The 60,677-nt window shown below is 32.0% G+C and overlaps 1 protein-coding gene and 1 long non-coding RNA gene across 2 annotated transcripts; one reads left to right on the top strand and one right to left on the bottom strand.

Annotated features, from left to right (window-relative positions):
* The first annotated feature begins 33,545 nt into the window (after positions 1-33,545).
* LOC135136173 (uncharacterized) lies at positions 33,546-35,383 on the top strand. Its single transcript, XR_010281674.1, has 3 exons — positions 33,546-33,831; positions 33,971-34,768; positions 34,819-35,383. It is a non-coding gene; the product is annotated as an uncharacterized LOC135136173 (long non-coding RNA).
* A 12,968-nt stretch (positions 35,384-48,351) lies between these two features.
* Positions 48,352-60,186, bottom strand: LOC135136201 (F-box only protein 33). The gene is made up of 7 exons (XM_064065375.1): positions 60,043-60,186; positions 59,502-59,706; positions 59,178-59,420; positions 58,878-59,115; positions 58,549-58,824; positions 58,165-58,491; positions 48,352-50,904 (listed from the first exon to the last, which is right to left on the bottom strand). The coding sequence occupies exons 1-7, from the start codon at positions 60,071-60,073 to the stop codon at positions 50,773-50,775; spliced, it is 1,452 nt and encodes a 483-aa protein (XP_063921445.1). The 5' UTR covers positions 60,074-60,186; the 3' UTR covers positions 48,352-50,772.
* Positions 60,187-60,677: the final 491 nt, after the last annotated feature.

Raw genomic sequence — 60,677 nt, 5'->3', positions numbered from 1 at the left:
GTTATTGATTAACTCATATTTTCTGTTACTCTCGGATTCGCTATTATTTAAAAGTTTATTAAAAATGTAGAAACTTAATTATTCAGAAGTATATACTATTATCATTATCATGTGCTATTCCAACTCGCACAGCAGACAGTGAATCGATCTGTCCCGACTTGTGCATCAAAGTTATTATTGAAATTACAAATGTTTTAAAAGTTGCATTATTTCTTCAAAATAAAAAAAAATACGTGAGATTGCAGCACGTTATCTACTGGTCGCTGTTTTCGCCACAAAAATCGAATACTAATTTTCGTCTAGTTGAATGATTTTTACAAGCAATATTTCAGTTATCGCAGAAATACCATGATGTCGTAAAACTGTATCTAAATTCAACTTTAAGACAAGCCTGGAACATAATGAGACAATGAATAGTTGAACGTAGGTATACCATAAACTTTGTTCGTCCTATCTTTACCGCACACGTCACACAAACAAAATATCGATCAACCATGTAAAATAAGAATCTAATAACTGTAATCATTTCTTTATTTAACGCCAAATGATCTACAGGATTCTAAAAATCAAAAAATGCTATTTGTAATAAGTTTTAAAATTAAAATATAAAATGCGTTGCAACCCCTTGGGAACTACAATCCAATACCATTGCAGTATGTGAAAAAATCTATAAATAGTCAGGAATGTAGTAACATAATGAGAATTTTCGAACAAGTGGTAACAATTTTTGGCGTAGGCATCATTTTATAAGGAAGTTTTTATTATTCGCATGAAGTATGTTATACGGTGTGACTCTATACTATGAAATATGTATTCATTCATTCTACACTTGAAACGATATATAATTATATACTTTCACTACACTTGTTCGGGGGAAATTTATTTTTAACTGCGTTTTGACAGTAAAATATATTATTAAAGCAGTGTTGCATTTGGGTCTACATTTATAATTTTTAATAAAGGACGTTTCAAAATTTTATGTAACGTCACCAACTTTCGCACGGGGCTGAATAAAAAAACTTAGTGTTCAATAATCCTTAAATAACTCTTTTAGAGACATTCCACTGAAGGTCGTAATATATAATCTCCGAAGATACGCTATGTAAAAATTTTATTTTTAATTTTTACAACAACTTATATACGTAGCATTGCAGCTAGCATTAAAATTAGGGGTATATTGTTGATTCATAAATAAAGGAATTTAAAACACTACACACTTCAAGGAACATTTACTTAATATTTTGAGGTGATGTCATCAACGTCTTGGACAAGATTAATAGCCAAATTAACGACTTACCATCTTCACGATAATGTTAAAATATACTTAACCTTTCACTGCAAGCGGTTCTACAGTTTCGGAGATTCTCATTTAGCTATCGTCATTCGGAAAATATGGATTAAAATATACTTCGGCGCTCAAAGTGTGCATGCCAAGTTGACAGTTCATTAGCAGAATAAGAGAATATTACTATAAAGTAAGCAATATCGCATGTCAGGATATTTTTTTTTATACTTATATACAGGAAAGTGGTTCAAATTTAAAACGGAATTTTGTTCCATGAAACGAAAAAATGAATCAATAAAGATGGAAGCTCTCTTTTACACAGTTAGTTACTCTTGCAAGATTTTAGTTTATTGGTTACAATAAAGACAGCTCAACCGGTGCATATTAATGTTGTGCAAAGAATTATTAAATTTCTTTCCAACGAAAACGTAAATTCTAGTCAGATCCTGATGAGGCTTTACCAACAATTTGGGAAATATACCATCTCTAATATTCAAGTATTCTATCTATTGGTGCAAACAGTTTAAAAAAGGAAGAATGCGCGCAGAGAACCTCCGGTATTAGACGTTCCAAATCTGCGCATACTGAAATTCATATTCAGCAAATAGACGAGTTAATACGCCATGATCGACGAATTTGTGGACGCAAAATTGCAGACACGGGTGCAAATAAGTGTGGATAGTATTGAAAAAATAATCCTTGACGAATTTAGAAAAGTTTGTACAAGAAGGTGTCCAAAATCGCTTCCTTTAGAACAGAAACAAAGACGGATTCGGAGGATTCAACAAAAAACAAGAACTTGCAGTATTTTTTAAAATAAAGAAAAACAATAAAGTTTTTGCACATTTAGATTACTTAAAGTTCTTAAAACCTATAGTCAGCCAGAACTTATAAATGTCACGTTAACAAATAGATTTATATGTCAAAATGTTTGGCAGGTATTGTATCATATCACTGCATACGGAACCACCCACCACCCCCTTGAAATTTCTAAAAAATGCTCTAGACTTTACAAACATCTAAAAAATATTAAAAAGTCATGTAATTTGTTGTCATTTGTTTGTTATTGTTTATGTTTAATTTTGTCATTATTTAATACCGCATGATGTCCACATATTTTTTGCCAATTTTAATAATGCAAAATATAAAACAAAACTAACGGCCATTTGTGACAACTTTAATAATATTATTTGAAGTGTATATGATAATTATTAATTATACTTGCTTTCTCTTTTCTTTTCTTTGTGTTTACTAGTTATTAAATTGTGAATCAGAATTGTTTAGTGCCGCCGGGACACCGGGAAATTTCCCTGTCTATTTTTTTGCTACTTTTTTTTAATACAATTGTTTACATTTTTCACATATATAGGATGTTACAATTACAAATGCAATAAATACTTATTCCCAAAAATATAAAAGATACATAAAAACGATATATGTAAATATTAAATGAAAGCATCTTTTTACTTTCAGAACGTAAAATCAGTACGAAACAATAGGTCGCCCGTTTCCGTCTGTCCGTCTGTCGGTCTGTCTGCCGTCTGTCCGGATTTTTATTAAACCTATAATCTCCGAAACTACTAACCCAGTTGTTAAATTTTATATGTGTATTATCAATAACGTGTAGATTAAAAATTTGGCTAATCATCCCTACCAACAATTTGTTGACGTCATCTCCAAAATTTACAGTAGTAAATATTATTTAAATTTTATAAAATACTCCTGCACATGTGGTTTATGAACCCCTGTTGACTTTTTTCCTAGACATCAAAATTTTTGGAGAAAAAATCAAAATTTGTAACATCTTGCAATTTAACTTTAAAACTGCTCTGAAATTTTGGAAACGTTTTAGGTTATCGTAAGCATGGTAAATCGTTAATCAAATTTTCTTTGTTTATGCTCCTTTAAAACAATAATGACATGATTTTACAATTTTGCTGATTTAATTCATAATTACCAAGTATGTATAAAATTTGGTGATTCCAAAAACTTTGTTTATTATTTCAAATCCAATTCTCATCTCACTAACTCGGGTTTTAAGACTGGATTATCGGATATCAGTAGAAAGTAAAACGCTAAAATGGTACTTTTCACATCCCAATTTTTTTTTTCATCTATTTAAGCTTTTTTTACCTGTTTTTTTATCTACACTTTAAACTAAAAAAAGTCAATTTTTGTCGTCAAGTTTTTTTAATGCATTTTTTTTAACATTTCACCCCTTTTTAAAGGTTATTTTTTAAAAAGTTGTGGATTTCTAAAGATTTTGACCATGATTCCAGCCCATCCATATAGAAACCGCTGACTTTGACTTAAAAACCACTTCAACTTCAAAATTGGCCTGCTAACCTTACAATAAATTAAAAAACAAAATGTGGAGTGAAATGTATCATTTTACTTACCACTAATTTAAAATAATAATTTGTCCCTTTTTTTGGTGTTATATTTAATTTTATAGGATTGAATACTCCTGCATGTGTGATTCATGAATCTGTGTCGGGTTTAATCCCAGAGATCCAGCTTTTTAGGGAAAACAATGAAAACTGTATAACATTTTACGACTTTTAACTTTGAAATTATAAAACCGCATGCTTTAAAAACTTACAACTTTAAGATTATGGTAAGCATAGTAAATCATTAATAATTTTTTTTTCGTTTATGGCCTTCTAAAAAATGATGACGTTATTTTATATGTATGTGTAATTTAGAATCCATGTTGAGTTTTTACCCTAGAAGACATCCAGATTTTTGGGAAAGAATTCAAAATTGTATTTTAAAATTTAACTTGAAAAATACAAAAGCGAATGTACTAAAATAATCGTTAATCAAAATTTGTAAGTTTAAGGCATTCCCAAAAAATTATGACGTCATCTTAGAATTTTGCCGATGTTCAACTTTTGCCGTATGTAAAGGGGTTGTAAAAGAAAAGTGGAGGATTTAAGTTGATTACTACAAAAATTTACCAGTTTAGACATGTTTTAAGTTTCTTGTTGTCGAAATAAGTCTACACATATTAAGAAAAAAAAAAGGCAAAATGTAGCCCCGCCCACCCGCCCTGTCTCAATTGTGATAATTCTTTTTTAGTCGTAAGCCAAAAAGGCGGAACTTAACTGCAAAATTATTTACGAGAAATTAAAAACATGTTTTTTAGTATCGTGTTGTTCAAAGAATACTATGTACATTGGGAAAAAAAATAAAGCCAAAGATTAGGCCCCACCCAAACTCGCCCCGCTCTCAATTCTCAATTGTGATGAATTTTTCATTCGTTGTCACATCGAGGGGCGGGGCTGACTGCGAAATCCATATTTGTACACAAGAATTTACCATTTTAAACATATTTTAAGCTTCTTGTTCTGAAAAGACGTCTACGTATATTAAGAAAAAAGGCAAACGATATAAGCCCCGCCCACCCGCCCTATTTCAGTTGTGATGATTTTTTTTAATAGTCAAAAACCAAAGAAGCGGAATTTAATTGCAAAATCCTTATTATTTATCTACAAGAAATTACCACGTAAGACATGTTTTTGAGTATCGTGTTATTCAAAGAATACTATGTATATTAAGAAAAAATTAAAACCAAAGATTAAGCCCCACCCATACCTGCCCTGATCTAAATAGTAATCAAGTTTTCATTCGTTGGCAGATCTAGGGGCGCAGCCAAATTGCAAAATCCATATTTCCTTACAAAACCATTTTAAACGAGTTTTAAGCTTCTGAGAATAAAAAAATCATTACAATCGAGATGGGGTGGGTGGGCGGAGTTTATATTTTGCCTTTTTTTCTTAATATACATGTTATTCTTTGAACAACACAATACGTTGATCGGTGATTAAAAATCGGCGTGGATAAAACAATTTATTTCTTAGTAACTCAAATTTACACAACTAATTACACAACAATTATATACTAAATAATTCCGGCGCAACTTGACTGGATTCTCAACATTCACTGGATTCGCAATAAATCTTTCTGCAATACCTAATGCAACTGTAGCTTTCAGGTTGTTCTTTAGCGAACGCCGACGGCCGCGGTCACCGACAATGAGTCACCCATCATCGCCGCACATACTAGAAAACCCATGGGCGTCGAACCGGGGCGGCGTATGGGTTTTTCTAACGTATGTAAAATTCTTTTCACAAGAAGAAACTTAAAACTTGTTTAAAATGGAAAATTTGTATAAGGAAATTTTGATTTTGCAATTAGGCTCGGCCCCATAATTGCAAAATCCGTATTTCCTTGCAAAAATATACCATTTTAACCATGTTTTATGTTTCTTGTTGAGAAAAGATAGCTATGTGTATTAAAAAAAAAAACGCAAAATATTAATTTTATAAAATAACATATTCCTGTATGTGTGATTTATGAATCCGTGTTGAATTTTTACCCTTAGCATCCAGATTTTTGGAAAAAATTAACATTGTATACGAATATTTTACAATGTAACTTTGAAATTGTAAAAACTGAATGCTATGAAATCGTGCAAATATTTTCAGATTATTTGAAACATGGTAAATCGTTAGTCAAAATTTGTCCTCCGTCTTACATTTTTGACAAATTTCTTCAAATTTATGAGTGTTTTTGGGAAAAAACTGAGTATGAATCAATCAATCTTCTAAACGCTAGTAGTCGAATTTGTTCGAAGTATAAACATATAAAATCGAAGTTAAGCATACACTGAGAAATTGAAATTGTCTACATTTTTCCCGTTACCTATCTGCTTCAAATATATTTCATATTTAAAAACGTAGAGGTTGCGGGGATGTTGACTATGCCACTTTATAGAGGTTAATAAGAAGAATATTCCTCAGTGGAGGCATACGATTCTATATTACTGGGAAACGCTGCCCTAATTCCCTATGTGACATAATCACTCTGATAAGTGTTAGATCCGAAATAAGTCATTTTATTCTATCAAAACAGGCGGTATTTCAAGCAAAATCCCACATGTTTCTAGCGTAATAGACAAGTGCACTCACTTTGAATATAAATTTCCGTAGTAATGTAACGAATAAAAACCAGATCACATCGTACTTGTCCGATTTTTATTACTAGATGAATAAATGAAATGTAAAAAAATGCAATTCTTTAAATTCTAAATTTTATCCTAGCACCAGAAATTAAATAATTAATTAGTTTTTGGTTAAAAATATTTAAGTAAGTTGGAAGTTATAATATAAGTTATAATCACGTATTGTAAATACAGTGGCGGCCAGAAAATCTTGGACGTTATTTTTCTGTATTTTTGCTTTATTGGCACTTTCACGTTTGAAGTTTAAAATATTTATCACGTCGCATCCAGTGTTAGCATTTCCGCAGTGTTAAAAATGACAAAACTAAAAAATAAAGCTACAATATATAGTTAAAAGGTGTTTCACACACTGTGACAGTGATATGACACTGATGTCCAAAATTTTCCGGCCGCGACTGTATATTCGTAGTATAAAATGTCACTCAAAATATTGTATTTCGGTAGTGTTGCACATTTTTCTGTCGCTTATTTTCACGACCAATAAAAATTATTTATAAATCCATTTAGTTGCGTGACAGATAGCTAATGCTATAAATGTGTATTGTGGATGAATATATGACGATATATTTACACATTCATACACTTGAACTGCCGGCCAACAGTGAAATGAATGCATTTTTGGAATTGCTACAAATTTTTTGAAATATTTTTACTGTCCTTTGTATTGATTAAGTAAAGTTAAAAATTAGGAGTGTTAAAGTTTGTCTATAATTATAAGAATTTTATGGACTACCAAAGTTAGTTCGTTTTACAGCCCTGTTGCCAATTTTATTGTACAGCTGATGAGCGGGGCGAACTCAGGTACAGTAAACATCGGCTTTTTCATGACAGGTTCTTTACCTGTACAATAGAATTGACGATAAGGCTGTAAAACGAATTAACGTTGGGAGTCCATAAAATTCTTATAATTCTGGACAAACTTTACTTCCCGAGCGTAAGCCAAGGAACTGTTATAACCGAGTTCATCGGGCGACTGGGTATTTTAATGTTTTCTCGACGTTTCATGACGAAAAAATAGATAATCTCCGAAACTACCAGACCGACTGTTGCCACAAATCTTGTATGTATTTTAGCAATATCGTGTAAAACGCTAACCAAAATTTTGCCCACTAGAAATGGAATCACCTCCAAAATTTACGTTATTAAATGTTATTTAAATTTTATAAAATAAGATACTCCTTTTCTTGTGGTTTCTGAATCCGTATTGAGACATCCAGCATTTTGGAAAAAGAATTAAAATTGTAGAACAACATTTTCCAATTTTGTTGTTGCATTTTTTTTTTAATTTTCGAAATGTCGTAGTAAACACTTCAAAGAATGTACGCTACTTATTTTAATGTGACTATATAGATGCGTTTGGCAAATATAGCAGAATGGGTCATCCTTTTTTAAATTTTATAACTTACAGAAAATTATAGCATATCACAGATTTTGTATAAATGGGTTCAGGTTACAACTAGGTACAAAATCTGTCGTAAATTTCCTGACAACTCAAAAACAATTCAATAAAAATAAAAAATTTGGGTTTTTTTTTTTAATAAAGTGTTGCAAATGTACGGTATGTTTTTTTAAAAATATTCTTTATCTACAAGCAGCTTTTGAAATTACAGTATAGTAAGACAGGTATAAATAGAAGTCATTTATATTCATAACTGATGTCTATAAGTTATAAATTCATAATAAATCAATTTTATGGAATTTCCATATAATTAAGCTAAGTTCATGCGTTATTCAAGTGTGTTGAAGACGTCGTTAACTAAACTAATTGTCCTGTTTTAAAATGATAGAACGCTAGTTCATCGACATAAACGAGTTGTACAAGTCATGTAACATAAAATAATAAAAAATAAAACATCGATGTCTGATATATGTATTAAAATTTCGAAACGTTGAGTTTAATTGTTAGAATTAGTTAAGTATTGTTATTGCATAAATCATTCATACTTAAAATTTACTTTGATACATTTTGTAAATAAATAAAAAATTCGATAACTAATTAAAGACGATACGTATATTATTTTGGACAAATGTCGAGATTCTTAACATTTATAGTTTTATAAATAATAAAATACATCTAATGCTCGTTGATGGTTTTTCATTGTGAAATATTCCCAGTTTTAAAATTTAATTTTCTAAATGACAACCGTTTAATTGTTTTATTGTCATTGACAAAGCAGAATAAGCAGTGTAAATTATTTAATCTTGTCCATTTTGTAAATTATGGAAACAAAAATGATACAGTATAAAATATTATACTTATTATTATATTATATATATTAACTTGATATATATGCACAAAGGGCCAACTATATTGCCGATGACTATTTCCAAAAGATTTTGTTCGTTTTGTAAATAATCCAGCACAATTATTCGAAGGAAGGAATTAGTGTGTTTTATTTCTTTCCATCTTTCTTTTGTTCTCGGACTATAATAATGGCCATTAGGCAAATATTTTTTCATACATATCATGAGGTACAATGTGTTGAACACTGTATAGAATGAATAAAACCTATTATTATTATTATTAACTGACTTCTCCGATAATGTCATTCGTATCTTTTATCCCAATCAGTTTGTGTAACTTTTCAGCTTTTTTCTTAAAAAAAAATCCAGATGTATTTGTGCCGATCACTGTTGTTGCAGCAAACTTATGTAACTCTTTGTCGATACTGCTGTGTTACTTCCAATTGAATTTCTTGTAATGTTCTAAAGACAGAATTCTTTGTCACTGCTTGCGAGCCACTTTTTTATGCCTGTTTTTAAAGCCATGTACAAACGACGTGAACCAATTTTGCTAGTTTCTACGTATTTCGTCAGTTCGACACTTCTTCAACAATATTATTTATCGTTATGCTTCCCAATAATATCGTTCTGTGGGTGTAGTTTTTAGTGATGCCACCACTATTTTGGTAAAATTCTCAAATCGGTTGGAAAACTTAACGAAATGTCACAAAAATAAATATGTAGTAATATTGCTTCTAGTTAGTAGGTCAATATTTTTGACATAGCAGCTCTATATGGTCAAATTTGGTAGCTAAAAAAATTCTTATAGCTAATTTACGTACTCACTAATTCGAGATAAATGATACATCTTTTGACGTATTTCTTTTTTTTTTCTTTTTACTTCATAAGTTTTTTATTCTTCATGTTCAAAGTAACTATTGTTGCATTGTTACTGTTTTTCTTAGTTCTTCCAAGGTGTCTCACAGTATACTCACCCTATTTCTCAAACGAATCTACGTTCAGGATGAATGTTGACAATAGAATTAATAACATATTTCGCTTCATGAATCATGATGTCTTTGTTGTCTAAATAATCGTCAATGTAGTTAACAGGTTCTGGAAACTTATTTTCAAATTTCCGACTGTTCCTTCGCAACACACGCAATTGGGTCGCGACGTGTGGTACATAACTAACTAATAATAATGATGATAATAGTAATAACAACATATACAGGGGAAAAGTGTACTCAGGCATCTTTTGGCATAGTTCTTTTCTAAATCTATATTAGTTTCATCAAGTATCCTTGTTCCACCCCGTCGCCTCAGGTTGCTATTCTTTTTATAATTCGTTTTAATTTGTTTCCTTCTATTTAAACGATTTTAGTTTTTGATAATTTTGCGAAATTTTTTGGTTCTTCTGTAGTAATTATTAAATAACTATTGAACTTAAGATGGAAGTGTCAAGAGGCGACAAAGGAAAAGAAAAAGAGGAGAGCAAGCGGGGGAATAGTAATGGGAATTCGAAAAGAAATGCAAGAATTGGAAAAGGGAAGTAATAATAAAAACGGATTAATGAAGAAAGTAATACAGCTGGATAACAATCGATGGGAAAGAATAATCGTTTATAGCAAGAAAATGGAGGAAACCAAGATAAACATAGAAAAGGAAACAAAAGAAAGAATAATAATAGATAAAGAAAAGGGAGAGAAAAGAAGATGAAAAGACAAAGAAAATAACAAAGAAGAGAACATATTGTGAAAGATAATAGAAGAAATGAGATGGGAAATTTTGAATGGAAACAAGGAAGGAGATGAAGAAGGAGAATGGACGTATGTAGGGGCTTTATATACTATGGGATTGTCAACGAAGAGACAAGTATTATGAAGGAAAGGGATATGCATGTGAGGAAATAGAGAGAATGAGAGAAATGAGAAGGAGTATGAAAGAAGAACTGAGTGTAAGAGATAAGGATACAGATAAGCAAAAACGCAGATCGAGAATATCGGAGTCTAGATATAATACAGAGTATAGAAAATAGTAAAAGATGAAGTACCAAAGTACACACACAGAGAGAGTATAAAGGAGAAAATAATGATGGCGAGATTTAGGTGTGGAAATGAAGAGAAAGAGAATAATTTTTGGATAGATGAAACTAACACAAGGTGTAGGATATGTTGGAGAGAGGGAGAAATAATAGAGCGTATGCTGAAAGGATAGAGCATAGGAGAAACAGCAAGAATAGAACAAGTATTATTATATAAAACTCGAATATCTATTTTATTTATTTTTATTGATTTATTTGTATTATGTAGATTAAGTTAATTTGTACCCCTACGAGGAATCTTATTAAGTCTGTAAGACACCTAATAAATTAATACTATTTGACTTAGGGGTCACATTTTTGACACATTTCCTCTCTTGAATTCTCGACGATCATTATAAAATTCTAATGAAGATTCGTATCTTTTTAAATCACTACCTCTAATAACCTATCCATTAGTTCACCTCATTTTTAATTTGTTTCCTGGATCTGAAACTTTTAATTAGTTATGTCGCAGGGTCTCTGTCCCTAAACGTCACCGTAGAACTTTCATCAAACAAGACTTTTAAGTACGTAGTACATAGTTGGTTTTTTATCATTTCTAATTATAAACAGGGCTCCTCCAAACAACATTTTCTTTTCATTTTATGACCCCGTTGATACGACTTACTAAATGTTCTCAGCTTTAAGTGTTTTAAGTAAAATGTCAATAAAATTTTTCACAGCCATTGATATTACAGATTTTTTTTGAAAACTTAACCTGTCAGATAGCTTTACGAAAGATAAAGCTTTCGCTGCATAGTCCAGTCAGTTTGCGAAATTCATGAAAGGAACATGCAATCTTTCTTTTTCTAAATCTATAGCTCATTTTAACTCCACATTCGAGAAGAATTTGTGCACATTTTCTCTTTAATAGTAGCAGTTAAAGATTTATGAAATAATTTTATAATTCGATTATAAAGCGTTTGCTAAGTTGTGTATTAAACGGCAAAAGTCTAGTAATTCTATTCTCAAATATAGTTCGAGTTTTCTTTTATTGAAGGTCAATTGTTATATAATTATTATTCCTGTGCCTTCAAATCTATGCTGAAATTAACTGATAATTTTGGTTATTTGACCCATTAAATAAAACTTGAATGGTTTCTCGGGTTTTACTTTGCGGCATTTTTATAGTCTGTTAAATTTTCTTGTTTTAACAATAGTGTGTCGTAGTTTCTTTAAACTGGGTTTTGAAATTTATATTCTTTATAGATACCGTCGAAAGAAATAAGCAAGCTAGAGACTTTTCTAATTGAATTATTTTATCCATTTTTCCACACTTTTAAAGCTTTTCTTTCTACTTTTTGTTTTTCAGCCACTCTTCTTCTATAGTTTATTCCCGATTATGTATTTTTATCAACGAAACAGTTTCTAATAAAATTCCAATCAAATTATAATTATTCTTATAATGAACTAGCGATTTTCCACATATTTCTCTCAAATTTATCTCCACAAGAAATAGGTAACTGTTCTTTTGTCAGTCTTCATTCTTCCATTTCTTTCTTCTATTTTTCATGTACTGCTGCAGCTTCACCATGTATAAAATTTTGGCCTTTTTCTCGAAATTTATGGTAACTTCATGTGTTAGTTTTTAACTGCTGCTGCGCATTCCATGTAAACAATTTTTCTTTTGTCATAAAAAGTTGTCTATTTTACGATATTAAATTTAACGAATGAGCTATTCCTTTCTTCTTTATTATTCTTACATTAAAAACACAAATGTCATCAAGATAATCAAATAACAATTAGAACAAATTAGCTTACAATAATTAATGGGTGTTAACACCGTCCAGTTTTACCGCCTTTGTTGAAAAAGTTTTCTTATTTTACTTTTTATATTTTACAATTTTACATTCGCAAAAACGTGAGATGAAGAATGTAGGATGCGTCATGATTAAGTTGGACCACGTTTGTATTGCACATTAACCAAATAAATACAATATGGCGCTGTCGCTACATTATTTTACTTATTTATAATGTTGTCCTAAAATACTATCGATAATTTAGATAACCATAGAATGCACCGCTTTGACGTACAGATTAAATATCTAATCCATCAAATTTGATCCAAAAATAAACGAATTTCTTATTAGTAGTGAAAGTGATAACATAATAGTCATTTTATTTAGTCATGGTTTTATTTACATGCTGTGACTGAATGTTGTGTTTATTATTATATTATTATACTGCAGATTTAAACAGCCGACATTTCGAAGTATAAGTATTTGTCCTAATACGAAGGTTTGACTCCGAGGTCAGGTTGTATTATGTAAGATAAAATCAGTTACAAAATTCTGGGGGATAACAAAATCTATTTTGATTAAAAATGTACCGTGTTTACGTTAACTTTAAAACATGTGCGAAATTTCAAAGTATTCGGTTTTGCAAATTCAAAATTAAATTTCAAAATGTTAGGTATATAATTTTGATTTTTTCCTCCAAAAATCTGGACGTTTCGGGTAAAAACTCAACACGGATTCATAAACTACAAGTGTAGGACTATGTTATAGTTGATACAGTTTAAAACTCAACAACATTCAGTCCGGTAGTATCGGAGATTATCTGCCTAACAGAAATCCACACGGACGGCGGACAGACAGACAGACAGACGAAAATTGGGTTGCAATACTGCCTTAGCTTACGGTCGGAAAGTAATATACAAAGTGAAGTTTTTAATTATTCGTTGTACCTTCGACGTCCAGTGAGATATCAAGAAGAATTTACCTTGCCTTTGCAGTATAACAAACACCGCATGCATGCCAGGATTTATATTGGAACATTTAAAGTTAACAAAATCAAGTTTGATATGTACCTACTTACGGTGTCATACCACTCTACTACGTTCCTAGAATTTTAGAGGAGGTAGATAAGCGGTTTCTGAGATAATCGATAACGCAATTTTCTTGAAATATTCGTTATAATCAGCTATAAAAAGTAAAAGATTATTTAAAATTTTTTTAAGATGACGTCACTAAAACTTCGAAAATTTATCAATAGAACAGTTTGTATGAATTAATTCAAAAAGAAACTTGCACTCATTGTTAAACATTGTTAAACCGATATTGTACACGCATTATGTGGGTGAATTAATTAATGTAGTATTTGTTTTGAGCTTGTTCTGTAATAATTCTTCTAACCCACTAACTGCATACATAATTTTTATATTATTTGAAACAAACTATTGGGAAGAATTCGTTTTATGTCACCTTTACAGTAACAAAGGATGTGCTTTTTCGCTGCCATTTCTGGGAACCACAACTGAATTTTTATTTGTTTTTATTTTTTGGAATAAACGTTATAATTTTTGTTTTTTTTTTTATTAAAGTAAGTATCTAAAAAAATATAAGTATAAACTATTTGCATCTTTTACGTTGTTCTTGAAAGTTTATGTTGCAACAAAAAATTGGTCTAAAGTTATTTAAACAGAACTTCTTTCGCTCTTGAAGGACAATTCAACAAATCCCGTTTTTTTTTAAAAATATAAAATATTTATGATTTAGCGATTTTACATATTTCCCTACTCTTATCCAGTATTCTTCATTTACGTTCAAGTCGAGTAAGAAGAAGTTTCAAAAACCGTAGATTTAGTATTATTCTCCATACTATCCGGTAGAAACTGCTTCTTGTTTTGTCAGAAATTTTAGGAGACATTGAAATTTTTGTGAATAATCAAGTGCCGTCTACTATTTAAACATCAAAAATATCGTCAGTTTTGATATTCACAGTATATTTTGTCTCATCGATATTGTTTGTTTCAGCTGGTATAATCCACTACTTCTAATTCCATTTTGAGTTGTTTGTTTAAGTAACTTGTTAAATATACATATAAAATTTGACAACAATCGGTCTGGTAGTTTCGGAGATTATCTGTCTAATAAAAATCTACACAGTCAACGGGAAACGAATTTTTTCATACTCTTGGGGTCATGAAACGTTGGGAAAACATGAAAGTAGCTATTCGTTCGTTGGACCCTGTTATCAAAAGGACACGTAATGAAAACTTCCTTGGAAAATTCTTTGAATATTATCTTCCTAGACAACAACACTGAACTTCTGTCATAATATTGATACCCTAGAAAGCCGTTCCTACTTTCGCTAAAACTCAATTCTCAGTGGTCTAAATGCTAAATGATTTGATTGGATCGATTTTTTGAGGGAAACAATCTTTACAAATTAATAGGTGGTTCTGGATAATTACAATGTGAACAAAACAGATAGTTCATTTTCCTTACAAAAACGACGTGTTTTTACTTCCGGATCGTAAATAATGAAAACATTGTAGTGAATTCATTTGACGTATGATTTCTCGGCGTTTCATAATTGTCATCACAATACACTGTCACAGTATAAATGTAGGTGTCCCGTTTTCGTTTGTCTGTCGTCTGTCGTCTGCTGGAGATTTTGTTAAACAGTACAGTACACAGATTAGGGAGTAGTGTGACGGCACAATGTGTAGGTGGAAGTGAGGAAAGATAACAGCTTAATTGGTATAGTTCCCGCTCGGCAAGTGAGGGGATGTGAGTCGAGTCCCACTTGACAAGGAACATTTTTCTTGACTTCAATGGCAGTATGGACGGGAAATATGAATACGTTCATCTCGCATTTATTATCATATCACTTTCCATTATATTGTTGGTTGCATACTTGCATATACGAGTACAGAATATAATTTTCTTTTATAAAATTTAAAATCGTAGAAATACTGCAAATAAGATAACAACTGTTACATTGGAAACACATAAATATTTGCTTATACACTATATTTTACATATCGCTAGAAAGTATGGAAACGATAAAATATCTTGAGCACCAATTGTTCAAATCAACTGAAATTAGATACAAGAAGTTGTGCTCTCGTTGAAAAAATGGTTTTTTTTTGCTTCATTTGTTTTCGAGGTGCACGGTCAACTTGATTTTTTAAATAGCACTACCATATAATTAATGCATTTTTGAATCGAGTTTTTTTTCTGAATTCATTGATGTAGCACAATCATACTTTCTTCTTGACTGAAACCGTAACCGTTAATCATTAATAATTCCGTCGGTCGACTCTCTACTTTTACGTTTTCTCGACCTTTCAGGACACCTACAGTACGAAGAAAAATAGGTCTCCCGTTTCCGTCAACTCAAAATTGTGCCGAATAAATCCTTTGGAAAATATGTAAAATATGATCAGACTATACTTATAATTTATTATTGCATTCATATTTTTTAGATTTGCTTATACAGAGTGGCTCAAAGAATTAATGAATCAGTCAATTCATTATTGATCAAATTAAGAACATTTTCTCGAAAATGTGAGAATACGCTCGTCTTTATACTTGACAATAAAATAATGATAAGGTAAGAATTATAATAATAACATTCAGAATATTTTGTTCAATTGAGGCTTATGAATAATTTTAGTCATCTATTTTGAGGCGATAAACTCATTCAAATCAAACAAATGTCTACGTGACATTCTTCGGGTGTATAAACCTCAACATTTTAAACACTACGCATATTGCTCAGATAGCACTATTCCCGTTGATAATGTGCTGTAAATATATTTTACAATGTCCGTACTTGTGCAGAGACGGTTTATACGGATATGCTTGTGATGCTGGACCATCAGCCCCTAGAAGTTAAGGGACTCCTTCTGGCCTAAATGCAACGGAAAATAAAATTTAATTTTAATTTGGTTACTACAAAAATATGATTTCGTCTTGGATTGACCGTTTGTTGACACATATTTTTTTATATATTGTTTTTTTTTTATAACTAAAGTGTACATTTCATAGTCAGTATAAACAAAATACATTTATAAATAAAAAGAAAACAAAAAATAACCGTACAACTTTAATTAGACAGCTAAATGCTGCGTTCCCAATCCTAGTCCTTGCCTCCAACCGCTTCGGTCATTCGCCATATTTTCGTCTAAGCCCCTGTTTCTCATCGCTTTCTTTATTCCTTCGCTCCATGATTTGCGCGGGCGTCTTCGTTGGTTTCTTCCTGGATTTCTTCCATATGAACATTTGTTTCGGCCATCGTGAATCCTCCATTCTGAGAAGGTGGCCAAACCATACGAGAATTCTTCTTTCAATACGGTCGATTACCGTTTCGGTTGCTGACATTATGTTCCTAATTTGGACGCCAATACCGTCTCCCCCCTGTGGTATAGTAAGTATGTGGGGACAGGTCGTGAGAGTGAGAGGAGGGGTCGGGAAATGGAAGAATTAATTTAGGAACTGGACTTGGAAGTTTTGAACAGACGATCTGATCTGTTCACTTTTAGCGGGCCCATGGGAGAGTCCGACATTGACGTTACAGTAGCGAATTGTGGCTGGTTGGAGAGGTTTATGTTTGACACGTGGGAGGTTAAGAAAGACTGGGGTGTGAGTGACCACAATTGTTTGTTGATCGGTGTGGAAAGTATGCGGGGGAAGTTCAAAGCGAAGATAAAAAAGAGGAGAGGGTGGTCCTTGGGAAACGTCAACTGGGAGACGTTCAGATCGGAATTGGGAAGGGAGGCCTATATGACCAGTCCTGAAAGCTTCGCGAGACTCCCGGGTAGGGAGCAGCTAGAAAGCCTGCACGGATGGATCTCCATTGCAGGCGACAAAAAGTTTGTTAAAGGCAAGGATAAAAGAGCAGCCTGGTAGACTGAGCAATTAAAAGATTTAAAAGGACGAGTTGCGAAAGCACTAAAAAATGGCAGTTGACTTGTAAACGAGAGAGGCATTTGGACGGAAACGAGAGGTGCAGGTTCGAGTACCAAGGCTTGCTCAAACAGTATAAAAAGGCTATCAAGGAGACAAAGGTATTATGGTGGGGGAATTTTGTTCGGTTTGTTGGCAATACAGATCCGTGGGTTGCAGTTTATAAGCTCTGTAGGAGTGAGAAGAACGAAGGACTGGTAGGCGTATGGGACGGTGATAGGAAAACGGAAACTTGGAGGGATACGGTGGAGGTATTGTTGAGAGAGTTTTTCCCGTTGACATTCCCGTGAACTATGAATTGTATGAAGGGGTGGAGGGTGCCGTGAAGAGAGTGAATTATGGTGAGGTTTGAAAGGAACGTGAGAAGTATGAGGAAGAAGAAGTCGCCGGTAATAGATGGTGTGACGCCTGAAATGATGGCGGTTGTGTGGAAGACTGTTCCGGAGTATGTGTTGGAGGTGTTTAATGCATGTATGGGGGAAGGATGGGTTCCGGACGAATGGAAGGTAGCGCGACTGGTCATTCTCTTGAAGGGCATGGACAAGGATAGGTCATTACGGAGGTCGTATAGACCTATCTCCCTTTCGAGTGTGATGGGAAAAGTGTTTGAGAGAGTAGTGGTTGGGAGATTGGCGAGGGTACTTGAAAGAAGAAGATCGAGGGCTCAGTTCGGATTCGTGAAAGGATTGGTAATACAGGATGCGTGGATAAGAGTGAAACAGGTTGTGGAGTGGTCGGAAAAGAAGTATGTGTTGGGAATTTTTGTTGATTTTAAAGGAGCGGTTGATAATCTGAGCTGGAATGCGGTGTTGTGTAAATTGATGGAAGTTGGGTGTAAGGACATCAAAGTTTGGGCGAGTTATTTTAGAGGTCGGAAAATGTGTGTGGCAGGAGGGGCAAATGAGGTGGAAAGGAAGGTGAGTAGAGGATGTCCACAAGAATCTATCTGTGGACCGGCGGTTTGGAACATGATGATGGATGGGTTGTTGGAAGAGATTGGAAGAAGGGGGATATCGTGTGTGGCGTATGCGGATGATTTGTTGTGGATGATTGAGGCGGATAATAGAAAGGAAATTGAGGATGTGGGAATGGAAGTGATGGAAATGGTGGTTGCTTGGGGGAATGGAGTGGGTGTCGAGATCTCCAGGGAGAAAATGGTTATGATGCTTCTGAAGCGATCGTTGGCTGACTCGAGACCGCTGAATGTGAGGGTACAGGATAAGCGTCTGAAGTGCGTGAAAGAGGTGAAGTATCTGGGTATAAGAGTTAGTGAGCGTATGAATTTCAAGCCGCAAGTCGAGAGTCTGGGAGGTAGGGTGATCGGAATGATGGGGAAATTGAGGTGTGTGTGTACTGAGGAAAGAATGGGGTCTGGATAAACGAACGGTACGAGTAATATATACAGGATTGGTGGTTGCGTGTACTTCGTTTGGTGTGGGAGTATGGTGTGATGTGTTAAGGTTTGGATATACGAGGGAGTTGGTGAAAAGATGTCAAAGGAGGGTGTTGTATGGGTGCATGGTGTTTTGTAGGACAGTAAGTACGGATACGATGCAAGTGTTGGTGAGAGAGTTACCGTGGGATTTGGAATTTTTGAGGAGAGGAGTAATGTTTAGGACGAAAATGGGAGTGAGTCTAGGAGAATTGGAATGACTGCAGATTAGGTTAGAAGAGGGAGAGAATCTAGAGAAAAAGGGTGTGTTCAGTGGCGTAACTACCGGTGTTCCATGTGTTCGCTGGAACACGGGCCCGGTTCTTCAAGGGGCCCGGTCCGGTCACACGAACATTTTTTTTAATTGGATTTTTTGTATTATGTGATCCCAGGATCGATCGTTCATTGCTATTTACGATTTTTTTGCTGCAAAGGGCTGGACTTCTGACGGCATCTCAATATCATAGAGTCAATAAACTCGGGTTTTAGCGACCGACACCGGCGGCTAGAAATGTATCAGCATCTGTTTCTAATAAACCTGTCGCACTCTCGGAATCCCATTGTGTCAAATCTAACACCCCATTTAGTACATTACCAATCTTTAGCCCACAAGAATATGACTAATTGATGATTCAGGACAACAAAACACTTTAATTTTATCCTTTATCCTTTGATCTTCAGTGAAACTTTATGCTGTAAAGACGTGAAAAAAAATTCACTTTCAGTTGTATTTTAGGAAAACTTTCGTATTTTCAAAACTATTTTAATTTTGTGTTTGTGGTACTTTTTTGGAATAATAAAATATATCTGATGTATGTTTCAACTAATTTAAACTTTCCGAGCGTAAGCTAAGTAGTCCATCGGCCGAATTAATATTTTCTCGACGTGTCATGACCTTTGGACTACGAAAAAAGTAGTCTCCCGTTTCCGTCTGTCTGTCTGTCTGTCTGGTGTCTGTGTCCATTTTTGTTAGACAAGTAATCTCCGAAGCTACTGCACCGATTGTTGTCAAATTTTGTATGTATATTAGGAATACTATGCAGATGGTTAAATACTAACTAAAATTTGGCTAATCATCTCCACCACCAATGGGATGACGACATCTCCAAAATTTATAATAAAAAGTTTTTTGAATTTTTTTAAAATAAGTACTCCTGCACCATGTCGAATTTCTACCCCACACATCAAGAATTTTTGGAAAAAATTCAAAACTGAATAACAATATTTTGTAATATAACTTTGGAACTGCAAAACCGAATTCTCTGAAGTCTAGTAAATATTTTAAGGATATCGTAATCATGGTAAATCGTTAAGCAAAATTTTTTCGTTTATCCACTCCTAAAAAATTGATGACTTCATCTCAAAATTTTGCCGAGTATCCCACTCAAAATGTGCAAAATATGATGAGTCTATACCTGTGATTTATCATTGCATTAAGTTTTAAAATTTTTTATATAGGGTGACTCAGAAAAATAAATGAAAGAGTCAATTTATTTTATTTATCAAGCTTGGTCTGTTTTCCTAAAAATTTTGGAGTGCAATACTGTTATCATTAGTATTACACTACACCGATCCAAAGTGATGTCTTTGCCAAAATGGTGATGACGTCATCACAGGGCGAGGGAAGTTCTGTCGAAACCAATTTTTTAAGTAGAAAAAACACTGGACCGCGAAATTATTACAGAATGAATACCTAGTACCGCACTAGTTTCAGTGAAATTATCACAGCATGTTTCATTTTTCTTTCAATCCCTCTTTCGGTGGCTTCAGAGGAAAGATCTTTTTCGAAATTAAAAAAAACTAAAATTTTGTTAAGAAACACAATGGGCCAATGCAGATTATCTTCACTGGCTATTGTCTCAATTGAAAATCAAATTTCCAGAAGCTTAGATGTGTCAAATCTTATATCAATTTGTCCCCATTAGAATGCAAGAAAAAAACAATTTTGAGAAAAAAAAAATGGGCATTTTAATTTATAATATATATTTTAATTATATGTATTTATGTAGTTATTGTATTTTGTTTTTTTAATTCAGTGTTTCAGGTAGAATGATTTTAATAAAATGTAAGCCCTAATTGCAATATACCTACTCATACTTTACTCATTAGTATTTTTAAATAATTTTTATTTCGCTGTTCATTAGGGGCCCCACAGTGTCGTAGAACACAGGCCCGTACTTTGATTGTTACGCCACTGGGTGTGTTGGATGCGAAACTGTGGGAGATCTGGCAAAGAAGATGGGATATGAGCGAGAACTGCGAGAAGGGTAGAGTGATTCATGATTTTGTTCCGAGTGTGTGGTTGTTTAGTTTGAGCCAGGAGTTTTTCGGTTGTTTTTGTTGACGGGGCATGGCAGTAGAATGAGTTTCTGAATAAAAGAGGACTGAGTGATACGGATCTGTGTGGTTGTGGTAATGTTTCGCATATTGTTTTCGAGTGTGGATTGTATGATGAGGGAAGAAGGAGTTGTGAATGGTCAGGATGAATGAGGCAAGAGGAAAGACGATTTGAGAGGTTGTTGGAATCAAAAGAGAGATGTATGAGAGATTAATGGGATTTGCGGAAAGGGTGTTTAAGAAAAGGAGAAGGATGAGAGAGGTTGTGACGGAGTGAAGTATGGGGGTGCGCGTGATGGAGGATTAGAGAATGAAGGAAGAATGAAGTCGGTGCCGATGAAGTATGAAGATACAAATACCGGCACCGTAATATATAAATGGAATGTGTGTGTGTGTCTTTCGAGTTTCGATGTTCGAGTACTTCTTCTTAAATAGTCCATTTCGACAGTAGTTATACGTCTCTTATCCTTATCCTCTTTCATTGACCATACTTTACACCCATACATTAACAAGGATTCTACCATTGTGTGGCCAATTCTCTTCTTATTATTCTTAGTAGTGGTCTTATCCAACCGAACGGCATTTAAAACACCAATTACTTTTATTCCCTCTTGTATACTGTATCTCATGTTTTGGCTACCTATTCCGTTACCGTCCACAATGATTCCAAGATACTTAAACTTATCCACTTGTTTAGCCAAAGCGCTTTCATTAATTAGCACCTCAAATTTCGCATCGGAATTTACCACCAGGTATTCTGTTTTTTCGAGGCTGATTTCCAAACCCCACTTTTTGTATTCTTCATATAATCTAGTCAACATGAATTCTTAATTAGTTCTTGGTACGTTATGAAGGTTGAGTGTAACTCTTGGTCTTTTGCTATCTTTTTTCCATTACTTGTTGTAAAGTACACAAATTATTATCAATACAGGGGCGCTGTAAAACCGCTTTGATCCTCTCCGATAAATGTCCTTATGTCTTGTTTTAGCCTTCTTTGAATTATTCTGCCCCATAATCTACTTAATGAGCTCGTTACACATCTTCCTAGATAGCAATTCGGGTCTTTTCTATTCCCTTTTTTGAATAGCAATGAAATAATTCCAACCTGCTACTCTTTCGGTGTTAAGCACAGGTTTAAAAGATATTCTAATCTTTGCAACATTTCTTCACCCTCATATTTGACTAGCTCAACTGGTATGTCCCCCGGTCCTGCCGACTTTCTGTTTTCCATCTGCGATAGACACTCCTGTAGCTCATCCTTTTTTATCAGTTCGTATTCTCTGCTCTCCTTCAGCTTTATGTTCTGATTGAGGAATTTTGTTCTTATTTTTGTCAACAGATTGTTGTAATATTCTCCTCGATTCTAATTAAGGCAGATCTCTGTTCTTTATGCTTTTTATACATAGTTTGCCAAACTTCTTCCCAGAGCATATTTGTTTCTCGTTTTATCGTATTTCTCACTTCTCTGTTTTTTTCTTTGTATTTCGTGTAATTGTCTTCTGTTCTGTTGGATAGAATTTTTTTGTACAATTGATCTTTTTGCTGAAATAATTCTGTAACTTCTTCCGTTGCCCATGATCGTTGTTTTTTTTTTTTTGTTTTGTTTGAGCAACATATTGTCCCAAAGTCTCCGCAGCTATTTTATGAATGGTCTTTTTTATACTTGCGTCTCTCTGTCTCTATATCATCTGAGATTTCCACACTCCTTATTTCTCCGTCCATTCTCCTTTGGTATAAATCTCTTATACTGTCATCGTATAGAAGGTAGAGTTTATATCGTTTGAGTTGCAAGGCCTCTAGGTAATTGATCTTTTGATTATCATTATCGTTCTGTATTTCATCTGCAAATCTACCTACAACCACATCATCTTCCTGACCTTTAATCCTCCACTGACATCCCCTGCTAGTATTACTTCTTGATGAGGCTTAATTTTCGCCAAGAGATCTGATAGTTGATTATAGAACATATCTTTCTCTTGGTCTTCTGTAGCGTCTATAGGAGCGTACACCGCTATTACTATTGTTTCGTGACCCTTAATACTCTTCCGACATATAGTTGTACTACTGATGCCTTTTTTGTCCATCGATTTTTTACTAGGATTGCTACCCCTGAGCAAGCACGTTTATGTTTCTCCACACCTGACCAGTATAGTGTGAATTCATCCATTTTTTCGATCCCACTGCCTTTACGTTTCGTTTCTGACAACGTAACTATGTCTAGGTCATCTCTGTTTATTATGTTCCAATTTTGCACGTACGTTTCTTAGCCAATTGTCGTCGTAAATAAGATCCGATTTTAGCAATGAAGATTTTTTACGGATGGCAGGGTGCTGGCCTATCACTCCAACCTTCATACTTGAAGGCCCAGAATTTTTTTCTATTGATTTATTCCAATTAGCCGAGAAACTCTTGTTTTCAGGCGCCAGAGACTCGCCTTCACGCTCTCCCGTCAGCTAGATAACGTACACCCATTTACGGTTGCCCATTTATCGTTGCAAAAACGATTAAAGAACGTGCCAACTTCTGAAGAAGTAATAAATAGACAGCGGATTTCTGTCGGGCTACGTCACGATTTTAGTGGGGACGCGCTGCATCGCCGGGACTCAGTAGCGGGTGATAGGTAATCACTGAATTTAATTGTCACTTGATTCCATAAATACAATTAACGATTTATTAATCAAACGGCTAACTAAATGAGAACTGGAATTAACAGCAGAGTGCAACGAAGCAGCGTTATTCTAATCTCAAATAAACGAAGTGCAGCCGGTAATTGCAATGAATTCCCATCCCGTACGAGCCGTACCGAGTTTGGCCTTGTCTAGCCCGACAGAAATCCGCTCTCTAGTAATAAATGAATGCGTAAGAGCAAGTAAAATGAAAGAAAGGGAATTCAAAATGCAAGTTCCAACAGGACCGCACCATGGACCGCTCGTGCTTGGAAAATACGAAAATGCCGCGGGGCCGCAGAGGTCCCTGGGGACCGCTGTATTTTTTGTCTAATTTTGAATTAAAAAAAGGCATTGGAGTATTTTCCAATGCTATTTTTAACAGTAAAAACAAAAAAAAAAGTTTGAAAATCATTAAAACAAAACTTGGCCCAACACGAAAATTTCAGAAATTTGTGTTGGCGGTTAACGTGTTAATTATTGCTTCTAAATCTCGTCCATTTGAGACGCTACTGTTTTTTTGACATTTATTTGACGGAATTTTGGATGAGAAATTGCTGTCATGTCTCATCGTTTGCTCTACACTTATTTACAAAATCGCTAATGCAATCTTTAGAGCTTCGCCAAAATAGCTCTGTATATATTTTTTTTTAGATAAAAAAGGAAATTATTATTAATTTTTGCTTGATTATACCATTATTAGTTTGCACTCCTACTCGACAGAAGAACATAATTAGCCCCGCCCACCCACCCTGTCTCTTTTTCAGTATTTGATTTTATGCGAACTAAATGAAATAAATGATCTTATACTGAAAAGAAACAAAATTATTAGTTAGAATGAGAAGAGGGTGGGTGGGCGGTTCTAGTACTTTCTAAGATAAGACTGATTTTGGCAAATGACATACCTTCCAAGAAAATAGAGGGGGGGTGGACGGGCTGGTACTTGCTAAGATAATAATGATTTTGGCAAATCACATACCTTCTAAGAAAATAGAGGGTGGGTGGGCGGGTTTAGTATTTTATAAGATAAGACTGATTTTGGCATTTTTTTAATTTTCAAACATTTTTCAGATATATCCGGAAATTAGTTGAAGACATTTTCTTGAAGATTTCTACCGTTTTTCCAAAATCGCTAATTGAAATACAGCAATCTTTAGAGTTTCGTCAAGATAAAAAGGAAATTATTATTAATTTTTGCTTGATTATACCATTATTAGTTTGCACTCCTACTAGTCCAAGATTGCCTACAGACCCAGTCTTTTCTGATCACGCAGGATTATAATCATATATCTAATACTACTATATTGCTAACTCTTCAGAAGTAACATAGAAACGGTGTTCACGGACAGAGAGAGACAGAAGATGTTGTTTTCTGTCTATAAGAGTACCGAGCGTCTGTACGCATGTGCACAAAATAGAAGCGAAAGTACGAAATGTCAAAACGCATCCAGTCACGCTATCGACTACAAATTAAGCAAGTACGAGTGTATGCGCAGTACTGTTTAGTACCACAAAGTGACAGAGAGGTCCGATATATTGCTCTGCCGTTATGTTTTCGGACTCTTTTGAGGCCAGTTAGCAATATAGTACTATTAGATATATGATTATAAAGTTTGTCCAGAATTATAAGAATTTTATGGACTCCCAACGTTAATCCGTTTTACAGCCCAGGCGTCAATTGTATTGTACAGCTGAAGAGCGGGGCGAATTCAGGTACAGAAAACATCGGCTTTCCCCTGACAGGCTCTTTACCTGTACAATAGAATTGACGCCTGGGCTGTAAAACGGATTAACGTTGGGAGTCCATAAAATTCTTATAATTCTGGACAAACTTTAATACATTGTGGATTTATAACAACCCTGAACTCAGAAGCGATTTGGTTGGTTTGGACTATAATGTCTGAGGGAAATAGTTGTTTGGTCGGTTTTTATACATATTTAGATGATTTTACATATTTTGTTTAACTAAGAATTAATTCTTTATTTGTGTTTTATACTAGCAAAACGTCTTAAACTAATAATATTGTTGAAATCGTAATAACCCAATGGTTTTTTTTTCGGGAAAACGTTTCGGAAACATTGTGTTCTATTTTGTATGAATTTTTTTTAAATGTTTCTAGTGACAATTTTTGTGGTTGTTTTCGATACACTGATGATATTAACAGTGAGGAAAAAAATTAACAATTAAAATAATCGAAAATTCGAAAAATCGAGAAATCTAATAATTGAAAATCGAAACCTTAAGAAATCGTAAAACCCAAAACTAAAATTTAAAAACCGAATAACGAAAAATCGAGAAATCGAAACTCCCAAATTTAAAAAATCGGATAACTGAAAAATCGAAACATCGAAAAACTGGAAAATGAAAAAACTGAGAAATCGAAAAATCAAAAGATCAAGAAATCGAAACATTTGAAAAATTCGAAAACTTGAAAAATTGAAATATCGAAGAACTGAAATGAAAAATAGAGAAATCGAAAAATCTAAAATTTTAAAAATTAAAAAATCTAAAATTTAAAAATCGACACATCGCAAAATCCAGGAGTCAAAAATCGAAAAGTCGAAGAATCGAAATATTGAAAAATCCCAAAACTGAAATATCGAAAAACTGAAGAATGAAAGAAAAACTACAAATGGGAAACTAAATCGGGAAATCAAAACACTGAAAAATAAAAAAAATTAAAACGACAATTGAAAACAGAAAATCTAAAACCGGGAAGTCGAAAAATCGAAAGATTAAGCAATCGAAAAATTGAAAAATCGAAAAAGTAAAAAAATTGACACATCGAAAACTCTAGAAGCCAAAAATTAAAAAGTCGAAGAATCAAAATATTGAAAAATCCCAAAACTGAAATATCGAAAAACTGAAAAATGAAAGAAAAACTGAAAAATGGAAAACCCGAAAAATCCGAAAACTGAAATATCCAAAAACTGAGAACCTGAAAAGTCGAAAAATTGAGCAATACAAAAATCCAAAAAATGAAGTCGAAAAATTGAAACCTTTAAAAAATAAAAAATCAAAAACCTGAAAAATCGAAAAATTAAAGAACTGAAGAACAGGAATATCGAAACCCTTGAAAGTCAAGAAATGGGAAAATCAAAACATCGATTAATTTAAAAATCGAAAAATTGACAGTTTATAAATGTTAAATTTGAAAAATTGAAAGATCGAAAATTTGAAAAAACGACAATTGAAAAACAGAAAATCTAAAACCGGGAAGTCGAAAAATCGATTGATTAAGAAATCAAAACATTTGAAAAATTCGAAAACTTGAAAAACTGAAATATCGAAGAACTGAAATGAAAAATCGAGAAATCGAAAAATCTAAAATTTTAAATATTGAAAAATTAAAATATCAAAAAACTGAAAAATCTAAAATTTAAAAATCGAAAAATTGAAAAAACGACGATTGAAAAACAGAAAATCTAAAACCGGGAACTCGAAAAATAGAAAGATTAAGAAATATTGAAAAACTAAAATATCAAAAGATTGAAAAATCTAAAATTTAAAAATCCAAAAATTGAAAAATCGAAAAACCAAAAAAGTGAAGTCGTTTATAAAAGTCAAATTTGAAAAATTAAAAAATTGGAAATTTGACAAAATGGCAATTGAAAAACACAAAATCTAAAACCGGAAAGTCGAAAAATCAAAAGATTAAGAAATCTAAAAAGTAAAAAATCGACACATCAAAAACTCCAGAAGTCAAAAATCGAAAAGTCGAAGAATCAAAATATTGAAAAATTCCAAAACTGAAATATCGAAAAACTAAAAAATGAAAGAAAGACTGAAAAATGGAAAACCTGAAAAATCCGAAAACTGGAATATCAAAACTGAGAACCTAAAAAGTCGAAAAATGACGAAAAGAAAAATCCAAAAAGTGCAGTCGAAAAATTGAAACCTTAAAAAAAGAAAAAATCAAAAACCTGAAAAATCGAAAAATTAAAGAATTGAAGAACAGGAATATGAAACCCTCGAAAGTCAAGAAATGGGAAAATCAAAACATCCATTAATTGAAAAATCTAAAAATTGACAGTTTATAAATGTCAAATTTGAAAAATTGAAAAATCGAAAATTTGAAAAAACGACAATTGAAAAACAAAATTTAAAACCGGTAAGTCGAAAAATCGAAAGATTCAGAAATCAAAACATTTGAAAAATTCCAGAACTTGAAAAACTGAAATATCGAAGAACTGAAATAAAAAATCGAGAAATCGAAAAATCTAAAATTTTAAATATTGAAAAATTAAAATATCAAAAAACTGAAAAATCTAAAACTTAAAAATCGAAAAAGTAAAAAGTCGACACATCGAAAAATCCAGAAGTCAAAAATGGAAAAGTCGAAAAGCTCAAAAATGAAAGAAAAACTGACGAATTGAAAAACTGAAAAATCCGAAAACTGAAATATCCAAAAACTGAGAACCTAAAGGATCGAAAAATTGGGAAATCGAAAAATCAAAAAAGTGAAGTCGAAATATCGAAACCTTAAAAAAATCGAAAAATTGAAAAATCAAAAACCCGCAAAATCGTAAGATCGAAAAATTGAATAATAAGTAAACTGAAAAATCCCAAAACTGGAATGTCCAAAAACTGAGAAATTAAAAAATTGAAAAATTGAGAAATCGAAAAATAAAAAAATTAAGTTAAAAAATCGAAACCTGAAAAAATAGAAAAATAGAAAAACCAAAAAACCTGAAAAATCGCAAGATCGAAAAATTGAATAATAATTATATTCAATAGATATTGAAAAATTAAAATATCAAAAAACTGAAAAATCTAAAATTTAAAAATCGAAAAATTGAAAAAACGACAATTGAAAAACAGAAAAATTGAGAAACCGAAATAGGCCAAAATAAAAAATTGAAAAACTGATAAATCGAAAACCTGATCAATCAAATCTCGATAGATCGGGAATGAAAAATAGACAAATCGAAAAATTGAAAAATCGAAAAAGTGAATTCAAAAACCTGAAAAATAAAAAAATTAAAGAATTGAAGAACAGGAAAATCAAAACACTCGAAGGTCAAGAAATGGGAAAATCAAAACATCGATTAATTGAAAAATCGAAAAATTGAGAGTTTATAAAAGTTAAATTTGAAAAATTAAAAAATCGAAAATTTGACAAAATCACAATTGAAAAACAGAAAATCTAAAACCGGGAAGTCGAAAAATCAAAAGATTAAGAAATCGAAACATTTAAAAAATTCGAAAACTTGAAAAATTAAAATATCGAAGAACTGAAATGAAAAATCGAGAAATCGAAAAATCGAAAATTTTAAAAGTTAAAAAATCTAAAATTGAAAAATCGAAAAAGTGAAAAAATTGACACATCGAAAAATTCAGGAGTCAAAAATCGAAAAGTCGAAGAATCGAAAATTGAAAAATCCCAAAACTGAAATATTGAAAAACTGAAAAATGAATGAAAAACTGAAAAATGGAAAACCTGAAAAATCCGAAAACTGAAATATCCAAAAACTGAGAACCTAAAATGTCGAAAAATTGAGCAAACGAAAAATCCAAAAATTGAAGTCGAAAAATCGAAACCTTAAAAAAACTAAAAAATGAAAAATCAAAATCCTGAAAAATCGAAAAATTAAAGAATTGAAGAACAGGAATATCGAAACCCTCGAAAGTCAAGAAATGGGAAAATTAAAACATCGATTAATTGAAAAATGGTAAAATTGAAAGATCGAAAATTTGAAAAAACGACAATTGAAAAACAGAAAATCTAAAATCGGGAAGTCGAAAAATCGATTGATTAAGAAATCAAAACATTTGAAAAATTCGAAAACTTGAAAAACTGAAATATGGAAGAACTGAAATGAAAAATCGAGAAATCGAAAAATCTAAAATTTTAAATATTGAAAAATTAAAATATCAAAAAAATGAAAAATCTGAAATTTAAAAATCGAAAAATTGAAAAAACGACGATTGAAAAACAGAATATCTACAACCGGGAAGTCGAAATATCGAAGGATTAAGAAATCGAAACATTTGAAAAATTGAAATATGAAAGAGCTGAAATGAAATATCGAGAAATTGAAAAATCTAAAATTTTAAATATTGAAAAATTAAAATACCAAAAAATTGAGAAATCTACGACACATCGAAAAATCCAGAAGTCAAAAATGGAAAAGTCAAAGAACAGAAATATTAAAAAATCCCAATACTGAAATATCGAAAAACTGAAAAATGAAAGAAAAACTGAAAAATCCCAAAACTGAAATATCCAAAAACTGAGAATCTAAAGAATCGAGAAATTGAAAAACCAAAAAATCAAAAAAGTGAAGTCGAAATATCGAAACCTTAAAAAAATCGAAAAATTGAAAAATCAAAAACCTGTAAAATCGTAAGATCGAAAAATTGAATAACAAGTAAACTGAAAAATCCCAAAACTGGAATGTCGAAAAACTGAGAAATCGAAAAATAAAAAAATTGGTCTAAAGAGTTTAGACAGTACTTCCCTCGCTGTCGGAAACTTGACGACTGCATGCCTATTGTGTTTTTTTTCTCATTACATTTTTGTAGTGGGAATTTAAAAAAAAAATGCGATGACGTCATCAACATTTTTGCAAGGACACGTATATCAGTTGGGATAGATGTAGTGTAAAATTATTATATTCTCAAATTTTCGGGAAAATGAATTGGGTCGTTTTGAATATTGATTTGTAATAATCAATAAAATAACGAAACAATTTACTCACGTATACGTATCAGAGGCAACTGAAAATCGTGTATGTATAAACATTCTTAATTTAAGATGACAGGCGTAACAGCATACGTGAGAGTCAAACAGAGAAACTGTAAACAAAACGACCATCGGTTTTATTGCTTCGACTTCCGCTTATTATATAAAACATTGGGTTTTATTTTAATTCTTGACGGTGAAATTCACAATTGGTTGATTATAAACATGTCTATTTCACATTCGCGGAACCAAGTGAGCGCATAAAACAAATGCAGGTCTGTAATGTTAAAGTCGATGTAAATAAGCGTGCTACCCTTATGTTTCAACCGAGTTTTTCCTTTAACAAATTTTGTGTCTACCAAATTGGGTTGGTTGGGGTGTAATACTAATAATAAGTGTTGCCTTTAATTTAATCAATAAAATAAATTGACTTCATTAATTTTTTTGAACCACCTCTTAAGAAAATCTAAAAAATATGAATGGAATGATAAATCACAAGTACAAACTCATCATATTTTTTGCATTTTAGATAGGATTTATTCAGCAAAATTTAAGGGTGACGTCATCAATTTTTTTAGGAGGATGAACAAATACATATTGAACAAAAGTTTACCATGCTTATAATAACTTTAAAATATTCCCAAGATTTCAAAGCATTCGGTTTTCTAATTCCTGATTAAATCGATAAAATAAATTCACGCCTTCATTAATTTTTTTGAGTCACCCTGCATATGCAAATCCAAAAATATGATTGGAATGATAAATCACAAGTACAGACTCATCATATTTTGTGCATTTTAGATACGATTTATTCGGCAAACTTTTGAGCTGACGTCATCAGTTTTTTGTAGAAGATAACCAAATATATTTTGACTAAAAATTTATTATGCTCTTTATAACCTTAAAACATCTGCAAGATTTCAAAGCATTCGGTTTTGTAGTTCCTGATTAAATCAATAAAATAAATTTACGCATTCATTAATTTTTTTGAGTCACCCTGTATATGCAAATCGAAAAAATTTGAATGGAATGATAAATCACAAGAAGAGACTCACCATATTTTGTACATTTTAGATAGGATTTATTCAGCAAAATTTTGTGGTGACGTCATAAATTTTTTAGGGGGGACGACCAAATACATTTTGATCAAAAATTTACTATGCTTATGATAATTTTAAAATATCTTCAAGATTTCGAAGCATTCGGTTTTGTAGTTCCTGAGTAAATCAGTAAAATAAATTTACGCTTTCATTTATTTTCTTGAATCACCCTGTATATGCAAATCCAAAAAATATGAATGGAGTGATAGATCACAAGTACAGACTGATCATATTTTGTACATTTTAGATATGATTTATTCGGCAAATTTTCGAGCTGACGTCATCAAGTTTTTGGAGGGGATAAGCAAATATATTTTGACTAAACATTTATTATGCTCTTTATAACCTTAAAACATCTGCAAGATGTCAGAGCATTCCGTTTTGTAGTTCCTGATTAAATCAATAAAATATATGTATTTACGCATTCATTAATTTTTTTGAGTCACTCTGTATATGCAAACCAAAAAATATGAATGGAGTGATAAATGACAAGTACAGACTCATCATATTTTGTACATTTTAGATATGATTTATTCGGCAAACTTTCGAGCTGACGTCATCAAGTTTTTGGAGGGGATAAGCAAATATATTTTGACTAAACATTTATTATGCTCTTTATGACCTTAAAACATCTGCAAGATTTCAGAGCATTCAGTTTTGTAGTTCCTGATTAAATCAATAAAATATATTTACGCATTCATTAATTTTTTTGAGTCACCCTGTATATGCAAATCCAAAAAATATGAATGGAGTGATAGATCACAAGTACAGACTCATCATATTTTGTACATTTTAGATATGATTTATTCCACAAACTTTTGAGCTGACGTCATCAAGTTTTTGGAGGGGATAAGCAAATATTTTTTGACTAAAGATTTATGATGCTCTTTATAGCCTTAAAACATCTGCAACATTTCAAAGCATTCTGGTTAGCAGATTAAAAATAAATTTCAAAATGTTGTTTTATAATTTTGATTTTTTTTCCAAAAATCTGGACGTTTCGGGTGAAAAGTCGATTCAGAGTTGTAAACTACATGTGTAGGACTATGTTATTTTATACAATTGAAAACCCATTTACTATGTACAATTTTGAAGTGACGTCATCGCATTAGTGGTGGGGATGATTAGACAAATTTTGGTTAGCGTTTTACCATCTACATGATATTCTTAATATAAGTACAAAATTTCACAACAATCGGTCGAGTACTTTCGGAGATTATCTGTCTAATAAAAATCCGGGACAACAGACGGACAGACGGACAGACGGACGGACGGACAGACGGACGGACAGACGGACGGACAGACGGACAGACGGACGGACAGACGGACAGACAGACGGAAATGGGAGACCTATTTCTTCGTCTTCTAGGGGTCATGAAAGATCGAGAAAACGTAAAAGTAGAGAGTCGGCCGACGGACTCGATTACAATACTTCCTTTGCTTACGCTCGGGAAGTAAAAAATTAAGTTAAAAAATCGAAACCTGAAAAAATAGAAAAATAGAAAAACCAAAAAACCTGAAAAATCAATTATTTGAAAAATCGACAAATAAAGAGTTTATAAAAATCAAAAATTGAAAAATCGAAATATTTAAAATCCAAAAATTGAATAATAAATAGGAGTAAACTGAAAAGTCCCCAAACTAAAATTTCGAAAAACTGAGAATTCGAAAGTTGAAACAGCAGAATTCAGAAATTATGGTCGAAACCGGTTAGGATGTGTATTAGATCACGGATCGTGGCTTATAAATCAAATCGTTTCCGAACGCTTAGAGTCGACATTGGCCTGAGTGCGCTCTGGTCTGTAGATCAAACAAGTTCTCAGACGACGAACTGTAATTCGTGTGACCTGAATTAAAGTGAAGGAAACAGTAAGCAGCTTGTAATATTCTGGTAAATCTAGTGTCAATTTGTGGAAAGTAAACCGCGTCGTTAAAAATATTATGAAATTTTTTATATTGTAGTTAATTTTATTCCTAGTTAGAAACAAACACTATTGCCAACATAAGTCGAGGAGTCCTCAACCGTCATTTAATTTAAACTATGACGCTTCTCTATGTTCTCTGATATTGAGGTGGCACAAATCCCGAACTCGAACCCAAAGTCATTTAATAGATCTCTATTAACTAACCTTGCTCGAACCCGACTACCCGAATCAAAGCAAACAAACATGGAAGCATTGGAGGGAGAAATGGGACATCCAGCTTAAATGTTTTTGGTTATGTGTTAAAATTTGGACAACGGTGGTTGCTTCTCATTTTTTTTTCATTTCATTACTAAATGAAGGACAAAGGCAATATGTAAGTAATGTTAAAAAATATTCCTTTATTTCCTGTTAATTTCACACTAGTAAACAAGTCCTGTTGAATCCTTGACCAACATTTACGGCGTTGTCGCGTTGCGTTGCCGACAAAATTACCACAGTCAGATTATTTTCAGGAATGCATTAAGAGAACAAGAAATGCCTCAATGTCATGTACTTGTAAGAAAATTAACTTTGGAGGAGATAAGTCGAATGATCATAAACCCTTTTTTTATAAGCAACAGGTGTGGCCGATGCTACAAGTTTGCACATTACGGACCAAAGTGCACCACATGTTCAGTATCCTATCATTACGAGTGTGCTGTCCAGCGTGGAATGTGCTGTGAGCTTCCTATACTCCTGCAACCAAAAAATATTAGCAACTTAAAATGTTTAAAGTGTAACGAAAATGTACATTTTGGTCCATATTGTACAGTGTGTTGTTCCAAATTCCACAATTATTGTTTAACCCCTTATGAACAATGCTGTCAGCTCAATCTCTGTCGGTTGCCTTCACAACATCAGTGTCACAAATGTGAGAAGATAGTTGTTTTCGGTCCAAAATGTCCAACATGTGCAAGTGTTTATCATCCAGAGTGCGTTTCAGAAGGATTTGATTGTTGCAACAATAGAATAAGTTATAATGATTCGGGAAAATATCAGTGTGCAAAGTGTCGTAGAAATGCTGCCCTGGGAGTTATTATGTGTCAGTACTGTGGGCACATTTATCACAACTCCTGTTTGAACGGTGTTAAAAAAAAATGTTGTAAGCGTATACCGTTAGAATTATTTTTTATACCTTCTTTCAAATATGTCATAAACTATTTTAACCAGTTTAACAAGCGCAGAGAACGGATGAGGAAATTTGAAGAAATGGTTGTTAATCATACACACTCTCTTCGTAGTATGATTAAACACATACATAAAGAAGACAGGTTTTTACTAGTTTTTGAACCAAACATTTTAACCAAATCCTTATTTGCAGGACGAAGAAAAAAACCGCCGCCTGCCAGACTAATGCGTTAGACAGTATTGAAATTGTGAGTGTCAAAACTGAAACTGAGGTAGAAGTATCAGAATCAGAATCAGAATTAGAATTGGATATTCCTTCTTCACAAGTTCTGCAAAGGCAAATGATTAAGTTTCTAGAACCAATACCTGTGGTGGGAACTTCACAGATACCTGACTCAAATACAGATGGTGATGATACTCTTAAACATTTCTTTGACTTGTTGTATAATATGGTGAAGAAATTCCCGCCACAGTTACAAACTCAGGTTAAAATTGATCTTTTTAAAACCGTTACAGAGGCTGAGCTGAAGTTGCAGTGTAACATGCTTGATGTAACTTTAAATTCTAATGGTAATTAACGTTCAAAGTATTAGTGTAGTGTGTTTTCATTTTTTGTTCATATGAGGTTAAAATGTATGCCTACGTATGTTATGTTAAAACGCATGAACTGCATGTAATATGCGCTTTTTTATAATAAAAAAACCTTGTTCAAAATATTCTTTCATATCTTTTATTATTTATAAAATGGTAGTTATTTACTACTAGAAATAAATAATGACGTTTATGGTCAGTATTTTATTAAAATTACATTACATACTTAAGATAGGTGTTGGTAAAAATTAAAAATATTGTAGGCAGAAAAAGGTTTCCTTGAAACAATCACAGATTGTTGTAGAAAAGATTGAAATGGCTTAGGTACATACTACATTTGGAACAGTTACAGTAGAGTTTGAATAACCAGCGTGAAAAAATTGGTCTAAAGAGTTTAGACAGTACTTCCCTCGCTGTCGGAAACTTGACGACTGCATGCCTATTGTGATGATAATGGAATGATAAATCACAAGTACAGACTCATCATATTTTGTACATTTTAGATACGATTTATTCGGCAAACTTTTGAGCTGACGTCATCAGTTTTTTGTAGAAGATAACCAAATATATTTTGACTAAAAATTTATTATGCTCTTTATAATCTTAAAACATCTGCAAGATTTCAAAGCATTCGGTTTTGTAGTTCCTGATTAAATCAATAAAATAAATTTACGCATTCATTAATTTTTTTGAGTCACCCTGTATATGCAAATCGAAAAAATTTGAATGGAATAATAAATCACAAGAAGAGACTCACCATATTTTGTACATTTTAGATAGGATTTATTCAGCAAAATTTTGTGGTGACATAAATTTTTTAGGGGGGACGACCAAATACGTTTTGATCAAAAATTTACCATGCTTATGATAATTTTAAAATATCTTCAAGATTTCGAAGCATTCGGTTTTGTAGTTCCTGATTAAATCAATAAAATATATTTACGCATTCATTAATTTTTTTGAGTCACTCTGTATATGCAAATCCAAAAAATATGAATGGAGTGATAAATGACAAGTACAGGCTCATCATATTTTGTACATTTTAGATATGATTTATTCGGCAAACTTTCGAGCTGACGTCATCAAGTTTTTGGAGGGGATAAGCAAATATATTTTGACTAAACATTTATTATGCTCTTTATGACCTTAAAACATCTGCAAGATTTCAGAGCATTCGGTTTTGTAGTTCCTGATTAAATCAATAAAATATATTTACGCATTCATTAATTTTTTTGAGTCACCCTGTATATGCAAATCCAAAAAATATGAATGGAGTGATAGATCACAAGTACAGACTCATCATATTTTGTACATTTTAGATATGATTTATTCCACAAACTTTTGAGCTGACGTCATCAAGTTTTTGGAGGGGATAAGCAAATATTTTTTGACTAAAGATTTATGATGCTCTTTATAGCCTTAAAACATCTGCAACATTTCAAAGCATTCTGGTTAGCAGATTAAAAATTAAATTTCAAAATGTTGTTTTATAATTTTGATTTTTTTTTCCAAAAATCTGGACGTTTCAGGTGAAAAGTCGATTCAGAGTTGTAAACTACCTGTGTAGGACTATGTTATTTTATACAATTGAAAACCCATTTACTATGTACAATTTTGAAGTGACGTCATCGCATTAGTGGTGGGGATGATTAGACAAATTTTGGTTAGCGTTTTACCATCTACATGATATTCTTAATATAAGTACAAAATTTCACAACAATCGGTCGAGTACTTTCGGGGATTATCTGTCTAATAAAAATCCGGGACGGCAGACGGACAGACGGACAGACAGACGGAAATGGGAGACCTATTTCTTCGTCTTCTAGGGGTCATGAAAGATCGAGAAAACGTAAAAGTAGAGAGTCGGCCGACGGACTCGATTACAATACTTCCTTTGCTTACGCTCGGGAAGTAAAAAATTGGTCTAAAGAGTTTAGACAGTACTTCCCTCGCTGTCGGAAACTTGACGACTGCATGCCTATTGTGTTTTTTTCTCATTACATTTTTGTAGTGGGAATTTAAAAAAAATTGCGATGACGTCATCAACATTTTTGCAAGGACACGTATATCAGTTGGGATAGATGTAGTGTAATACTAAGAATAAAATTATTGTATTCCCAAATTTTCGGGAAAATGAATTGGGTCGTTTTGAATATTGATTTTTTATAATCAATAAAATAACGAAACAATTTACTCACGTATACGGCAACTGAAAATCGTTTATGTATAAACATTCTTAATTTAAGATGACAAGCGTAACAGCATACGTGCATGAGAGTCAAACAGAGAAACTGTAAACAAAACGACCATCGGTTTTATTGCTTCGACTTCCGCTTAATATATAAAGCATTGGGTTTTATTTTAATTCTTGACGATGAAATTCACAATTGGTTGATTATAAACATGTCTATTTCACATTCGCGGAACCAAGTGAACGAATAAAACAAATGCAGGTCTGTAATGTTAAAGTCGATGTAAATAAGCGTGCTACCCTTATGTTTCAACCGAGTTTTTCCTTTAACAAATTTTGTGTCTACCAAATTGGGTTGGTTGGGGTGTAATACTAATAATAAGTGTTGCCTTTAATTTAATCAATAAAATAAATTGACTTCATTAATTTTTTTGAACCACCTCTTAAGAAAATCTAAAAAATTGGTCTAAAGAGTTTAGACAGTTCTTCTCTCGCTGTCGGAAACGTGACGACTGCATGCCTATTATGTTTTTTTTTTCGCAGTGGATTTCAAAGAATTCGGTTTTGTGGTTCCTGAGTAAATCAATAAAATAAATTTACGCATTCATTAATTTTTTTGAGTCACCCTGTATATGCAAATCCAAAAAAAAATCAATGGAGTGATAAATCACAAGTACAGACTCATCATATTTTGTACAGTTTAGATAGGATTTATTCGGCAAACTTTCGAGCTGACGTCATCAATTTTTTGGAGGGGATAAGCAAATGTATTTTGACTAAACATTTATTATGCTCTTTATAACCTTAAAACATCTGCAAGATTTCAAAGCATTCGGTTTTGCAGTTCATGATTAAATCAAAAAAATAAATTTACGCATTCATTAAATTTTTTGACATCCTGTATATGCAAATCCAAAAAATATGAATGGAGTGATAAATTACAAGTACAGACTCATCATATTTTGTACAGTTTAGATAGGATTTATTCAGCAAACTTTTGAGCTGACGTCATCAATTTTTTGGACGGGATAAGCAAATGTATTTTGACTAAACATTTATTATGCTCTTTATAACCTTAAAACATCTTCAAAATTTCAAAGCATTCGGTTTTGTAGTTCCTGAGTAAATCAGTAAAATAAATTTACGCTTTCATTAATTTTTTTTAATCATCCTGTATATGCAAATCCAAAAAATATGAATGGAGTGATAGATCACAAGTACAGACTGATCATATTTTGTACGTTTTAGATATGATTTATTCGGCAAACTTTCGAGCTGACGTCATCAAGTTTTTGGAGGGGATAAGCAAATATATTTTGACTAAACATTTATTATGCTCTTTATGACCTTAAAACATCTGCAAGATTTCAGAGCATTCGGTTTTGTGGTTCCTCATTAAATCAATAAAATATATTTACGCATTCATTAATTTTTTTGAATCACCCTGTATACGCAAATCCAAAAAATATGAATGGAGTGATAAATTACAAGTACAGACTCATCATATTTTTACAGTTTAGATAGGATTTATTAGGCAAACTTTCGAGCTGACGTCATCAATTTTTTGGAGGGGATAAGCAAATATATTTTGACTAAACATTTATTATGCTCTTTATAACCTTAAAACATCTGCAAGATTTCAAAGCATTCGGTTTTGTAGTTTCTGAGTAAATCAGTAAAATAAATTTACGCTTTCATTAATTTTTTTGAGTCACCCTGTATATGCAAATCCAAAAAATATGAATGGAGTGATAGATCACAAGTACAGACTCATCATATTTTGTACATTTTAGATATGATTTATTCCACAAACTTTTGAGCTGACGTCATCAAGTTTTTGGAGGGGATAAGCAAATATTATTTGACTAAAGATTTATGGTGCTCTTTATAGCCTTAAAACATTTGCAACATTTCAAAGCATTCTGGTTAGCAGATTAAAAATTAAATTTCAAAATGTTGTTTTATAATTTTGATTTTTTTTCCAAAAATCTGGACGTTTCGGGTGAAAAGTCAATTCGGAGTTGTAAACTACATGCGTAGGACTATGTTATTTTATACAATTGAAAACCCATTTACTATGTACAATTTTGAAGTGACGTCATCGCATTAGTGGTGGGGATGATTAGACAAATTTTGGTTAGCGTTTTACCATCTACATGATATTCTTAATATAAGTACAAAATTTCACAACAATCGGTCGAGTACTTTCGGAGATTATCTGTCTAATAAAAATCCGGGACGGCAGACGGACAGACGGACAGACGGACAGACGGACGGACAGACGGACAGACAGACGGACAGACAGACGGAAATGGGACACCTATTTCTTCGTCTTCTAGGGGTCATGAAAGATCGAGAAAACGTAAAAGTAGAGAGTCGGCCGACGGACTCGATTACAATACTTCCTTTGCTTACGCTCGGGAAGTAAAAATATCTAAATTCACAATCATTGAAAAGAAAATAATTTAGAATTTTTACAGAACTGAATGTGGATACTTATGACAGTCGCGCACTTTAACCTAGAACTGGTTAGTGTTGTTTCACCATAAAGTACTGCAGAGTTGTGCAACTCTGGAAAAGATCTTACTACAACACAACTTTTTTTGATATTTTTGTTCGGTTACGAATTTTTGGGAGAAGTGTTAACATTTTTTTACAGTGATATCCTGGAAGTTATAGTTTTCAAATATTAGTTTCTTCGTCATTTGAGTACACTCTGCGTCAGTTTTGACTAAAAGTGTTTTAACGCGATAGTATCTCACACTACGTCAAAGTTGTTACACAAAGTAGATAACTACTTATTATTATTATTTTTTTTAAATGGTATGAAATTTTTCATCATGTATCTTTACAAATCAATAGCTGTTTGCAGCTTATAAAACTCTAAAATTTACAAAAGAAATAGATATTATCAACTTTGTCGTAAGTTAGGTACATTAAACCCAGGTTGTATCGAAAAAACTTACGCGAAGCTTTGGAAATTCGTATTTTACACTAAAATAGTAATAAGACAACAACGCAGACACGAAATGCAGGACTTATTTAATGTGGGACAGTATAGTGTTCCAAGTGCTGGTGCATTTTTACCACTGCCTCCTATTGTGAAGGAGTTAAGTCATCCACAATAGGCCTCTGCCTTCAAGTAATCCAGCTGCCAAACCATCAAGAGCCCAACTGTCTACACTACACAGGGCTGTACTTTCTCCTAAGATATTGATATGTACCTCACCTTATTATTATTCAGGAACTAATTCAATCAATACTTTATTGGTGTTAAAAACTTACAAATACAGTTTTACACAAGTCAAATAATAAATTAAACCAATAAACTATTAAAATTTCTACATCGAAGATAATCCTCAAAACTATAAAAACAATTCATAACAAGAAAAGTTTTGAGTTTTTTTTTTAAATATATTAATAGGCTTACTACGAAATTCTTCGGGTAAAACATTAAAAAACTTCACAGCGAAGTATCTTGTGCCTGCTTGTACCCTCTTCAAACGATTTGAATTGGGAACTAAATTTTCTTTGTTTCGGGTGTTGTACAAATGAATGTCAGTGAACTTAGAATAATTTCCAATATTGTCTTTGAGATGTAATAAACAATGTAGGATGAAAATTGAAGGCACAGTTAAAATTTTAAGTTCAACAAATGCAGATCTGCAATCATCACGGTACTGAAGTCCAGCTATAATCCGAACAGCACGCCTTTGAAGAGCAAATATCCTGTGTCGACAAGTAGAATGTCCCCAAACTAAGTTACCATACTCAATTGAAGAGTGAAAAAATGCAAAATAGGCAACTATTAATGTTTTTTGTGATACATTATTACTTAGTTGTCTCAAAAGGTATGTGTTCTTATTTAGTTTCTTAGCTAATGTATATCCATGGGCATTCCAGAGAAGCTGGTCATCGATGGTAACGCCCAAGAAAAAGTGCATGATTGGCTTGACCTAAATTTAATGTTACGCTGGTTTTAAGACTGAGGAACATGTACACCGATTTGTCGACATTCACACCTAAACTGTTGGTATCAAACCATAGTTTTGCCTTAGATTGTGCTTCCAAACTTTTATCAATGCAGTCGTTTAGACTGCTACTGCTGTTGAGTATGGTGGTGTCATCAGCGTATAGAATAACTTTTGAGTCTTCTATATTGGATGGTAGGTCATTGATGTAGACTAAGAATAAAAGAGGACCTAAGACAGATCGCTGAGGTACGCCATATTCCACAGGGAGATAATTAGAACATGTTCCATCAACCGTGACTTTTTGGATTCTATTACAGAGATAGGATGACAATAAACGACAACTAGTGGGATGTAAATTATAGAAATAAAGTTTACGAATCAGAATGGAATGGGAAACACAATCAAAGGCTTTGGTAAGATCTAGAAAAGAAATTGTAGTGAAAATACCTTTGTCAAAGGAATTTGTGATTTCACCAACAATATCAGTAACGGCTTTCGAGGTGTTTAATCTGGACCTGAAACCGAATTGATTGTTACATAACACATTCTTTTCCACAAAATAATTACATAATTGACTCATCAAAATTCTCTCCAGAACTTTCAATAAAATGGGCAATAGCGATATCGGTCGGTAATGGCTGATCTCATTGGGTTCCCCCTTTTTAAAAATTGGTAGGAGATTTGCAATCTTCAAGCAGTCAGGGAAAGTAAGCGTTTTAATACTTGAATTAATTAATTTCGTAAGGGGAGATATTATGACATCCAGAACGGTTTTGACTATTTCAACGCTAAGACCATAGATATCCTTGGTTTTACTATTTCTTAATTTTTTTACAACATCACGAACTTCAGCGCAAGACACTTCGCTAAACTGAAAATACATTAAACTATTATCGCAGTTATTATTGCACATCAACAGAATGGGATCACAGTTTGAATGAGAAAGCTTATTAATCACATTTTTTGCGATGTTACAAAAAAAATCATTAAAATCATGAGCACTTTTATTACAACACTTCGTTTAGAATTAATCATAGACCACATTGCTCGCATTTTATTATGAGATTGATTTATATATTTATTGTTGCCACTGATTTTTGCGTTTTTAATTGCTTCTCGATACATTTTGCGATATGAGTTTCTAGCTTTTTTGATATCAAGGCGATTTGTTCGAAGATAAAGATCATTCAACTTGGATAAATTATTTTTCATAGTTTTTAGATGGTAAGAATACCAATGAATGCGTTTACAATAAAATGGTTTAATTACTTTTTCTGGGAACGAGATACAAACATAGCTCCTAAAAAACAGAATGACAAAATATTTCTTAAATAGGTGTATTAAATTTATTCTTCCATATAGAATGACAAAACATTGATTTATGTTCCATAGCCTTTCAAAAAGGTTCTGATTTGGCCAAAAACTCCAGAAAGGAAAAAAGAGATGGCCCAAAGAAAAAATTCCTTCTGTGGCGAGCTCTTCTCATTGGCAGATGTATCATCGGAAAAAAGAAGATAAAAGAAAACCAAAAACTAGAACGAAAGAGGTTACACGAAGAAAATCAACTACTAAAAGAAGCAAATATTTTCAAGAAACGACGAAAAGTCAACAAATGACCCTACCAAAGGAATGATTTTGTTATTATCAACGCGCCGAATTGTATCTCATACGCTAGAATCAGTGCTGTCCCGGCGATAGTTTGATTACAAATATATTTTTCTTTTGGACTATTTCAATATAATATAACATTTCAAGATCACAAATCTATGGTCCTGTGGTTGAAAAATTAAAAAGGGCATCGAGTATTATTATTTGAAGTAATATAGTAATATAAAAGTAGTTTTTTTACTAGCTGTAAACACTCCTAGCGACGCACTGGCTACGACCTTGTGGACCAGATCAAGGTGTCCCCGCTACTCGCCGTTAAACACACCTTACTTCAACTGGGGGATTGCAGCGGTGAAACAAATTCCCGCGTACTGGTTATTATCAAATATGAAGAGATGTACTACCTGGGACAAATTTTAAACATAGTTGATCAAAAGATCAGAGTCAATGTTATCTATAAAAGTGGTGTGAACACGGAGGCCAAAGAAGATATTATTAAAAAAATTGAAACATCATCCAAGCTAAATAATCGAGGAGTGTTTAATGTGGAAGAAATACACGAGTTTGATAATTATTTTTAACTTTTTCTTTAATTTATTGTTTATATTTTTTAATATGTTTTTGTTTAATCAAGTTGATATGTTTTAATTGCAATATTGTTAAAAGTTTTGGTATTTAATAGACTGAAATTCGAATTATCATCTACTACGACAAGACCGATCATTTAGTGGTGCAGAACAATTTTCGGTATATCATCTACTACTACCATTCATTATTTTAACTTTCATTTAATATTTCTCATTCAAATGATCATATATTTACTAAAAAAAAAAACAACTTTTACAAAAATGAATCATTTCATAAGAGACCCACATATCAAATTCGGTAAAGAAGAGTAGAAATGAATTTTTTACGGGATTTCATTTTAAGGGATCTGCGTAAGTTATCATCTATAGGGACTTTTACCTTACGAGGTTTTTGTCCACCACCCTTACCTTCATTGAATGAAAACAGAGCCGGCCCTGCACAGCCCGCGCCCATAGACCACTAAGATGATTTAGGGCACGGCTATTTACATTTTCAATAGAGTTCCTAATGCTTGCGGTAATTGAGATTGCAGTGCTATAAAAACAAAGTCAGACTGGGACAATTATACCATCGAAAATAGGACTATTCTGTGCAATACGTATGGTCATTTTAGTGTATTACAACAACCCGTGCTCATTATACTGGGTGTCTGTAAAATGACGGATTAACTCTTCAGTAGGTACGTTATGTACGGGGGTTTCGGCACTTCCAAAAAAACAATGAAAAAATCCTTAATTTTATATATTATAAAAGTAAAATTGGCAACACAGCACGCATCTAATCCGTGATTATCTTCGGTTTACTTTCTGATTTTATATATACCTCTAGATTATGAAAAAAGTAGTCTCCCGTTTCCGTCTGTCTGTCTGCCTGGTGTCTGTATCCATTTTTATTAAACAAGTAATCTCCGAAACTACTGGACCGATTATTGTCAAATTTTGTATGTATATTAGGAATACCATGTAGATGGTTAAATGCTAATTAAAATTTGGCTAATTATCCCCACCATCGATGGGATGACGTCATTTCTAAAATTTGAAATAAAAAGTTTTTTGAAATTTTATAGAATAAGATACTCCTGCACTTGTGGTGTGTGAAGCCGTGTCAAATTTTCACCCCAGACATCCAAAATTTTTGGAAAAAATTCAAAACTATAACAATATTTTGTAATACATACATATAACTTTAAAACTGCAAAACCGACTACTCTGAAATTTTATAAATATTTTAAGATTATCGTAATCATGGTAAATCGTTAAGCAAAATTTATTCATTTAACCCCTCCCTATCCAAAATGTGCAAAATATGATAAATCTATACTTATGATTATCGTCGCGTTAAAAGTTTTTAAATTTCTTATACAGGGTGACTCAGAAAAAATAATGCAAGAGTCAATTTATTTTATTGATTAAATCAGGAACGGCTCAGTCCGTTTTCCCCAAAATTTGGGAGTACAATACTGTTGTCATTAGTATTACACTGCACCTATCCAAAGTGATATATATGTCTCTGCGAAAATGTTGATGACGTCATCATAGGGCGAGGGAAGTTCTGTCGAAATAACTTTCGACTAATTTTTTTTAGGACAATAACCGTAACAACCAGTAGTTATTAATAAAACAAGCTGTTATTTTTCATTAATAAATACTTAAACCAAAAAAGAAACGTCCAATAAAGCATAACCAACTAAACACTAGAGAAGATGTTCAAAATTCCTGCCTTGTAGATAAGTAAGCTCGTAATATTTCCAAATTTTGATGATTTTTTGTAAAACTTAGTCATCAGTACTTGCTAAGATAAAACTGATTTTAGCAAATGAGATCCCTCTAAGAAAATAGAGGGTGGGTGCGCGGGGCTAGTACCTGTTAAGATGAGAGTGATTTTGGCAAATGAGTTACCCTATAAGAAAAGTGAGGGCGGGTGAGCGGGGCTAGTACCTGCTAAAATAAGACTGATTTTGGCAAATTTGTTTTAAAAAACGGGGTGCCAAAATCATTATAACTCCGCCAAAATGTAAGAAGGATTTTTTTACTATTCTCAGACTCGCCAGATGATTGTTAAGAACGTAGCGGAGAATTAATTCGCGATTTTCCAGACACCCGGTATATACAATATGCTATTCTTTATTTGTACTTTTTGATAAGTACATATGCTACCATGTGCTTTTCATTTCTGATGAAAACATCTTGCAACATTAGTCGAAAGTTATTTCGACAGAACTTCCCTCGCCCCCGAAGTACATAATAATAAAACAAATCCAGCTTTTTCGAAAAATGATAAAATTTGATTATGCGAATTTTATTTTTTTATGAGAATCCTTGTAAGCTAAAATGTTATGTATTGTTGTAGGAGTTTCCCTTAACAAAATTTTGTGATGACTGTTATCAACATTTTTGCAAGGACACGAATATCACTTTGGATAGATACAGTGCAATACTGTATTCCCAAATTTTCGGAAAAGTGGAGTGAGTCTTTCCTGATTTAACCAAAAGAATAAATTGACTCATTAATTAATTTTTATCAGTCACCCTGTATAAGCAATTCAAAAACTTTTAGTGCAATGATAATTTACATGGTTTTTGCACATTTTGGATAAGATTTATTCTGCAACATTTTGAGATGACGTCATCAGTTTTTTTGAGGGAAATAAACAGATACATTTTGATTAAAAATTACAATAGCTTCAAAACATCTGCAAGATTTTAAAGCACTAGGTTTTGCCGATTCAAAATTAACTTGAACAAGACAAAAAAAATTGGTCGAAAGTTATTTTGACAGAACTTCCCTCGCTTCGGAAGTACAGTCCAACAAATACTGCTTCTTTGAAAAATTATAAAATTTGAATTTTTGCGGAATTTTATTTTTTCGTGGTAATCACTATGGAGTAAAAACAATATAGAAGGTACTAGACACAGTGGAACATAAAAAAATAAGGTTTCACCTTCTTAAAACCAGTTGTTTTGAGAAATAAAAAGATTTGATTTTGAGAATATTATTGTTGTCACACTGTATACGTGAGAATGAAACAGAGAAATTGCAAACAATGCCGATGGTCGTCCAGACTTTTTTATTGCTTCGACTTCCGCTTATTATATAAAATATTGGCTTTTATTGTAATTTTTGATGGTGTAATTCACAATTGGTTGATTATAACTTGTCTATACCACATTCACGGAACCCAGTCAGCGCAACAAAACAAATGCACATCTGTAATGTTAAAGTAAATGTAAATACGCGTGCTACGCCTATGTTACAAACGAGTTTTACCTTTACAAAATTTTGTGTCTATCACTAATAATAATAACAGTGTTGTATCTCCAAATTTTCGGCAAAATGGAGTGAGCTATTCCTGATTTAATCAGTAAAATAAATTGACTCATTCATTAATTTTTTTTTGAACCACCTGTTTAAGCAAATCTAAAAAATATGAATGTAATGATAATTCACAAGTACAGACTCATCACATTTTGTACATTTTAGATAGAACATATTTTGTTCTTAACGTTTTTCAATTTTTTTTACTGAAATAAACCTAAAAAACACATTTTACACATCCCTTAGTAAAAATAAAAACTCTAATTTAAGTCAACGCATACAGAAATATGACAATATTATTTTTCCGTTGACCTTAATTACTCATGGCTGCTTGCATCATTGTTCAAACTGATGAAATTCTTAATCATAGTTATCCTTTTACTTTTTTGGTACACTAAATTGCAACATGCAATCTGAGTTTCTTAACACCTTGAGGAATCTTATAAACCATTTTTTGTGTAGTATCGTCACATATTATGCTCTATACTCGTTTTTCATAATTTAAGTTTGTCAATTTAAAATGTCAAAACAGATTTTTTTAAATAGTTTTTACAAATAAGTGACTTTAGAAAAGTTCCAGTAGCTTCGTAAGCTACTTCTTTTTTAACATCATGTAGGTTTTGTGTTTTTTAGTAAATATCAAAGAATAAAGATGGATAAAGGGGCGGCGATTTCAATTTAGACTATTCTCATTACTTTCATGTTCAAGTTTTCCTTTGACAGTTGAATCGAATTGGAAAACCACTTAGAAAATGGCTTTTTAAAACTTGGAAATACAACATTGACTGGAAGCGACGATCCAAGCGAACTACAGATGGATAATGAAAAGTGCAGTAGATTTTGATCTCTATTAAATTTTAAACATGAGAAGTAGTAAAGTACATGGCTGAATATAATTTAAGTCGAACTCACCGTGTTAAAGGTTACCCAATGAGCTGTCTGGTGCGCGTTCACCCATACACTGTTTCTACACCATAGACGTTCTGTACTTTCTTCATTCAACGATAGTTCAAACTTTATTTGAGCGACATTTTGACAGTTTGTGCTATTGTATTTGACTTCTTCTCATTCAGATTTCGATTCCAAGTGAAAACTTCTATCTTCTGAGATGTACGGTTGATCATTTAGACGTGCAGCAGAAGGGTTATTTTCTGCCTTAGCGGTAATTCTATTGACTCAGTAGGTTGACAGTACCAACACAGAAGCACTTGGTGTTCATATTGAACTGACAGGCCCCTACAACTTACAGGAAGTTGATACTGTGTTCAATAACATTCCTCGAAATTTGTGTTCCTTTATTTAAATCAAAAATTTACATTCTTCGTGTGAAATCAGACCAAGAGAAATGGTGTTCGGGTCGATCACACATGAACACAATTAAGTTAATAAAACTCCTTCGTTTCCACGTACGTTTTCGTCTCAAGGCTATTTCAATTGGGGAAAGTATATTCCAATAATAAGATACCAAATGTTTATTAACCAATTCAAGTTACATGTTACATTCAAAACGGAATATAATTATTTCTTTGATATAACATACTGATTAAAGATTAAATTTGAAACATTTTATAACACTGAAAGAGTACATTTATAAATTTCTTTTTGCATCATAAAATCAATCTACATTTTATAATTCTCATGCTACACTAACACTATTCTAAAAAGGATTTCTTCTCGATAACAATAATTATATTCAAAACGATGCGAAACCGAGTTTGTCGTCAACGAATAGACGACAAAGTCAGTCGATCGCGTTGAATGTTAAAGACAGTGCAATAATTAAAAGAAGAATAAACAAACAGTGCTAGACTTATTAGACTTATTACAATTAAGACTTTGACAACTGCTTCATAAACATCGCAGTGCCTGAACATAACTGAACAAAACTTGTATATAGGTTACAAAAATACGGAAAGAACATTCTATAAAAAAATTGTAGTCATAATGTTAACGTAAGCGGTAGAAACGATAAAATCACGGAAATGACTATTTTTGACGTCCCTGACCTTGATCATACGAGGGACAGCTCGATCGTGCAGTGTTGCCTCGCTAGCCATTTTATTGTCTACACGTTTTCGTTTGTTTTGATAAAATATCGATTTTCATTGCGTCGTTCGATATATACTTTACAGACAACACATGTATTCTTTAAATATTATTTAGCGTTAGCATGAGTGGAATTTATGCTAAGGCTGGTGAGACCTACATTGTAACATTTGAGCGCTGTTTAACATATGTACGCTGTTAACAATGTGTCCGCCTGTACATCACAGATAGTTTCATGATAAGATGGCAACTTAACTTCAAACAATCTATTCCCGGCGAGCGCACTTCCTCAAACACCTCTGGAAGCTCCTGTTAACAACGTAAAAATTCAACTCCTCATCGACCGTTTCGCAATCCCACGGGTGTTCGGGAGTGCGCCGGGGAAGCTCTAATCATCCATTCACACATTCTATATTACATAATAAAGATTTTTATTCAATATTCAACGCTTTGGACTAGGGTTAAGAGTTACAATAGCAGGCTAATTTTCGCTATAATCACTTGATATTCAGGTACTTGATCTTAACAGCTTCTTATATACACACATCAGCGTCCGTTTTCTGTTCTCAAGGATCAGAGCAAATGCATTTGTGTGATACCGTTAAAGAAGGAGAATTTTGCTATCACAGTCAAACTGATGTATCTTCCAGAAAATTCGAACAGAAAACACGCTATAGATTATCATTTCACAGCTAATTATCCTACGGAATAAGGTATTGGAATGGCAATTTAGATGGTCTAAACCCACGGATTCTTGTTTTCTTTAAATTGGTCGTATGATGTAAATATAGGAACAGCACCTTTCCGATAACAGCGATCTCGATGTGACGTGTCTTTTAAACATACAAATCTCATTAAAAAATAAACACGTTGGTGTTTGTTGCTCTTACGTAATCAGCAACAAATAAGTTACAGACCAACATAATAATACTTCTTGTTAAAAATGAAACTTATCACAAGCACAACATATTAAAAAAATAAAATGCATTATCGCATTGTTGGAACACTGCAATGACATTCACACTCTTATTCGATTGTTAACTTCTTTAGATATAGATAGATCAGTTCTTGTCTCTGCGTTGCCGTTAACTGAGTAATTTGTCGATTGGTTGGTAACGACAGCAACAAGTTACGTTTTCTTGTTTTTGTTTTTTTGAAAACACTTGGCAGGTACATTGGCAGAAAGTTGTTTCAAAAGACTTGGATCTCCTTTGAAATTATGTATCTGCTTTTATGTTAACAATCGTTGTTTCATCGAATTTGTAAGAGTTACTTATATCACAGATGTTTTTCTTCTTATCGCTACTTTATACAACGAAAAATATTAGAGAAACTAATGAAAAAACAGTTGTCATTCTTATGTCGAGATTAATTCAAAAGGTGTTGGAACGTGACAATAATCCTCCAGCTCCACGTAAAATTATTATCAAAGAGTAAAACAGAAAACAAATCAGTGCTTTTACGCTGACGAATAACACAAACAACGAGCAATTGCTGCTCTTCCAATTAAGTAGACTTAAACATACAATACATTCACATAAAACGTTTCTCTTTATAGCACAACAACTTAAGTCACTGATAACAAAAAAGAAACACTCAAAAAGGAACGCAAACTTCAACATTCTTTTGATTTTTTTTTTTAAGTAGTAATCGTTTTAAATATAGTGTAACTCCTGGTTACAATGGTCCTTTTTCTATGTACAAAATCTTTGCAGTTGTTGAACTATAATATTCGAAATAATACTAAACAGATTTTCTTTGTTGAGTCGTACGTAGATGTTTTATTCATTAATATTATTTTTGTGTTTTTGTTCTTTTTAATTGTTGTACTTAACTAGTGCAGGTCAGCTAGAACTATCGGCAACAAGTACTCGTCTGAATCTCCTGCCGTCGGATTACGTATGACGGGATGGAGATTCGCAGTCTTTGTTGGTGCCCACGGTTGCTTCAAATGTAGTGGAATATCCTGGAAAGAAATCTTATATACTTTTTGCATATACATACATTTATTTGTTTATTCTTCAGAAAGATTATAATTATCTGTTTTTCTTTCTCGTCCAATTGTAACCATACGTGACCGAATTTTAATATATACTTTGGTAAAAAAAAAAGAAAAAAATATCAACGAAACAACAGAGGTGCAAAGATACCATTTATTAGTAAATTACATTCTGACGACAAAACTAGAAAAAAAGAATATGTTGCAGATGTTTCTCACTATGAGTTTCCAATAAAAAAATTTGATTATCGTGATCTTCCATCAGGACATTTTTCGTGTTTTGTTTATTTTCATGTACAAATAAAACTATTTGTTGTTTTCATTGGATAATATTTTAATATTCTTTATTATTATTTTATCTTGCAATAATTGTAAAATAATAATTTTTTAGTAATTTTTAATTACTATTATAAGTTAGCGAAGACAGCGGCGATAAACAAACTCGTAAAACGAGTGTTATCACCATTTCGAAGCCACAAACGATTTCTAAAACCCATAGAAAGTGCAAAAGTACGTAAAAAGCGTAAAAATAAAAACAATATTACGCAGGGCGTGATTTTGGGAAAAATGGAAGATAACGAGTGTTTAATTAAAAAAGTTATCAAGTTGGCGTTGTTTTTTTGACAGAAGAAAACGTAGAGAAAAACGTATGTGTTTATTAATTCGTACCGCTCTATACAATTGACATTTCCGAGTTGTCATTTTAGGTTAATCGTAGACATACGTCACAACGTTTACAAAAAATCAAAGCCAACTTAATGGTTTTTAATTGAACACCCGATATGTCAAGAGAGGAAAACGCAAATACTTCGATTACATAAAAGAAATTAAGAGAGAAAATGAAATAGTAAATAAGGAAATAAAAGAGTGACATGAAAAATTCACCAGATGGAAGAAGATAAAAAGAAGAAATAAAATTTACATAAATTTGAAAATTAAGGAAATAAATAATAAACGTAAGTCGAATAACGAATGGCTCATAAAAGATAACAGGAAACAGAGAAAGGACGCGAAATACTGAAAAGAATCGGTACGTTGTATGAACCAGAGGAATTAGTAGAAAAAATGATCAAATCACATTTTTGGTTGATTAAACCAATTTTAACCATTTTTTTTTTTTGAAAATTTTTGAAAAACGGAAAGACCAAAAAATTGAAAATTCGAAAAATTACAAATCGAATAATTGAAAAATCGACAAACTAAAAGATCGGAAAAAATTGAAAAATCGAAAAACTGAAGAAACGAAAAATTGAAACATTGAAAAACTAAAATTCCAGGATCTTAAAAATCGAAAAAAAAAAAATGAATCAAAAAATTGGAAAGAAGAAAAATTAATCGAATGGAAAAATTAGAAAACTCAAAAATTGTAAAATTCGAAAATTATGGAATCGTCAAAGTTGTAAAGTTGAAAAATATAACATTGAAACATCGAAAAATTGAAAATTTAGCTTGAATAAAAGAATAAGTTTTAAAATCCAATAACTGAAAAATGAAAAAATTTTAAAATCGCACAATTGAGAAATTTTAAAAATTATGATTATTATTACATATTTAAAAAAGCGAAAACTAGAAAAATGATAAATTAAAGAAATGAAAAATTGAAAAATCTAGAAACTGAAAACTAAAATTGAAAAAACGAAGAATTAAAGAATCTAAATAAAAGTTGAAAAATCGAAAAATTGAAAGATTTCATACTGAATTTTTCAATTCTTGGTCGATTGAACCAATTTCAATATTTTTTCTTTGGAAAATTTTTGAAAATTTTGAAATCATATTTTACTTTTATTGCAACAGATGTCGTGAAGGTGATTTCGGATTTGTAACTGGCGGAAAATTACCTACAATTTAACACCAATTTTCTGTCGAATTTTTGAAAAATAGAAAAACTAAAAAACTGAAAAATCAAAAAATTACAAATCGAAAAATTGCAAATGGAAGAACTGAAGAAACGAAACATTGAAAAACTAAAATTCGAGAAATTTAAAAATAGAAAAAAAAAAATAATCAAAAAATCGGAAAGAGGAAAAATTGAATCGTATCTAAAAATTACAAAAGCCAAAAACTGATGGAATCGTCAAAATTGTAAAGCGAAAAACATAGAAACATCGAAAAATTGAAAAATTAACTTAAATAAACGAATAAGTTTTAAAATCACAGAATTGAAAATTTTTAAAAATTATGATTATTACATATTTAGGGCGAAAACTAGAAAAATTGTAAATTAAAAATTAAAGAAATGAAAAACTGAAAAATCTAGAAACTGAGAAAATTGAAAAAACGAAAAATTCAAAAATCTAAAAGTTGAAAAACCGAAAAATTGAACGATTTCACACTGAAAAAAGAAAAATTAAAACATTGAAAAACTGAAAATTTTTATATACAGTTTGGCACCAATTTTCAAATTTCAAATTTTGAATTCACTTTTCGTATTTATTGAACCAGATATCGTGACGGCGATTTCAGATTTGTAACTGGCGGAAGGTTATCTACAATTTGACACCAATATTCAGTCGATTGAACCAATGTTAACTTTTTTTTTTGGAAATTTTGGAACCATATATTACCTTTATTTCAACATATGCCATAAAGGGAATTTCGGATTTGTAACTCGCAGAAGAGTATCTACAATTTCACATCAATTTTCGGTCGTTGAACCAATTTTGATTCCTTTTTTTGGAAATTTTTTGAAAATTTTGAACTCACTTATTGTGTTTATCAGAACAGTTATTGCAACGCCGATTTCAGTTTCGTAACTGGCGGAAGATTATCTACAATTTGACACCAATTTTCGGTCAACTGAATCAATTTTAACTATTTTTTTGGAAAACTTAAAAATTTTGAATTCATTTTTCGTGTTTATTGGAACAGATGTCGTGACGGCGATTTCAGATTCGTAACTGGCGGTGGATTATATACAGTTTGACATCATTTTTCAGTCAATTGAAGCTATTTTAGCCATTAAAAAAATTTTTTTTTTTCGGAAATTTTGAATTCACTTTTCGTGTTTATTGGAACATTATCGTGACGGCGATTTCGGATTTGTAATTGGCGGAAAATTATCCACAATTTGACACCAATTTTCGGTCAATTGAACAAATTTTAACCGTTTTTTGGAAAAATTTTGAAAATTTTTTGTTCACTTTTCGTGTGTATTGGAACAGACACCCTGACGGCGACTTCAGATTTGTAACTGGCGGAAGCTTATCTACAATTTGGCATCAATTTTGAGTAGATTCGGCCAATTTTAACCATTTTTTTGAAAAATTTTGAAATCATATTTTACTTTTATTTCAATAGATGTCGTGAAGACGATTTCGGATTTGTAACTGGCGGAAGAGTATCTACAATTTGACACCAATTTTCAGTGGATTGAACCGATTTGAACCATTTTTTTGGAAAAATTTTGAAAATTTTTTGTTCACTTTTCGTGTGTATTGGAACAGATATCCTGACGGCGATTTCAGATTTGTAACTGGCGGAAGATTATCGACAATTTGACACCAATTCCCGATCGATTGAACCAATTTTAATCTTTTTTTTTGGAAAATTCTTAAAATTTTGAAATCATATTTTACCTTTATGTCGTGAAGGTGATTTCGGATTTGTAAGGGGCGGAAAATTATCTAGAATTTGACACTAATTTTCAGTCGATTGAACCAATTTTAGCGTTTTTTTTTTTGGAAAAATTTTTGAAAAACAGAAGAAAAGAAAAATAGCAAAATCGAAAAATTGCAAATGGAAGAACTGAAGAAACGAAAAATTGAAACATTGAAAAACTAAAATTCGAGAAAGTTAAAAATCGAAAAAAAAGAATGGAAAGAAGAAAAAATGAATCGAACCTAAAAATTAGAAAATGCAAAAATTGTAGAATTCGAAAATTATGGAATCGTCAAAATTGTAAAGCGAAAAACATAACATTGAAACATCGAAAAATTGAAAAATTAACTTGAATAAATGAATAAGTTTTAAAATCGCAGAATTGCAACATTTTAAAAATTATGATTATTATTACATATTGAAAGCGAAAACTAGAAAAATTGTAAATTAAAAATTAAAGAAATGAAAAACTGAAATATTGCATATCGAAAAATTGCAAGATTTCACATTGAAAAAAGAAAAATTAAAAATCAAAACATTGAAAAACTGAAAATTTTTATATATAGTTTGACACAAATTTTCAAATTTCAAATTTTGAATTCACCTTTCGTACATATTTATTGAACCAGATATCGTAACGGCGATTTCAGATTTGTAACTGGCGGGCCGTTGTCTACAATTTGACACCAATATTCAGTGGATTGAACCAATATTAACTTTTTTTTTTTTGGAAAATTTTTGAATATTATGAAATAATATTTTACCTTTATTTCAATAGATATCGTGAAAGTAAGTTCGGATTTGTAACTGGCGGAAAATTATCCAGAATTTGATACTAATTTTCAGTCCATTGAACTAATTTTAATAATTTTTTTTTGGAAACATTTTTGAAAAATCGAAAAACTGTAGGATAGGAAAACAGCAAAATCGAAAAATTGCAAATGGAAGAACTGAAGAAACGAAAAATAGAAACATTGAAAAACTAAAATTCGAGAAAGTTAAAAATAAAAAAAAATCAAAAAATGGGAAAGAAGAAAAAATGAATCGGATCTAAAAATTAGAAAACCCAAAAATTGGAAAATTGGAAAATTATGGAATCGTCAAAATTGTAAAACGAAAAACATAACATTGAAATATCGAAAAATTGAAGAATTAACTTGAATAAATGAATTAAAAGTAGTTTAAAAATCGCAGAATTGAACATTTTTAAAAATTATGGTTATTATTATAGTGAACCAAGAGTTATAAGGTTATATGGCCATCATAAAATCATCCCATTGTGTCGAAGTTAAGTTGTTTACAATAGAAAAGGTTTTAGGGTCGTAAATAACGTGTCCACTGCAGCTCGACCGGCTATTGTGGTTTCGTTCAGGGGCGGCTTTCACTAAATATGAAAATCCACCACTCCGCTATTTCTTTACTACCTGCAGCCGCTGAGGGTTCCGAAATAACCACTCGCTTTGAAAGCTGGCCCTGTTAAATATGAGCAAGAAATGTTTAGAAGGTGATTTATTGCCAACCGGTAAGCTTAGTGCGAACTACACAAAGGGGGTATTTATTTGCGGTCAATTACTTTTATGATGGCCATATAACCTTATAGGTCTTGGTTCACTATACATATTTAAAGCGAAAACTAGAAAAATTGTAAATTAAAAATTAAAGAAATGAAAAATTGAAAAATCTAGAAACTGAGGAATCTAAAATTGAAAAAACGAAAAATTGCAAATTGAAAAATTGAAAGATTTTACATTGAAAAAAAAAAATAAAAATCAAAACATTGAAAAACTGAAAATTTTTATATACTTTTTGTGTTTGTTGAACCAGACATCGTGACGGCGATTTCAGATTTGTAACTGCCGGAAGATTATTATCTACAATTTGGTTCCAATTTTCACTGGATTGGGCCAATTTTAACTATTTTTTTGAAAAATTTTGAAAATTTTAGAATCATATTTTACTTTTATTTCAATAGATGTTGTGAAGACGATTTCGGATTTGTAATTGGCGGAAGAGTATCTACAATTTGACACCAATTTTCAGTAGATTAAACCGATTTGAACAATTTTTTGGAAAATTTTCGAAAATTTTGAATTCATTTTTCGTGTTTATTGGAACAGATATCCTGACGGCGATTTCAGATTTGTACCTGGCGGAAGATTATTGGCGATTTGACACGAATTTTCGGTCAATTGAACCGGGAATTTTAACCATTTTTTTGGAAAATTTTTGAAATTTTGAATTCACTTTTCGTGGTTATTGGAACAGATCGTGACGGCGATTTTAGATTTGTAACTGCCGGAAGATTATTTACAACTTGACACCAATTCCCAGTCGATTGAAGCAATTTTAACCATTTTTTAAAGAAAATTTTTGAAAATTTTTAAATCATATTTTATCTTTATTGCAACAGATATCGTGAAGGTGATTTCGGATTTATAACTGGCGAAAAATTATCAACAATTTGACACGAATTTTCAGTCGATTGAACTAATTTTAACCATTTTTTGGAAAATTTTTGAAAAATCGAAAAACTACAAAATTGAAAAATAGAAAAATTACAAATCCCAAAATTGCAAATGAAAGAACTGAAGAAACGAAAAATTGAAACATTGAAAAACAAAAATTCGTGCATGTTAAAAATCGAGAAAAAATAATGAATCTAAAAATTGGAAAGATGAAAAAATGAATCGAATACAAAAATTAGAAAATTCGAAAATTATGGAATCGTCAAAGTTGTAAAGTCGAAAAATAACATTGAAACATCGAAAATTTGAAAAAACAAAGACAATAAAAAAATTGAAACAAAAAATTGAAATAGAAAAAATAATTATAAAATGGAAACATTGGTAAATCCAAAAATGTAAAAATAAAGAAAATAAAAAATTTAAAACTCCAGAAATGTTATGTAGAAAAACTGAAAAACGTAAACTTGAAAATTAAAAAAATTGCAAATCGAGAAATTGAAGAAACAAAAAAATTAAGATTGAAGAATTGAAAAAGCCCAAAAAATCTGCGTGTTATTTACGCCACTGGTTTTAGCTTTATGGAGGTTATAAAAAAAAACAAAAATCGATTTTTTTTTAATAATATTTCAAAGAAGCGCAATTTGTTGGGTTGTAGTTCAGGGGTGAGGGAAGTTCTGTCGAAATAACCTTCGACCAATTTTTTAAATAGGTTACGAAATCTGAGATTAGCGATTTAAAATTTTAATAATGTAAAATGAAATATCGTAAATTTTAACAAAAAAAAGTACTTGATAAATATTATTTTCATGGCTTGACAGTCGTCACCAAAAAAAAACTTACTGAAAGAAAATACACACAAAGCAAGACCGTGTCAATATCACATTTCAACAAACCATTGTTGTGTAACAAATCAATACTTCCTAACGGATCATTGTTACACACATTTCTAGAGCGAGTAAGACAACAAAATCATGACAATAGCAACTCCATGTTTGCACCAGTTGCACATATATGTTTAACAATTACCTCGCGACTAAAATAATTATTTAACAAAGTGTCTCAAATTAAAAAATCACACATAAAGAAAACATAAAAATGTCACTCAAGCATTTCATTACAGTGACGAAATTTCGCAAAACATACAAACTATTTTATTTATACTCACAATCATAAAGTTCCCGTATGAAAGATTGTAGTCACTATTTGACAATAAAATATCATCTTTTGCTACTTCTAATTTCTTTAATTTGTCGCCCCGAAGCCTAGCGATAGCAACCAGATTCTCCTCGCAATACTTGTAACCATAGAGCACCAATTCTTCCAATTTCTTGCACAGCCACGACATCATAATCAACGGATCCGGACTGTTGTCATAGTGCGATGTCAAAAACGACCAACTCTCTTTGCCGTTACTTAGGGAGTCAACCCACATAATACTTCGCAACGTTTCTGTATAATATGCAGGCAGAAATTCCAAAACTCCCATATTTATCTAATACAGAAAACACGTTAAATAAAAATACTTATTACAAACAAGCACAATACTTACATTTTCACAGAAAAATACCTTCAAATGCGTCAGCGGCATTTGCCCTTTGAGAACGGTTTCGTGTAAAACTTTAATTTCGTCATATGAATGAATCACAGTGAGTCTTAATTCGCATTTTGGATGCTGATTTTTAAAGTCAGCCCATGCAGCATTCGTTGTGCCTGGGTGGCCATCCCGAACTCCGTGTAAATGCACTATTAAACGTTCTAAATTTTTTGCGTCATCTAAACAACTTAGAAAATTATCCGATAATTGATCGAAGTCTATGCTTAATACCTGAGGACAAGAGATTTTTAGAAAATTTTATTTTTAAAACTCGGATTTGTTACCTTTAAATTCGTAAAAGGTTTGATCAAATCACATTCAAAGTATGAATCTTCGTATTCATTTGGATTATCTTTAACTGATGCTAGCCCCAACACAGTCACTTTTTCTGATTGCTGATTTGCTAAAATCATTAAGTACTCGTCGAGGTAGTGAGCAAAATCCTCGATGCAACCAATACTGAACTTGGACAAGTTAGGTAGACATCTTTTTAATATATTTATCACATTTTGAATATTATAACTGAGGGAGAAAATTTTATATTAATATTATTATGGTTTCAACAAATTTCGATAACGGCATACCTGGATTTGCTATGGTATCTTGAGATGTTAAAATGACAATGAGTGGGTTCGATAATCAGTTCTTTTAAGTTATTATTTTCACTTAAAGCTTCTAACAGTGTAATAAATTCGTCCGTGCATTCCGGTGCTAATGTATTCACTTGAACTCTCGCAACTGAGACAATTTTACCAAAAACTGAGGTAAAAAATTTGGCTCTATCGATATTGTATGGTTGGATTTTAAAAGTGACCTCAGGCCACCACCTAATGAATTATTAAATTAGTAATTTCACGAAAGTTGTGCAACTAAATTGTCTTGATGAGAGAAAGTTACTCATAACTTACTTTGGATGAAAGACGTTCTGTCTCCAATTTTTACACACACTTGACGCATTTTGCCGATCCGATTTATTCAAAAGGTCAAAAATATCGTGGATTACGATTGAGGGTAAATGAGCCCAATATGGTATGGTACAAATTTCTTCCGAAGGCTTGGATTTTTTGGGTTTTGGGCAATCTCCGAAACAGGCAGAATTGTCACTGTTCATATCTAAAATACGTACGTTCGTTTTAAAAAATCCCATTTTGTTACTTTAACAAGGATATAAATAATAATGGAAATTTACCACTGCTTTTGCGTATCAATTTTATTGACATGATCTTTACAGTGTCAATCGAACCGATTTGTAATTTTAACAAAGAAACACCAAAATGATTAATTTTAAACATAAAGGCTCAAAGAAACTATTCAAAAAAACGTAAAATGATTTTTTCAAATGATTATGACAGGACGAAAGTTGACTTGGATGGGTATGTTTTTTTCCCGAGTTGCGAAATATTTGAGCAGTAATAGTTTATGAGTACGAGATATCATTTGCATACGCACCTGTATCACATCTGTATTTGACGGTAAACATTAACACAACTTAATAAATAGAATTGAGGAGTTTTACATATGTTCCACTACAATGACAGTTCTAAGCAGATTGACGTAAAGAAAAACAATGGAGACTGGTAATCGAATTGGCAACGTCGCAGACGCCAAGGACGTACGTTTAATGTCACCTTGACGCAATGCCTCCCTCCAGTTTCGACCTGTTTTTTAGCTTTATTTATGCATTGTAGTCAAAAAATTTAGAAATTTATTAAATAAAATAATTACTACACTATAGTGTCGTAACGTAACGTAACTTCTATTTTTGTTATCAAATTAGTGATAATTACTGAACAAAAAATCGTACTAAAATACATATAAATAACAGCCGATGATGTTAAAGCTTAATAAAATATTACTCCTATTTAATAAAAATTCTACAAAAAAATTATTGTACACGTTAAATAAAAGAGGTCCCTCTAGGGGTGACACCTGGAACTAATCTGAATCAAAAATCAAACAACATATGGAACTTTTGGTTTTATAAATAACTTAAATAAAAATAAAACTGCTTTTATTGATGTATTTTAACGTGCCCAACATCAATAATTTTAATTTTATAATAAAAAAGACATATGACAACGTAA

Source organism: Zophobas morio, unplaced genomic scaffold, assembly GCF_036711695.1.
Source record: "Zophobas morio isolate AGI-343-1 ecotype UQ-CSIRO unplaced genomic scaffold, CSIRO_AGI_Zmor_V1 ptg000026l, whole genome shotgun sequence".
Classification (NCBI taxonomy): Eukaryota; Metazoa; Arthropoda; class Insecta; order Coleoptera; family Tenebrionidae; genus Zophobas; species Zophobas morio.
The sequence above is the reverse complement of the archived record's forward strand: the minus strand, read 5'-3'. Positions and strand labels throughout refer to the sequence as shown.

What these genes read in the sequence shown, in the direction of transcription:
- LOC135136201 (XM_064065375.1), bottom strand. Translation starts at nt 60,073, where the DNA reads ATGTTTACCGTCAAATACAGATGTGATACAG. An exon ending in CAAATACAGATGTGATACAG is followed by an intron (nt 59,707 to 60,042) that starts GTGCGTATGCAA and finishes TACGTATTTTAG; the next exon opens with ATATGAACAGTGACAATTCT. An exon ending in CATACGGGAACTTTATGATT is followed by an intron (nt 50,905 to 58,164) that starts GTGAGTATAAAT and finishes ATTTCTTTCCAG; the next exon opens with GATATTCCACTACATTTGAA.